General features: G+C 41.0%; 1 protein-coding gene across 1 annotated transcript; it reads right to left on the reverse strand.

Annotated features, from left to right (window-relative positions):
* Positions 1-1,216: 1,216 nt before the first annotated feature.
* LOC132536345 (centrosome-associated protein ALMS1-like) lies at positions 1,217-29,180 on the reverse strand (the record flags this gene model as incomplete). Its single annotated transcript, XM_060184020.1, has 3 exons — positions 28,723-29,180; positions 4,869-4,994; positions 1,217-1,415 (listed from the first exon to the last, which is right to left on the reverse strand). Coding segments are annotated over exons 1-3 (694 nt in total), but the record flags the coding sequence as incomplete, so codon positions are not given.
* Positions 29,181-72,089: the final 42,909 nt, after the last annotated feature.

Genomic DNA, 72,089 nt, shown 5'->3' on the forward strand with positions numbered 1-72,089 from the left:
CGACTCCCAGATCTTTGAATTTCTGTGCCTGAGATTCCTAGTTCAGTCCTCAGCATTGCATGTACCAGAGTGATGGTCTGATGTTCTCTATCTCCTCCCTCCTGCTCCCATGTTCGTAAATAATTTTTAATATTTTTCTTATCTTTTATTTTTAAACTTCTTTAAATTTATTTTTTCCCTTTTGTTTTCCTTGTTGTTTTTTTATTGTTGTTGTAGTTATTATTGTTGTTATTCATGTCATAATTGTTAGATAGGACAGAGAAATGGAGAGAGGAGGGGAAGACAGAGAGGGGGAGAGAAAGACCTGATTCACTGCCTGTAAAGCGACTTCCCTGCAGGTGGGGGGCTGGGGGCTCGAACCGGGATCCTTACTCAGGTCCTTGTTCTTTGCACCGTGTGTACTTAACCGCTACGCTACCTACCGCCCAACTCTCCATCTTTATCTATTGGATAGAGACAGCCAGAAATATAATAACTACAATAATAAAAAACAAGGGCAACAAAAGGGAATAAATAAATAAATATTTAAAAAGTAAGAATTACATAATGGTCTGGGAGCTGGTGCAGTGGACAGTGTCAGATGCACAAGCATATTGCCAGTGTGATGCTCTGGTTTTCTCCTCTTTCTCATTACTAAATATATAAAACTTCTAAAATGTTTATTTCTTATACCTCCACAGGGATCCAACATATAACTACATATTCAATTTTATCTTGTACCTTGATAATTTGAATGGTATTTCAAACATTAATAAATCAGCTCTATACTAACCAAAGCAATGTAATAAAATATACTTCAGACAAGGCATTTAACCTCTAAATTTCTGAGTCTGAAAACTGAAGATAGCAGAACATAGTATAATTCTAAAAATCTAATGAAGTAAGCAAAAACATTAGCTTTTGTTTTCTTGGTTTTTCTAGGACTTTTGTTTGCTTACTTTTGTTTTTGTTTTTTTGATCATGGTGTCTCCACTCTTGAGAGAAGTAGTCAAAGGATAATATATAGTTGACCCCCAAGAAAAACTGCACAACGGATCATTTAACATATGTAGACCCATTGGCCAGTGTTAAAACAAAATAGAAATAAGTTAGTAATTTTGAGTATAGCTCTATAAATCTTGACTCAAAAAAGGCTTTAGTTATAGAATTTGAAGTCTCCCCAAATGATTTTACAAATATAAGGTACTACTACTAGTTAAAAATAAAGAGGCATTACCTAGCAATGGAGAACATAAGAGATCTTTCTTGGGTTCTTTTACTTGATTTTCTGAATGGGTCAGAAATGTGCCTTCCTTCTTAGAGGGTAAATCTGTCATTTTGGACCCTTCCTCTCTTACATCAATCCTGGTCTTAGATGTAGCCAAGTCTTGAGAGGAGTCCACTTCTTCATGAAGGTAACGCCAAGATTCTGTTCTCTAAAACAGTAATTTTTTGGGGGGGAAAAAAGGCTATATCATTAACTGAGTTATTATATATGTTAATATTTAGATTTAAATGCCCACTCATAGATTCTTCTTCAATGATATCACATTAATGTTTTGAAAAAGTAGACCTATTCTTCCTGGGCTTTTCACAAGAGTAATCATATTTTAAACCTCTTCCCATTACTACCTGTCTCTTAATGTGATGAATAACTGACATTTATGCTATACTTTAACAGTAGTTATTATCCTTAAAACAGTAATTTTGGTTCACATGATTAAAAAATCTTCTAACTTATATAAGTTATAATAAAATTGTATTTTATTGGGTTGTCAGAAAAGTCACAACACATTTTTGCATATAAAAACAAAAAATATGCCATGATTTTTTTCAACAACCTAATATTATAATAAAAATATTTTCTAAACATAAATCTACAATATGACCACTTCACTGACATCTTACTAGATGTACTAGTTTCTATTGGATTCTTGGTTCTTCTCAGTAGATAACTTTGTAGTACCACCCACAAATAATGACAAATTTTTCTCTCTTAAATGTTTCCAGGGCTGGGCAGTAGTGCATTTGGTTAAGTGCATGTGTTACCACACCCAGGGACCTGGGTTCAAGCCCTACCTCCCACCCCCACCTGCAAGGGGAAGGCTTCACAAATGGTAAAGCAATGTTGCAAGTGTCTGTCTCTCTCCCTCTCCATTCCCTTTCCTTTTCAATTTCTGTCTTATCAAATAAAATAAAAATTTTAAGTAAAAAAATTTATTTTAAAAATTATACTCTATTAGTATCATGGATAATGGAGCCATGCTCTAATGTCTGTCCTACTCCCTCTCAAAAAAGAAAACAGGGAGGTGTTGGGTCAGGGAGGTGTTCCGTACTACACTTAATTAAGACCCTGACTTAATTCCCTGCCACCACATAAAACCATTAAATCTAACAAGACCTGTTGAATTTCATAATCCAAACACAATAAAATACTGACAAGTAAGAGTGGAACTGTTGTGTTTGTAGATCAGAAAACTCAATATCATTTCCCTCCAAACTACATTAGATATTAAAACCTGATCATTATCGGGAGTCGGGCAGTAGTGCAGCGGGTTAAGCACACATGGCGCAAAGCACAAGGACCAGCACAAGGATCCCAGTTTGAGCACCCAGTTCCCCATCTGCAGGAGAGATGCTTCACAGGCGGTGAAGCAGTCTACAGGTGTCTATCATTCTCTCCCCACAGTCTTCCCATCCTCTCTCAATTTTTCTCTGCCCTATCCAACAACAGCAACAACAACAATAATAATTGCAACAATGATAAACAACAAGGGCAACAAAAATGGGAAAAGATGGCCTCCAGGAGCAGTAGATTCGTAGTGCAGGCACTGAACCCCAGCAGTAACCCTGGAGACAAAAAAAAAAAAAAAAAATGACCAGCACAAAAGAGAGTAACAGGACAGATGTAGATAGCATAAAGGTTATGCGAAGAGACTCTCAAGCTGAGGCTCCAATCAGGTTTCAGGTTCAATCCCCTGCACCACCATGAACCAGAGATGAGAAATGCTCTGGTTAGAGAGAAAGACAGAGAAGAGAATTAGATAGTGGCATAGTGATAAGGAATGTAGGCAAAAAAAAAAGCTCAGAAATAAAGGTTACAGAATTCAACCATGGTTTCTACTTTATAAAGCAGGTATAAAAGAAAGGCCTATATTTCTACACTTTGCTTTGCCATAAACATGATCTCAGAGAATATTCAGCAATTTAGGGATATATTCCTGTATTCATTTACTGTAACTGCCATAAGAAAGTTAAAAACAAACAAACAAACAAACAAAACTGGGGGCCTTAAAGAAATTTACCTCAATTTCTGGAAGCTATAATTTAAAATCAATGTATTGTCAGGGGAGGAATTCTTTCTTACCTCTTCTACCTCTGGTAGCCCCTGACAATCTTTGGTTTATAGCTGGACAATTATAATTTCTGTCTTCATGAGACAAACCTCTTTCAGGGTGTCTTTCTCCTGGTGTGGAACATCAGTTGTGCTGGGTTAAGGATCATCTATGATTACTCTTTACATTTTGTGTTATTTGTGTATACAGACATATACACATGAATATGTCTCTGAGTGGTTCTTTATCTTTCTTTTTCTTGGAGAACCCTAAGACACCAACAGTCTCCTTTTAAACCTGACATTAAAGAAAGGTGTGGGGGTAGATAGTAATAATGGATATGCAAAGAGACTCTGGTGCCTGCGGTTCCAAAGTCCCAGGTTCAATCCCCTGCTCCACCATATGCCAGAGCTGAGCAGTGCTCTGGTAAATATGCTAAAACAATAACATTCTTCCAATTAGTATTTTTTCCCTGGGAAAAGGGTCATTTTTCACTTCAAAATATACTACTTATGTCACTCTACAATTGGTTTATTACTTTAAAAGAAGTATTTCTTAAATGTTTTAATTGCTCACAACATAAATCTTGACACAGATAACCCACATAAATATAAGCTCTTTAGGGCTGGTGAGATAGCTCACCAGTAAGATGCATGCTCTTCCATGCAGAGCCCAGGTTCAAGCTCAGGCACCACTATGGCACCAGATGTCTCTCCTTTTCTCTCAGCCCTGAATGAAAAGGTGCCTAGAGCAGCAAAGTCATGAAGGCATAAAGCTCTGCCTATCAAAAAGAAAGTTACCAAAATACTTCTGAAAAATGGAAATAAAGTAAAAGTGGGGGTTGGAAGGAGTGAAGTATTATTTATAATTAAGGCTGCTGGCAACCTATTTTAAAATGGAGTATTGGGGGCTAGGCAGTGATGCACCCAGTTAAGCACACTTAATACTGTGCACCTACAGTGGGAATGTTTTACTAGTGGTGAAGCATGTCCTCAAGTGTCTTTCTTTTTCTTTTTTTCTCCATCTCTCCTCCCTTCTCAATTTCTCTCTGTCCTATCAAATTAAATAAAAAAAAAAAAAGGAAAAATGGGATGATCTCACTCTCAGGCAGAAGTTGAAAAAGAAGATCAGAAGAGAAAACACAAGTAGAACTTGAACTGGAGTTGTTATACTGCACCAAAGTAAAAGACTCTGGTATGTGGGGGGGGGGGGGGGGGAGTACAGGTCCTAGAAAAGGATGACAGAGGACCTAGTGGGGGCTGTATTGTTATGCGGAAAACTGAGAAATGTTATGTATGTAAAAACTATTGTATTTACTGTCAACTGTAAAACATTAATCCCCCAATAAAGAAATTTAAAAAATAAAAATAAATAAAAAAGAAAAAGTGGCCACTGGGAGTGGTAGATTTGTAATGCAGACCCGAGCCCCAGTGACAACAACCATGATGGGGCAGGGGTTGGAATAATAAAGTAACCCTTTCTGTTCTTCACAGCTAATTCAGAATTTCTAATGGTGAGTATCAAAAGACAGTTTGTTAATTACACAATACATACCTGATCATCCCCAGAACCCCACTGATTTTTACTTTCCAAAGAGACCACATCAGTGTCAGAAATCTGTCTTCTACTACTGTCCTGATATAATGACTGGTACCAAGCACGATAGGTCAGTGGATCAGCCTGAAAATCAAATGCAAATTTCAATTACAGCTGACATAGTCACTGCAATTACAAAACAATAAGCAAAACCTAAAATTTAGATTAAATGTCTGCTTAGACAGTAACAATATATATAATAACTATGAACACAAGTAATTTTGACTTTCCAACTACTATTCATTATTATCTTTATTTACAAATCAGGAAACAGACTTAATAGTCACCCACCCAATTCGGTCTCAGCATACTTTCCAATGAACTATCCTAATCTCCTATACCCACAGAATAAAAGAAGCAGGCAGAAGCACTCAAGTAACCTGTTTAAAGATTTCCTTTGGGAGTCAGGTGGTAGTGCAGCAGGTTAAACGCACATGACGCAAAGTGCAAGGACCGGCATAAGGATCCCGGTTCGAGCCCCCACCTGCAGAGGAGTCACTTCACAAGCAAGGACCAGCTCCTGCCTGATTGCTATGGCAAGAACTTCCAACACTCTGTTGAACAGTAATGGTGATAGTGGGCAGCCCTGTCTAGTACCTGATCTGAGGGGAAATGCTTCCAGTTTTTCACCATTGAGTGTGATGTTGGCTGTAGGTTTGCTATAGATAGACTCCACTATCTTCAGGAATGTTCCATCTATTCCCATTTTTTGTAGTGTTTTGATCATAAAGGGATGTTGTATTTTGTCAAAGGCTTTCTCTGCATCTACTGATATGACCGACCATGTGGCTTTTGGTCTTGCTTTTGTTGATGTGGTGGATCACATTGATTGATTTACGTATATTAAACCAACCTTGCATGCCTGGGATAAACCCCAATTGGTCATGATGAACAATCTTTTTAATATACTGCTGTATCCAGTTGGCTAGAATTTTGTTCAGTATTTTAGCATCTAAGTTTATCAGAAATGTTGGTCTGTAGTTTTCTTTTTTGGTTGTGTCCCTGTCTGCTTTTGGTATCAGAGTGATGTTGGCTTCATAGAAGGTGGAAGGGAGTATTCCAGTGTCTTCAGTCTTCTGGAAGACTTTTAAAAGTAGAGGTATTAGTTCTTCTTTGAAGGTTTTGTAGAATTCATTTGTAAAACCATCTTTTCCAGGACTTTTATTTTTGGGAAGATTTTTGATAACTGTTTCAATTTCACTATCTGTGATGGGCCTGTTCATGTTATCTAGTTCCTCTTTATTTAATTTTGGAAGTTCATAGGTATCTAGGAAATCATCCATTTCTTCCAGGTTCTCTAGCTTGGTGGCATATAGTTGTTCATAGAAGCCTCGCATGATATGTTGAATTTCTGCGGTGTCTCTTGTGATATCTCCTCTTTCATTTATGATTCGATTTATTTGGGTCTTCTCCCTTTTTTGTTTTGTTAGTCTGGCTAAAGGTTTGTAAATTTCGTTCACTCTTTCAAAGAACCAACATTTACTTTCGTTGATCTTTTGTATGGTTTTCCTATTCTCAATGTTATTTATTTCTGCCCTAACTTTAGTGATTTCTGTCCTTCTGGTTGCTTTAGGGTTCCTTTGTTGTTCTTCTTCTAGGTCTTTAAGATGTGCAATCAGACTGTTTATTTGTGCTTTTTCTTGTTTCCTAATGTGTGCTTGTATGGCTATGAACTTCCCTCTTAGTACTGCCATAGCTGTGTCCCAAATATTGTGATAGCTTCTGTCTTAATTTTCATTGAACTCTGGAAACATTTTGATTTCTTCCTTGATTTCCTCTTTGACCCAGAGGTTGTTAAGTAGTGTACTGTTGAGCTTCCACATTTTGGGACTATTGCTAATCTTTTGTTGATTGTTAAGTGTTAGTTTAATTCCACTGTGGTGTGAGAAGATGCTTGGGATGATTTCAATGCTCTTGAATTTGCTGATGCAAATAGACAAATGGTCTATCCTTGAGAATGACCCATGTGGACTCGAGTAAAATGTGTATTCCAGCTTCTTGCGATGAATGACTCTGAAAATGTCCAATAGTTCTAGTTTATCTATCTTCTCATTTAGCTCCCTCATTTCTTTACTGATTTTCTGCCTAGATGATCTGCCAAGTTGAGACAGTGTGGTGTTGAAGTCCCCTACTATGACTGTTTTGCTGTTAATATATTGCTGTAGCTCTTTCAGTAGCTGTTTGATGTATTTAGATGGCTTCTCATTGGGTGCATAGATGTTAATAATGGTTAAGTCCTCTTTTTTTTTTTATTTATTTATTCTCTTTTGTTGCCCTTGTTTTATTGTTGTAGTTATTGTTGTTACTGATGTTGTCGTTGTTGGATAGGACAGAGAGAAATGGAGAGAGGAGGGGAAGACAGAGGGGGAGAGAAAGACACCTATAGACCTGCTTCATGGCTTGTGAAGCTATTCCCCTGCAGGTGGGGGTTCGAACCCGATCCTTATGCTTTGTCCATGAAAGATGATGAATGACATAGTGGGGGTTGTATTGTTAAATGGGAATCTGGGGAATGTTATGCATGTACAAACTATTGTATTTACTGTTGAATGTAAAACATTAATTCCCCAATAAAGAAATAAATTATTTTTAAAAAATAAAAATAAAAAATAAATAAATAAATAAAAGTCAGGCAGCTCTTTTTTTTTTTAAAAGATTTATCAATCAATGTGAAACATAGGAGGAGAGAGAAAGAACCTGGCATCACCCTGGTACTTGTGCTGCTGGGGACTGAACGCAGGACCTCATGCTTGAGAGTCCTATGCTTTATCCACTCTGCCACCTCCCAGACCACACTTATTTTCTTTTTTAATATTTATTTAGTTCCTTTTGTTGCCCTTATTGTTTTATGGTTAAGTCCTCTTGATTAACTGATCCTCTGAACATTAAGTAGTATCTATCCCTATCTTAAATTTTTATTTATTTTAAAGTCTATCATGTCAGATATGAGAATAGCTGTTCCTGCCCTTTTCTGTGGGCCATTGGCTGTATGGTAGTTTCCCATTCTTTCATTTTGAGTCTGTGTCTGTCTTGTTGGGTTAGGTGGGTTTCCTGTAGACAGCATATTGTTGGGTTGTGTTTTCTGATCCATATTCCTACTCTGTGCCTTTAATAGGTGAATTGAGGACACTGACATTTATTGATATCAAAGACTGAAGATATTTTAAAGTCATTCTTATAGATTTTTAGAGTGTTCTGATATATGGCCTATTTCTGGTGGTCTGACTTTATAGGAGACCTTTCAGAACTTCTTTCAGGGCAGGCTTGGTGATAGTTGATTCTTTCAACTGATGCTTGTCTGAGAATGTTTTGATACCTCCCATCTAGTCTGAATGACAGTCTAGCAGGATACAGTAGTCTTGGTTGAAAGCCTTTTTCATTGAGCACTCAATAGATATCTTGCCATTCTCTTCTGGCCTGTAGTGTTTATGTGGAGAAGTCTGCTGCTAATCTTACAGGTTTTCCTCTGTAGGTGACTCTTTGTTTTTCTCTTGCAGCCTTCAGGATCCTTTCTTTATCCTTATTATTTTCCATTCTAAATATGATGTGTCTTGGTGTCTTTAAGTCTGGGTTAATTCTGTTTGGGACCCTCTGGGCTTCTTGAACCTTTATGTCTTTGATGTTGTCTAGACTTGAGAAGTTCTCAGCTATTGTGTTGTGAAGGATGCTTTCTTCCCCTCCCTCTCTTCCTCTGGTAAGCCAATAATGCATATATTATTTCTTCTGAAGTCATCCATAGGTCTCTGTTGTTGTTTTCAGTATCTCTTAATCTCTTTTTGAGATCTCCCTCCTAGTTCTTTTTAGTTGTCTCTAATTTGTCCTGAATCTTGCTAATTCTCTCTTCAGCTTCATTTACTCTATTCTCTCTCCCCTCTGTTGTTTTTCTGTAGCTCAGCTATTTTGTTAACCTGTTCTGATACTGTTTTACTTTGTTCAGCTGTTGTGTTCTTAGCTCAGCTATTTCAGCTTTCAGCTCTCTAATAACCTTGAGATAGTGTTTTCTTCCACAGTCTCATTTGTTGATCCTGTATTTCTGATTATAATTCTTTCAAACTCTTTACTCACTCCTGTTATTTCCCTAACTAGAGTTTGTATGTTGACCTCATTATTTTGTGCTTCAACCTTTGGGGGGCTTTTAGCTGGACTCTTGTTTGGGTCTGCTTCCACCTATTTTGTCTGTTTTTCTCATGTTATTTGAGGCATGAAGAGACTTGAGATGAGGTATTCACATTTCTTTTTTTTTTCAATTATTTACGTCTCTTATTTATTTATTTCCTTTTTGTTGCCCTTGTTTTTACTGTTGTTGTAATTATTGTTGATGTCGTCATTGTTGGATAGGACAGAGAAAAATGGAGAGAGAAGGGGAAGACGGGGGGGGGAGAGAAAGACACCTGCAGACCTGCTTCACTGCCTGTGAAGCGACTCCCCTGTAATTGGGGAGTGGGCCCTGAACCAGGATCCTTATGCCAGTCCTCGTGCTTTGTGCCACATGCACTTAACCCAATGCACTATCACCCGACTCCCAAGGTATTCACATTTCTAAGAGACAGCAGGAATAAAAAGATCTGAGCCCCCAGTAAATACATGGGTATGCCTATAGTTGGAAAACTTCATGAATGGTAGAGCAGTGCTGCAGTGTTTCTCCTACTCTCACCCCAATTTAAAAAAAAAGCCACTTGGAGAAGTAGAATCATGCAGATGTGGGATCCCCAGGAATAGCACTATAAGCAAAAAATACTCAGTTTTGTGCAGAAACAAACTTAGGACCTTATAAGATCGCTTAAGTGCCACGTAGTCTAGGTTATGATATATTTAGAGACAGAGGCATCAAAGCACATGATTTTAAATTTTAGCCTAGCAAAGAAGCTGTAACTGTTAGTACAAAGATAACTTTTCATTTCCCAGATTATGTAACAATATATAACTGTAAGATTTTTTTCATTTCTTATTACTTATTTATAAAAAGGAAACACTGACAAAACCATAGGATAAGAGAGGTACAACTCCACACAATTCCCACCACCAGAACTCCATATCCCATCCCCTCCCTTGATAGCTTTCCTATTCTTTAACCCTCTGGGAGTATAGACCCAAGGTCATTGTAGGATATAGAAAGTGGAAGGTCTGGACTGTAAGATTTTTATGAAAATAATTATGGGTGGCCAGGAGATGAGTAATTATGGGGGCCAGATGATAGCTCACCCAGTAGTGTGCATACTTTCCCATATAAGATGACATGATTTAAGTCTCTAGCCACCACAAGAGAGTACCTGCGCAAAAGAAGAATCACAACAATGGAGCAGAGTTGTGATATCTCACTTTCTCTGTCTCTTATGCTCTTTCTTAAAAGAAAGATGGAATAATTCCAGTGGAACTGTGCAGATACAAGTCCCCAGCAAAAACCCTGGTGACCAAAAGAAAAAGAGAGAAGGTAATATGCGCTAAATATATACATACATATATATATATATATATATATATATATATATATATATATATATATATATATGAAGAATATCACAAATCCTCAAAAAGACAAAAAAAGTGTCCATCAAAAAGAAGAATATAGAAGGAGAAAGGTTACAGAAGTAAAGGAGGCAGCTATGAGTAAATAAAATAAATGCCAATAATCACAAGCATGAAAAAGAAAGAAATCCAATATAATCAAATCTTTGCCAGTTAAATTCTGTTATTATCTAACAAAACACTTTTACAAAGCACTTACAACAATGTGCTTTAGTCACAGAAAGGCTAGCTAATTCTAAAATACATTCAATAACTAAAGGCTCTAAGATTTCAATGCTTGCACATGGGACATACCCACCTTGCAGTAGCATTTTCTAAAGATAAAGATTAAAAGTCAAAGCAAGTCCTTTTTGTAAATTGTAGGGATCTAAAATGCCTAAACAAATACAACACAGCCAAGGTTTTGGTACAGTTGGTCTCCTTTGAGCCTCGTAAAAAAGAAGAATACCAAAACAAATGTACAAAATGGCTATTCACTGATGCTGAATAATGCTGGATATGGAACATGGGGTCTTGTCTTTGAAAACATCCATTTCACAACCACTTATGAAAAGAGAGTTCAATTCATTTAGGTATTTGTATAAAACTAATTATATAATATTAAGAAAATAGCACTCTGACAGCTAACGCAAGAGAAAAAGAACACTCCCCTCCATTTATATCAGCTCAAAGAAAATTAAAAAGTTGAAATTATATGTTAAAAAGAAAAGTTCTTATTAAAATAGTAATTTCCCAGAACTTACTCTTATTACCTATCTGTTTTATTTTTATCACCAGGCTACCTGCACTCCATTGCTCCAGGTGGCCTTTTCTTTTCTTGTTTGTTTTGTTTTTTCATCCTCTCTCTTTTTTTGGATAGACAGAGAGAAATCGAGAGGGAAAAGGGAGATAAAAAAGGATGAGAGAAAGAGAGGCATCTGCAACAGTGCTTACCACACATTAAGTGTTCTTCCTTTCCCCTTGCAGGTGGGGACCTTGGGCTTGAACTCAAGTCCTTAATGAGCGCACTCTACTGAGTAAGCCATTGTCCTGCCCCTAGTACCTACCTGATTAAATTTCATCAAGGAAACTAACTCTAATAGACATCTATGTTTGTTTAATGTTTCCACAGTTTCATCAGGATAGTAGTATAACCTAAATAAATACTTGAAGAAATCTTAATTTGAGTATTTTAAAACTAAGTATCATCAGCAACACTCTGATCTGAGATTAAATGTTTTTTCATATGTATTAATAGGTTCTAGGGGTCGGGTGGTAGAGCAACTGGTTGGGAGCACATTACAACACATGTTACAATGTGTAAGGACCCAGTTCAAGTCCCTGGCCCCCACCTGCCGGGGGGAAACTTTACAAGTAGTGAAGCAGTATAGAAGTTGTCTCTCAAGGGGCCGGCCAGTAGCTCGTGGCGCAAAGCGCAAGGACAAGCCTAAGGACCAGCAAAAGGATTCCGGTTCGAGCCCCCAACTCCCTACATGCAGGGGATTCGTTTCACAGGCGGTGAAGCAGGTCTGCAGGTGTCTTTCTCTCCCCCTCTCTGTATTCCCCTCCTCTCTCCATTTCTCTCTCTCCTAGCCAACAATGACAACAACAATAATAGTAATTACAACACCGATAAACAATGAGGGCAACAAAAGGGAAAAAATAGCCTCCAGGAGCAGCGGATTCATAGTGCAGGCACCGAGCCCCAGCAATAACCCTGGGGTTGGGGGGGGGAGGGGGAGAAGTTGTTTCTCTGGGAGTCAGGCGGTAGCACAGCAGGTTAAGTGCAGGTGACTCAAAGACCGACGTGAGGATTCTGGTTCGAGCCCCTTATAGGGGTGTCGCTTCACTAGCGGTGAAGCAGGTCTGCAGGTGTCTATCTTTCTCTCTCCCTCTGTCTTCCCCTCCTCTCTCCATTTTTCTCTGTCCTATCCAACAATGACGACATCGATACAACTAATAATAACTACAACAACAAGGGCAACAAAAGGGAATAAATAAATATTAAAAAAAGAAGAAGTTATCTCTCTGTCTCTCTCCCTCTCTATCCCCCTCCTTCCCTCTCAATTTCTGGCTGATTTTATCCAATAAATAAAGATAATAATTAAAAAATACATTAACAGGTTCTTTTGTTGTTGTTCCTACCAAGACTCCATTGCTCACAGCAGACTTTTTCAGATAAAGAGACAGAGATACAGAAGAAGAGGGGGCCGGACAGTGGCACACAGGTTAAGCGTACACAGTATGAAGTGCAAGGACCTGTGCCAGCATCCTGGTTCGTGCCCCTGGCTCCTCTCCTGCCGTGGGGGGAGGGCACTTCACAAGTGAAGCAGGTCTGCAGGTATCTCTCTGTCTCTCTCCCTCTCTATCTCCCCCCACTCTCAATTTCTCTCTGTCCTATTCAATTAAAAAGAAAGAAAGAAACATAGGAAGAAAGAAAGATGGCCAATAGGTGACAAAGTAAGTACCTTCCCAGGTGAGCTATTTTCATGGTCCATAAATTAACAGTTTTGGAGTCTTTCCCAGTCATTTTTTAATATTAAAAGTTACTGTTTTAGTATGTAAAGCGATTCATGCCTGAGGCTTCAAGGGCCCAGGTTCAATCCCTAGCATTACCTAAGCCAAAGTTGACCAGTGTTCTGGTAAAAAAAAATTAAAAAATAGGAAATGGCAAATGGTGAGGATGAAGATGAGAATGAGGGTGTGGAGAAAGAGGAATTCTGCTACACTACTGGTGGGAATACAAACTGGTGCAATCCCTTTGCAAAATACTATTAGTCCTTAAATAGATTAAAAATGGAAATATTTATGATCCTGCAGTATCATTCATTGGCATATATCCAAAGGACATGAAAACACTAATTCAAAGGGACATGTGCACACTTACGTTTATAGTTGTTTTATTCACAATTGCCAAAGATTGAAAGTAAGCTAAATGTCCACTGACAACTGGATAAAAGAGTTAGGGGACATATATTCAAAGAAATACTACTCTGCAATTAAAAAAAGATGATAGTTGTATCCTTCAGGACAAAATGGATGAAAATGGAAGTGATTACACTCAGTGAAGTTAGGCAGCAAAAGATAACTATTGGATGGTTTCACTCATATGTGGAATATAGGGAATTAACACTCATAAAATTTCCTTTAAAAAAAAAGTGACCTGGCTGGGGGAGGGGGTTTGATAGCAAAATGATTATGCAAAGAAATTCTCATGCCTGAGGCTCTGAAGTCCCAGGTTCAATCCCATGTACCACCATAAACCAGAGCTGATCAGTGCTTGGTTTAAAAACATGACCAAACTTTCACTAAGACCTTGAGAACTGTGGCAGTTATTGTTGGGCAGAGATGGCGGTAGGGGTGGTAGGGCACAGAACTTCGGTGGTGGGTGCAGTATGGAACTACACCCCTATAATTTTATAATATTGTAGACGATTATTAACTCCACTAAAAAAGTGTTTTTTCCAACTACATGTTGTCCAGAAAAGGAACATTACATGTTTGGCACACACAGGTTGAAAGTGAGGGTTGAGAAAAGATACTTCATGCAAGGCCAGTGAAATAGATCACTTGACAGTGTGCTGCTTTGCCATACACATGACCCAGGTTCCAACCTGGCTTCTACCACAATGAAGGAAGGTTTGGCACTTTGCTCTCTTTCAATGTCTCTGAATCTCTGTCTCTAAAACAAAGCAAAGCAAAATGATACTTCTGCAAATGGTGAACATATAATCACAAAGTAGCTATACTTTGGCCAGACAAAAAATTAGCCTGGTTGCACACGTGTTACCATGCCCAAGGACTTATGTTCAAAGCCCTAGCCCCCACCTACTGAGGAAGCATCACAAGTGGTGAGGCAGTACTGAAGGTGTTTCTCTCTTCCAATCCCTCCTACCCACTTCCATCTCAATCTCTCTGTCTCTGTCTCTCTCTTTCACATTTTATTGGATAGGACAGAGAGAAATTGAGAGGGGAGGGGAAGGTAGAGAGGGGGAGAGAAAGACACTTGCATACCTGCTTCACTGCTCATGAAGCAATGCCCCTGCAGGTGAAGAGCCAGGGGCTAAACAGATTCCTTGCATCATCATCAATTTTTCTTATACCCTCTTTTTTTTTCAGAATCAAGCAATTCCTTGCCAAGAAACAAAAGCAGAATAATCCCACTCCCTGGTGAATTTGGATGAAAACTAATAAAGTTAAGTATAACTCCAAAAGGACACAACATGGAAGAACAAAGCTGACTGTATAAGAAGTCCTAGGGGCCGGGTGGTGGTACACCTGTTAGCGTACATGACAATGCACAAGGACCCAGGTTCTAGCCCCCAATCCCCAACTGCAGGGGGAAGCTTTGCAAGTCGTAAAGCAGTGCTGCAGGTGTCTCTCTCAATAAATACATCTAAAAATTAAAAAGTCTTATAAGATGCACACACATTTATGCTGGGATAGCCTGCTAGCATCCTGTTACATCAGACAAAAAAAAAAGAAGAAGAAGCATCACTGTTGTTTGCACACTTGGTTAAGAACCCTCTGGGCAGGAGTCAGGAGATAGCACAGTGGTTAAGCACAGGTGGCAGCAAAGCGCAGGGACCAGCGTAAGGATCCCGGTTCAAGCCCTGGTTCCCCACCTTCAGGGGAGTCGCTTCACAAGTGGTGAAGCAGGACTACAGGTGTCTATCTTTCTCTCCCCTCTCTGTCTTCCCCTCCTCTCTCCATTTCTCTCTGTCCTATCCAACAATGACGATAACAATAATAACTACAACAATAAAACAAGAAGGGCAATCAAAGGGAATAAATGATAAATAAATAATTTTTTTAAAAGAACCCTCTTGGCCATGACTTATATAATTTGTTCTTGTTACCTGACTCAGTAACAAATATGAGAGAGCTGTGTTCGAAAAAAGAAAGGGAGCAACCGGTAGCACTGCTATATACAAGATACTGGGTATTATACAGCAAACCCTATCAAAGGGACTTTTCAAAGTTACCCAATTACCAAATAATGTGAGGATAGCAATAACTATCTACTGTCTTCTTGAACCGTAAGACAGCAGGAACCTCACATTTCCACTATAGAGCCTATATTTTCCCCAGTCCTGGAACCTTAGGGTGGGGTACGCTTTCCTGCATGCTTCTCCCAATTCATATCAAATAATATTGCATCCGCTGATCAAAACCTAATCAATGCAACTAGTGCCACCTCATCATGCTTCACCTCAGACTGTATCCAGAGACTTCAGGTGTGGAATGACAACCCTTCAGCTTTATCACTTGGGTGAAACCTTTCCTTTCATAGTATTCTCTAATTCCATTACAGGTGGTTCACTTCCTAACAAAGTCCCAAAACCTAGATATAGACCAGGTCCCCTGAGATAGAGCACATGTTCACACATATCCATAAACTAGGGCAAAATATATACCTGAAAGCAAAAGTACACAATAGTCTGCAGTGAGTATCCCCCAACACTTCGTCTGCACTATTCCAGCCTTTAGGTCCATGATTGGTCAACAATTTGTTTGGCTTTGTATGTTCACTCTCTGTTCAGCCACCAGGTTCCAGATGCCAGCATGATGTCGAGCAGACTTCCCTGGACAGATGACCCCACCATTGTGTCCTGGAGCTCCGCTTCCCCAGAGACCTACCCTACTAGGGAAAGAGAGAGGCAGATGGAAGTATGGATCAACCAGTTAATGCCCATGTTCAGCAGGGAAGCAATTACAGAAGCCAGACCTGCCATCTTCTGCAGCCCACAATGACCTTGGGTCCATAATCCCAGAGGGATAAAGAATTGAGAAAGCTATCAGGGGAGGGGATGAGATATAGAGATCTGGTGGTTGGAACTGTGTGGAGTTGTACCCCTCCTATCCTACGGTTTTGTTAATGTCTCCTTTTTTTAAATAAATAAATTAATTTAAAAAAAAAGAAAGGGAAAACAAAAAAATAGAGAAGTCGAACACTACAAACTGAACTAAAGAGACTTATATAAAACATTCCACCCAACAACAGAATATACATATTCCTCATTACACATGGGACAGTCTTCATAATAGAACATAGCCTAGGCCACAAGTATTCAAGTCAAAAAGATTAATTTTTTTGACACTAGGGTTACTGCTGGAGCTCAGTACCCACACAGTGCCAACACGGCAAATCCACCACTTCCAGTGGCCATTTTTTCCTTATCTTTTTTTTTTTTTAGGACAGAGAGAAACTGAGGTATGGGGAGAAAGAAGGGGAAAAAAGACAGACACCTGCAGACCTGCTTCACCATTCATGAAGTGGACCCTCTGCAGGTGAGGAGCTGAGGCTCCAACATGGTCTTTGAGCTTCGTAATTTGTGCACTTAACCAGGTGCGCCTTTGCCTGGCTCCCTTAAAATTGTATATAGTATCTTTCCCAATAAAGGAATGAAACCAGCAATCAAGAGCATAAGGAAAACTGGAAATTCAATAAATATATAAAAATTAAACAATATACTTTAGAAAGCCAATAGATAAATCAAGAGTAATTAATTGAAGAACACTTCGATAGAAAAAAATGGAAACATAAAAACTTAAGGGATACAGTATAAGCAAGAAAGTTTACAAGAAAAAAGTTTACAAGACTTGGTATATGGTCCAGAAGTAAAGCATATACCCTGTATATGTGAAGCTCTGGGTTTGATCCCTAGCACTATATAAAAAACAAGAAAAACAAAATCAGAACTTGCCATGACATAAAAGGTAGAGCAATGCTCTGATGTCTTTCTCTCAACCCAATTTCCCTTTTCTTTAATATTTATTTTATTTATTCCCTTTTGTTGTCCTTTCTGTTTTATTGTTTTAGTTATTATTGTTGTTGTTATTGATGTCATCGTAGTGGAATAGGACAGAGAGAAATGGAGAAAGGAGTGGAAGACAGAGGGGGAGAGAAAGACAGACACCTGCAGACCTGCTTCACCACTTGTGAACCGACTCCCCTACAGGTAGGGAACAGGAGGCTCAAACCAGGATCCTTATGCCAATCCTTGCGCTTGTTGTCACCTGCACTTAACCCACTGCACTACTGCCCAACTCCCTCAACCCAATTTTCTACCATATTTCACAATAAAAAAGAAAATAGAGGGAAACCCTAGAAAAAATAAAAGAACATGGAAATCAATATGTTTGTGTGTGTGTGTCTGTGTGTGTGTGTGTGTGTGTGTATGTTGAAAATTAAGCAAGATTCATTATTCACAACAGCCAAAACATGGAAATAACCAAAATGCCCACCTACAGATGACTGAATAAAGAGGTTATAAGATAGGGCCAGGCAGTGGCACACCTGGTGAAGCACTCACATTACACTGTGCAAGGATCCAGGTTCAAGTCCCTGGTCCCCACCTGTAGAGGGGAAAGCTTCACAAGTGGTAAAGAAGGGCAGCAGGTGTTTCTCTGTCACCCATCCCTTCTCACTTTCTATCTCTATCCAAATAAATAAATAAAAATATTTTTTAAAAAGAGGTTATAGGCCCATCACAGCTAATGAAATTGAAATAGTTATCAAAAATCTTCTCAAAAATAAAAGTCCTGGAAAAGATGGTTTTACAAATGAATTCTACAGAACTTTCAAATAAGAACTAATACCTCTACTTTTAAAAGTCTTCCAGAAGACTGAAGACACTGGAATACTCCCTTCCACCTTCTATGAAGCCAACATCACTCTGATACCAAAAGCAGACAGGGACACAACCAAAAAAGAAAACTACAGACCAACATTTCTGATAAACATAGATGCTAAAATACTGAACAAAATTCTAGCCAACTGGATACAGCAGTATATTAAAAAGACTGTTCATCATGACCAAGTGGGGTTTATCCCAGGCATGCAAGGTTGGTTTAATATACGTAAATCAATCAACGTGATCCACATCAACACCACCACCACATCAACAAAAGCAAGACCAAAAACCACATGGTCATATCAAAAGATGCAGAGAAAGCCTTTGACAAAATACAACATCCCTTTATGATCAAAACACTACAAAACATGGGAATAGATGGAAAATTCCTGAAGATAGTGGGGTCTATATACAGCAAACCTACAGCCAATATCATACTCAATGGTGAAAAACTGGAAGCATTTCCCCTCAGATCAGGTACTAGACAGGGCTGCCCACTATCACCATTACTATTCAACAGAGTGCTGGAAGTTCTTGCCATAGCAATCAGGCACGAGCAAGGAATTAAAGGCATACAGATTGAAAGAGAAGAAGTCAAACTCTCCCTATTTGCAGATGACATGATAGTATACACAGAAAAACCTAAGGAATCCAGCAGGAAGCTTTTGGAAATCATCAGGCAATACAGTAAGGTGTCAGGCTATCAAATTAACATTCAAAAGTCAGTGGCATTCCTCTATGCAAACACTAAGTTAGAAGAAGCTAAAATCCAGAAATCAATTCCTTTTACTATAAGTGAAACAAAAACAGTAAAATATCTAGGAGTAAACCTAACCAAAGAAGTGAAAGACTTGTATACTGAAAATTATGAGTCACTACTCAAAGAAATTGAAAAAGACACAAAGAAGTGGAAAGATATTCCATGTTCATGGGTTGGAAGAATTAACATCATCAAAATGAATATACTACCCAGAGCCATCTACAAATTTAATGCTATCCCCATCAAGATCCCAACCACATTTTTTAGGAGAATAGAACAAATGCTACAAATGTTTATCTGGAACCAGAAAAGACCTAGAATTGCCAAAACAATCTTGAGAAAAAAGAACAGAACCGGAGGCATCACACTCCCAGATCTCAAATTGTATTATAGGGCCATTGTCATCAAAACTGTGTGGTACTGGAACATGAATAGACACACTGACCAGTGGAATAGAACTGAGAGCCCAGAAGTGAGTCCCCACACCTATGGACATCTAATCTTTGACAAAGGTGCCCAGACTATTAAGTGGGGAAACCAGAGTCTCTTCAACAAATGGTGTTGGAAACAATGGGTTGAAACATGCAGAAGAATGAAACTGAACCACTATATTTCACCAAACACAAAAATAAATTCCAAGTGGACTAAGGACTTGAATGGTAGACCAGAAACTATCAGATACTTAGAAGAAAATATTGGCAGAACTCTTTTCCACATGAATTTTAAAGACATCTTCAATGAAACGAATCCAATTACAAAGAAGACTAAGACAAGCATAAACCTATGGGACTACATCAAATTAAAAAGCTTCTGCATAGCTAAAGAAACTACTACCCAAACCAAGAGACGCCTCACAGAATGGGAGAAAATCTTTACATGCCATACATCAGACAAGAGGCTAAGAACCAGAATATATAAAGAGTTGCCAAACTCAACAACAAGACAACAAATAACTCCATCCAAAAATGGGGGAAGGACATGGACAGAATATTCACCACCGAAGAGATCCAAAAGGCCAAGAAACACAAGAAAAAATGCTCCAAGTCTCTGATTGTCAGAGAAATGCAAATAAGACAACAACGAGATACCACTTCACTCCTGTGAGAATGTCATACATCAGAAAAGGTAACAGCAGCAAATGCTGGAGAGGGTGTGGGGTCAAAGGAACCCTCCTACACTGCTGGTGGAAATGTCAATTGGTCCAACCTCTGTGGAGAACAGTCTGGAAAACTTTCAGAGGCTAGAAATGGACCTACCCCAACCTCTGTGGAGAACAGTCTGGAGAACTCTCAGAAGGCTAGAAATGGACCTACCCTATGACCCTGCAATTCCCCTCCTGGGGATATATCCTAAGGAACCCAACACATCCATCCAAAAAGATCTGTGTACACATATGTTCTTGGCAGCACAATTTGTAATAGCCAAAACCTGGAAGCAACCCAGGTGTCCAACAACAGATGAGTGGCTGAGCAAGTTGTGGTATATATACACAATGGAATACTACTCAGCTGTAAAAAATGGTGACTTCACCGTTTTCAGCCGATCTTGGATGGACCTTGAAAAAATCATGTTGAGTGAAATAAGTCAGAAAGTGAAGGATGAATATGGGATGATCTCACTCTCAGGCCGAAGTTGAAAAACAAGATTAGAAAAGAAAACACAAGTCGAACCTGAAATGGAATTGGAGTATTACACCAAAGTAAAAGACTCTGGGGTGCGTGGGTGGGGAAAATACAGATTCAAGAAGGATGACTGAGGACCTAGTGGGGGTTGTATTGTTATATGGGAAACTGGGGAATGTTATGCATGTACAAACTATTGTACTTACTGTTGAATGTCAAACATTAATTCCCCAATAAAGAAATAATAAAAAAAGAGGTTATAGGACACATACTCAATGGAGTACTACTAGTACATTAAAAGATGATACTGTGTTGTTTGGGACAAAATGGATTGAACTGGAGGTGATTATGCTCAACAAAGGGAGGGAAGTAATGAAGGACAGCTACCACATGGTACTCATGTGGAGAATATAGACCGTTTAAACACACAAACCTGGGGAGGTAATCAACCCATCTCTAAGACCCTGGGAGAAAGAACTACAGTGGATATCTTTGGGAGGTGGGACAGAACTTTGGTAGTGGAGTGGATTGCTAAGAAGAAATGCACAGATTCTAATATACAACCTACCAAGATGGAATTATGTACAGAAAATCCAAATACAGGGGAGTCGGGCAGTAGCAAGGTGGGTAAAGCCCGTGGCGCACAGCACAAGGACCATCATAAGGATCCCAGTTTGAGTCCCCAGCTCCCCACCCTCGGGGTGGGGGGAAGGTGTCGCTTCACAGGCGGTGAAGCAGGTCTGCAGGTGTCTGTCTTTTTCTCCCCCTCTGTCTTCCCCTCCTCTCTCCATTTCTCTCTGTCCTATCCAACAACAACGACATCAATAAGAACAGCAATAATAACTACAACAATAAAACAAGGGCAACAAAAGGGGAAATAAATTAAAGAAAGAAAGGAAGGAAGGAAGGAAGGAAGGAAGGAAGGAAGGAAGGAAGGGAAAGAAAGAAAGAAAGAAAGAAAGAAAGAAAGAAAGAAAGAAAGAAAGAAAGGAAAAGAGAGAAAGAAAGAGAAGAGAAGAGAAGAGAAGAGAAGAGAAGAGAAGAGAAGAGAAGAGAAGAGAAGAGAAGGAAATAAAATCCAAATACGGGAGTCAGGCGGTAGCACAGCTGGCTAAGCGCAGGTGGCGCAAAGCCCAAGGACCTGCGTAAGGATCCAAGTTCGAGCCTCCGGCTCCCCACCTGCAAAAGAGTTGCTTCACAAGCGGTGAAGCAGGTCTGCTGGTGTCTATCTTTCTCTCCCCCTGTCTTCCCCTCTTCTCTCCATTTCTCTCTGTCCTATTCAACAATAATGACATCTATAACAACAACATAATAACTACAACAATAAAACAAGGGCAACAAATGGGAATAAGTAAATAAATAAAATATTTTTTAAAAAAAGAAAAGAAAATCCAAATACAATCCCCTGCACCACCGGGTGCTCTGGGAAAAAAAAAAAATTGAAATATGTTGTTGGTACGCTTCTAGTTCTGCTTCTGGGATCCCTTCTGTTACACTGCTTGATGTTGTGGTCTATTTACATGGTCATTCTGTTACACTGGTTTGGTCTCACTCCCCCCACCTCCGGGAGATTGTGGTTTAGTCTTTGCCTTTTTGCGCTTCTCCCTTCTCCCGGCCCCCTATCCTACATACTTCCTTGGTTCCTGACGCAGCTGCTGGAGGAGAGAGATGGAGGAGCGCATTGTGTGGTGATTAGGTTGTTGGACCTCTTGCCCGCTAGTGAATAAAGATTAAACTGCGTTCTCAGCTCAGCCATGTGTCCCTGGTCGTCTGTTACCCGCTCATGAAGCCAGCCCAGAGAAAACAACACAAATAGACCTATAACTAGAAAGGTGATTAACTCAGTAGTCTTTATTATATTTATAGTATTTATTCCCATCAGAGAAATGTCATGGACCAATGTCTTTACTGCAGATTTCTAGCAAACATACAAAGGGCTAACATCAATCCTTGCAACATAATGGAAAAAGGAAGCACTACCTAACTCATCCTCATAGAGTAATGCTGTATTCTTAGCAAAGAATAAAACTCTTCTACCCAGGTTTGAGCCCCTGGTCCCCACTTGCAGGGGGAAAGCTTTGCAAGTGGTGAAGGAGTGTTGCAAGGGGTGTGTGTGTGTGTGTGTGTGTGTATGTGTGTATGTGTGTGTGTATGTGTGTGTGTGTGTGTGTGTGTGTGTGTCACCCTATCTCCCCTTCCCTCTCGATTTCTGGCTGTCTCTATTCAATAAAGATAATTTTTTAAAAATTTAAAAAAAAAGAAAAAGAAAGCATAGCACTAATACTGCACAACAATTTGGTATGATGCCAAAGACACAGATAACAAACTGGATTTCATGGATAAAATTTTAATATTGTATATTAAATGGCTATCAACAAAGTAAATGGGCAAAAAATTTGAATACGTTTTTCTCCAGAGAAGATACACAAATGGCTAACAAGTACACAAGACGATAGTCAACATCACTACTCATCAAGAAACTACAAAGTAAAAGCACAGTAATAACTGACAGCCATTATGATTAGTATTATCAAAACGAAGTAAGTGATACTGGCGAATCCTAGTGGATTGCTGAAAGGAATGTAAAATGGCACAGCCACTGTGGAAAACTGTATGGAGCGTTCTCAGAAAATTAAAAACTGAACTATAATATGACCCAGGAATCCCATTTCTGTGTATAGACATTCAAAAGAACTGAATGCAAGGTCTCAAAAAGTTAACTGCAAAACCATGGTAACAGAAGCACCAATCACAAGTGTCGAAAGGTAGAATGAGGTTAAGTGTTGAATATGATATCAATGTGGCATCATTTACCTACCATCAAATGACAGACAAGATGGTATATGCATACAATGGGATATCATTAAGCCAAAAAAGAAAGGGGGTGAGAGGAAGGAAGGAAGGAAGGAAGGAACGGAAGGAGAGAGGGAGTGAGGGAGGGAGATAACAGTCCAGGCCAGGAGATAGCTCAGTAACTCAAGCATATGCCTTACTGTGCATGAGGTCTTGAGTTCAAGCACCAGCACTACATGGGAGCATTATGAATGGTACTGGAGTCAGGAAGGGGGGCCTCCATGGATTGTAGAGGGTCTCTCTTCTCTCTACCTGTCTCTCCTATTCTTATGGGGGTGGGGGGAGTGAGGCAGGGAGGTCACTCAGCCACTCAATAGTATTGAAATATCATGTACACACAAGGTCCTGGGTTCATTCCCCAGTGTCACATACAAGCCAGAAGGTCAACAGGATAACTCACCTGAAAGAGTGCCTGCTTAATCATGAACCCACAGCACAGGGGAAGTCTGGTACTCTCCCTGTGCCGCTCCCCCTCTCCCTGTCTGAAAAAGTCAGCCAGGAACAGTGAATCCCCTGGTGATGACTGATATATGTTCAATAACAGGAAAAGATACTCAATACCTGTAGCATGAACTACCAGAAAATGTAAATCAAAACTACAATGAAGGCGGAGGAAGATAGCATAATGGTTATGCAGAGACCCATCCCTGAGGCTTGGAGGTCCCAGGTTCAATCGCCTACACCACCATAAGCCAGAGTTGAGTGAGCAGTGCACTTAAAAAAGGGGAATAGGGGCTGGGCAGTGGCGTAGAGGGTTAAGCACACATGGCATGAAGCTCAAGGACAGGCCTAAGGATCCCAGTTCGAGCCCTGCTCCCACTCCCCACCTGCAGGGGGGTCGCTTCACAGGTAGTGAAGCAGGTCTGCAACTGTGTATCTTTCTCTCCCCATCTCTGTCTTCCCCTCCTCTCTTGATTTCTCTCTGTCCTATCCAACAACAACATCAATAACAACAAAAATATTAACAACAACAATAAACAACAAGGGCAACAAAAGGGGAAAAAAACAGCCTCCAGGAGCAGTGGATTTGTAGTGCAGGCACCAAGTCCCAGCAATAACCCTGGAGGCAAAAAATAAATTAAAAAAAATTAAAATAATAAAATTGAAAAAAGGGAGGTGGTGCACCTGCCTAAGTGCATGCAGTACTATGTGCAAAGACCCAGATTCAAGCCCCTCAATTGCCACCTGCAGCAGGGACACTTCACGAGTAATAAAGCAGGTCTGCAGGTGTCTTTCTCTCTCCCTCTCCCCTCTCAATTTCTGTGTCCTATCAAATAAAGTAGAGAAAAAAAAAGGGGGGGGGGGGAATGGCCACAGGGAGCACCACACCAAGCCACAGCAATAACCCTGGTGGCAAAAAGAAAAGAAAGGAGGGAGTCAGGCGGTAGTGCAGCGGGTTAAGCGCATGTGGCGCAAAGCGCAGGAACCTGCATAAAGATCCTGGTTCCAGCCCCTGGCTCCCCACCTGCAGGGGAGCCGCTTCACAGGCAGTGAAGCAGGTCTGCAGGTGTCTATCTTTCTCTCCCCCTCTCTGTCTACCCCTCCTCTCTCCATTTCTCTGTCCTATCCAACAACAACAACAACAATAATAACTACAACAATAAAACAACAAGGGCAACAAAAGGGAAGAGAAATAAATATTGAAAAAAATTTTTAAAAAAAAAGAAAAGAAAGGAAGAGAAGGGGAGAGAAGGGAAGGAAAATGAGAAACTACTTCAAACTACTAGAATGGTTAAGTCAGATGAACAGCAAATTCTGGCAAAGATGCAAGAAAAACTGAAACTTTTATGCACTGCTTACGGGAATGTAAAATGGTAAAACTGGAAAGCAGGCAGTTTCTAAAAAGTTAAACATAGTCATGGAGGTGGCAGAGCACATATTTCTTTAAATAATTGTTTAGTGAAGTCCATGCTAATTCTGTATTTAATTTTTAAGTGTATTTTGTTTGTTTTTTGGTTTTTTAATGAAAGAGAGAAAGATATACAGAGAGAGAACAAAGCACTGATCAGCTCTGGCTGATGGTGCTGGGGACTGAACCTGGGAGCTCAGAGCCTCAGGCATGAGAGCTGTTTGCATAACCATTATGCTGTCTCCCCAGCAGGAGCACATGGACTATGCACAAGGACCAGGGTTTAAGACCTCACTCCCCACTTGTGGAGTTGAAGCAATGCTGCCTCTCTCTCTCTCTCTCTCTCTCCCTCCTGCCTCCCTCCTGCCTCCCTCCTGCCTCCCTCCTGCCTTCCTCTCTACCCTTCTCCTTCACAATATTCATAATTTCTGTCTCTACAAAAATTAAAAGGTTGCCAGGAGCTATGGATTGACCATGCAGGCACCTAACCCCAGTGATAACTCTGATGGCAATAAAAAATATTTAAAGAAAATCATGACACTGGGTTTCTTGCATTCAAGTATTCAAATCACATGTGCTATCTATCTACTGGCCCTTATTAGCAAGAGAGAAGAAAGAGAAAGAGAGGGAAAGAAAGAGAGAGAATGAGACAGAAAGAAAACCAGAGCATCACTTTAGCATATGTGGGGCTGATGGTTTAACTCAGAACCTTATGCTTGCAGTTACTATACTCTACGGCTATGCTTTCTGTACAAGAAAGCAAACACTCTTTAATTTCAGGGTTTTTAAAATATATTTTTATTTCCTTTTGTTGCCCTTGTTGTTTTACTGTTATAGTTATTATTGTTGTTATTGTTGATGTCATTGTTGTTGGATAGGACAGACAGAAATGGAGAGGAGGGGAAGACAGAGAGGGGGAGAGAAAGATAAGACACCTGCAGACCTGCTTCACTGCCTGTGAAGCTACTCCCCTACAGGCGGGGAGCCAGGGGAGTAGCTTCGAACCAGGATCCTTACATCCGTCCTTGCACTTTGCGCCTCATGCGCTTAACCCACTGCGTTACCGCCCAACTCCCTAATTTCAGTTTTTTTCTTGCTTTTCATTATCATCAATTCATTAATTTCAGTTTTAATCTTTACTGTATTCCCAGGCTTGTTTCTTTTTTTTTTAACCTAAAGTATTGAATGCTTAGCTGGTTTATTTAAAACATTTTTTGTAAGTTCACTGAGCTATCGTGTTATACAACTTACCTTTAATTTGAAGTGTGTAATTCACTATGCCACTGATACCATCACCACAGCCAATTTAGAATATTTTTATTACCTCAACAAGAAAATATGTAGGGGCCTGGGAGGTGGCTCAGTAGTAGAGGGCACGCCTTTCATGTATGAGGTCCTGACTTTGGTCCCTGACACCACATGGAAGCACCATGGACAGGACCAAGATGCAATGGGTGCAGCTCAATGAATGCCTCACTGTCTCTCACTCCCTCCTTCAAATATAGATTAAACGTCAAATTGGAGAGCCAGGTGGTGACACAACTGGTTGAGTGCACATGTTACAATGCACAAAGACCCAGATTCGAGCCCCCCAATCCCCACCTGCAGGGGCAAAGCTTTGTGAGTGGTGAAGCAATGCTGCAGATGTCTCTGTCTCCCTCTCTCTATCCCCCCCCCATTCTCTCGATTTCTGGCTGTCTCTAATCCAATAAAAAAAAGATAATTAAAAAGAAAAAAGTTTTTAAAAATTGTGAGGTCCTTATTTAGCACTGCATTAGGAGAAGAAGAGGAAGAGGAGGAGGAGGAGGAAGAAGAAGAGGAAGAAGAATGAGAAGAGGAAGAGGAAGAAGAATAGCCATGCAGTGGCACACCCAGTAGAGTGAATGTTACCAAGCTCACCAGCAGGAGTGGGAAGCTTCACAAGGAGTGAAGAATGAAGAAATGCCACAGGTGAGTCTCTCTCTCTCTCCTCACCCCCTTCTCTCTCAATTTCTCTGTTTCAAATAAACCAACTAAGCATTCCACACTTCTCCTCTGCTTCCTTCTCTAGACTGAACACTAAAAACTGACATTTTATTTTCTCCCCCAATGTTTGGGAGCTGAGAGATAGCTCACCCAGTAGGGGGCGTGCATGTCCCAGTTCCCGCCCCTACAACATGAATAACAAAGGGACATAGCACCAGATGAATCTCTACTGCTGTGAAGTCTCTCTAGCAAAATGAAAAAGATGGCCAGGGAAAGATGAAAGGACACATGTATGAGGCCCTCTGCTAAAAAAAAAAAGAGAGAGAGAAGTAGTAAAGAAGAAATGTTTGGATTTATCAAATTTCACATCCAGCACAATGCCTGATCATGGCATATGTTCAATGAATTAAGCACCTGCTGGAATATTTATTTACCTGTCAAAACAACTTCCTTTGGTGATCAAGTTAAACCATCACTGTTCAACAGGACTTTCTGCTATGACAGAATTATTCTACATCTGCACTATCCTATAAGGGTGACTACTAGTCAAGTGTTCCAACTATTCACTTGAAAAGTGTCAGTAAAACAGCGCTGACTTTTTTCACCTAATTGAAGATGTAAAGCCCACCTGCGGCTAACATCTACTGTATTGAAGAGAACAGGTATACAATCTTTTCAAAGTGTTGTACTTTGTTGTTTCACTCTGCACAGTTTACAAGTAAACTGTAGGCTTCATTTTAAACCCACAATGTACTTTACACAGAATAGAGACTTAATAACCCTTAATAATTTGGTATCTAAATTATACAGCAAGACCCTCTATTCCTCCTCCCCCCCCCCAAAAAAAAAGCAATGAATGAAAGGCATTTGATGTCGAAATTATCTTCAGGAGCCAACTATAAAATGTGCTTTTTTTTTCCTTTGTGATTTTTGTTGTTGTTGTTGTTAGTATTTCATACTCTTTGCGATCGCTGCTTTAGTTCCCTGCACTCCAAGACCCTCCTACCGGCACCCCTTTATTGCTTACAAAATGAGGATTCGGAGTCGGGTGGTGGTGCACCTGGTCGAGAGCACAAATGAGGATTCAACTAGAGCTGCCACTTGAGACTGACTCATTAGGTAGTGTTCATAATCCATTCTACTCCCAAAGGGCAGCTCTGCCATTCAGACAACCCAATCTCCTAATTGCCTCCCCAACCGGATAGTCCCCGGGCAACCACTCTCTCCATCCACCCTTGCCGGTGGGTGCCCTTTTCCTCTTTCACGCCAGGATAAAACACCACCTCCTTCCAAAAGCATCACTTAACTAGACACACCGGGAATACTGGCTCCCGTAACATCTGGCGTCCCTCAAAAGCCCAAGACCCACTTCGGCGGGGTGCAAAGGAGAGAAAGATATTTGCGGGGGATGGGGGGCGGGGGGAGGGAGAAAACTTTTTCTTTAAAGAGGGGGAGGGCTTAAGAGCCCCAGAAACTGGGCAAAAGCTGGGAGCCCGGGAGGCGACGTGCGCGCTCGTCCAGCACCGTGAGCGACGGGCAGTGAGGCGAGAAGCAGGCAGCACCCAGGGCAGGTCGTCGCCCAGCCCGGAGCGCCACCCAAACTCCTTCCCGCCAGGTTCACCTTTTCCGGGTCGCTGCTCGCGTCCTTGGTGTAGCGACGCCTCGGGAGCGAATGCAAAGAGAGGGTCCTGCTGGGGTGCGCCTCCAGCCAAGCCTTGGCCTCCTCGTCGTCCTCCTCGTCGTCCGTACTCTCCTGGGCCTGGCTCTCATAGTTGAAGTCCGACTCCCGCTCCTCCTCGTCCTCCATCTCCTCCACCACCACCACCTCGTCCTCTTCCAAGTTCTCGACCTCCTCCGCACGTCCCGCCTCAGCCTTTGCCACAGCCTCCTTGCCCTTCTCCTTCTCCTTCTCCTTCTCCTCCACCTCCTCCTCCTCCACCTCCTCCTCCTCCTCCAGCTCGTCGGGCCAGGGTAGGTCCTCAGGCTCCATGTTGGTGTCTTGCAGTGGGAGGCAGAGGAGGAGGGGGAGAGGGGTGGAGGGAGGAGGGAGGGGACGAGCGCTGACTGGCGGTTGCGGCCCTGCGGCCCTGCGCAGGCGCAAAGGCCGCCGCCGCTTGGCGCCCCGGGGCGCGCAGCGCTGACGGGGCGGGGCTGGTGGTGCGCGCGTTGCTAAGGACGCCCCGCGGGGGACAGGGAAGGGGCGGGCTGGCTGGGAAACACTTGGCCTGGGGTTGGCTGCTGATCGCGGCGTCGCTGGCGCCCGTCACCACCCGGGATCTCGCTCACAGTACTGTAAGCTCACAATAAACCCAGGCTCGGTTCCTCTGGGGGAGGGGAGAATTTAGCCCTTGGCTGGGCTGAGCCAAAACTGATTTTTATCCTGGCATTAAGAGGAGGTCAAGTCCTAGAACAAACTCCACGAGAGTCACTTGCGCAAAGGATAATCTTCTGTTCAATATGGTACCACATTGTAAAAAGGGGAGGGAGGGAGTGGGAACAAGGCCTTGCAGAGGCACAACTTGGCTGAGCAGTCTCCCCTCCCCTGATTGTTTTCACTTATTGGATAGAGACAGAGAGAAACCAAGGTGGAAGAGAGAGACACCTGCAGTGCTTGCTTCACCAATTGTGAAGCTTCCCCACCACAAGTACGGATGCCCCCCTCCGCCCCCCCAGTGGTGGCTTGAACCGGGTCCTTGCGCACGTGTGCACCACCACCCGGCCCCTTGCCCCCAATTTTTCAGGCCATTTTTCCCATTTTGTTGCCCTTGTTATTGCTGCCGCTGCTGCTGCTGCTGCTGCTGCTGCTGCTGTTGGATAGGACAGAGAGAAATCAAGAGAGGAGGGAAAGACAGAGAGGGGGAAAGATAGACACCTGCAGACCTGCTTCACTGCTTTCGAAGCGACTCCTCTGCAGGTGGGGAGCCCGGGGACTCGAACCTGGATCTCTTAAGCTGGTCCTTGAGCTTCAGCGCCTTGTGCTCTTAATTCGCTGCACTACTGCCCACCCCCTCCCCTTTTTTTTAGTGGAAGAAAAAGAATTGGACTATCTGGCACATGTGATACTTGGGATGGAACTTGATCATGCTTGAGAGTCTAATACTGTACTAATATGCCTCTTCCCTGGTTTTTTTATTTATTTTATTTTTTGGTGGTTTGTTTGTTTGGAGAGAGAGAGAGAGAGAGAGAAGGCACCACAGCACAGATCTATTACCATCCATAGAGAGTCTCCTGCCCTCCTGTCCACGGTGTTTCCATGTGGTGCAGGGACTGAAATCCAGTGTCTCATGCAGACATCAAGGTTTGTGTTCTACCAGGTAAGCTATCCTTCCAGCCTGCAACTTATAGTTTTTTAAGGTCAATTACCTAGTATGTGATAGGGTGTATGGGGGAGGGAGTGTTGCAGAATTCATCCCCCAAACGCAAGACCAGAGCCAGGTATGGTGAATAAAGAAGAGTTTAATAACGCCGGTTGGCCAAGAGATCTAGACTGATCCAGGAAGTTCTCTCCCCCAACCAAGGAACAACACAGGCTTATATAGTTTTACATCTCAATTACAGAGGGAATGCAGACATTGGCACAGTACAGGCAAATGATCTTTGACCCTGGTGCTACTTAGTTGTGGAGGTCTTATCTCTTCCAGCGGCTGGATTCCTCCCTAGCTGTCCTGCTTAGGAATGCGAAAGGAGGAGGTATGGCACATCAGACACAAGGGAAGCATAAGCTTATATTCATCTGTTTTCCACTTCAAAGGCAGAAGTTGCACCCTGAACCTAACAGTGGGAAAGTGTCACAGGCAGTAGATAGACAAATTAAAGGTCATGGTTGTTGGGCTGAGCTTCACTGACAGGAGACAGACGACCCGGGACTTTTGGTTGAGCTGTATGCAGCATCTCTTTATTCATGCAGGATGCAGCACAATCTAAGTCGAGCTAAACTAAACTAAAACGAACAATGCTGTCCTTATATATACTTTCCAAGTAGGGTGTGAACAGGATGTGACGTAGAGAGGGTGGAGAGAAAAGTGACTGGTGAAAATCAGGGTGTGACAAGGAGAGGGGGCAGAGCAGGCGAGAATTCTACCACTGAACCACCAATGCCCTAGAGGGAGGGTGGTGCTTTATGTAAATGTAAAAGTGATTTATGTAAATAGACCGCAGCTTGAGTGGGATCAAACCAATCCCAGACAGGCATACCGGTGCTTGGTTAAGCAGAAGCCAGGGGGAGCTGGCATACTACCCAACACATGGTGTCACGCTATGTGTTCAGATTTTATAATGGTCCTAACAGATTAAAATACTATGTATGTTGACATTGTAGTAACCCTAGCTAGCCAAAATATGGGTGTCATGAAGATGGAGTGGCACCTCAATGATGCAAAGGTGGACACAGTGGAAGTAGACTTATGATATCAACATATGCAAACAAATGAAAGGTCAGAACAGATAGACCCAGCTGTGTGAGAGGCCCCACCTAAGATTTTTTAGAAAATCAACTGATAACTCTGGATATGGTACAAGTTTGGGTATTGAGTTGGACCTGATATGAGACACCTTTTAGACCCCACACTGTTGGTCCTGAAGTCTGCTCCACTGAAGCAGTCCTGTATCCTCACTCAGAAGGGCCCTCCTATTCTAGGACCCACAAGTTACCTTCTTAGTTAACTAAGGCTATCCAGTGTAGTTAGGAATAAATTTCATGCTAGGTTCTACCTTAATACAAGTTGATAGGACTAATTGATGGGAACCCATACAGTTACTCTATCAACTAATGCATAACCTGAAATCTAGATATTTGGTCTTCTGAAAAAACCATCATATACATATACATACGCATGTGTTGTTGTTTTTTTACCAGAGCACTGCTCAACTCTGGCTGATGGTGGTTCTGAGGATTAAATCTGGGGCCTTTGGTGCCTTGGGCATAAAAGTCTTTTTGCATATCCATTGTGCTATTTCACCCACCCTCACAGTCTTTTCTCCCCCAAACTAGGACATTGTGCATGTATGATTTTACAGCTCTCAGCCTGCTTTGTCATTCAGGTGGAGAGACAAGCCAGTACCAGAACTTGCTGTGCTGTGGCATCTCCTGTTGGGTAGTATGCCAGCTCCCCCTGGCTTCTGCTTAACCAAGCACCGGTATGCCTATATAGGGATTGGTTTGATCCCATTCAAAGCGGTCTATTTACATAAATCACTTTTACATTTACATAAAGCACCACACTCCCTCCAGGGCATTAGTGGTTTAGTGGTAAAATTCTCACCTGCTCCGCCCCCTCTCCTTGTCACACCCTGATCTTCCACCAGTCACTTTTCGCTCCACCCTCTCTATGTCACATCCTGTTTCCACCCTACTTGGAGAGTATAAAAACAGCTGCTCTTCTGATTAAACACACTTGAAAATTGCTTTCCGGCTCCGAGAGTTCCAGAGTGTATCTCCTGCGAAGTTAGTGCGGCACGAGTTCCTGATCCCTCTCCCAGGCAGCACCCTAGATCGGCTCCAGTTGAGTTCTCTCCAACCCAGAGAGCACTAGCTCGGGAAGAAGCACCCTCAGGCTATCCCGGCAATCTCCCATGCAGTACTACATGTTAAGTCTCACACCTGCCACAGCACATCTACCTAGTAAACTGTCTCTCTGGATAGAAGGTCAGAGTCTTATACTGTACAGTCATTGTCATAGCATATGATTCCACAACTTATCCTAAAACAGAAGAGGAAAAGGAGATAATCTCTAGCCCAACTATAGGCTACATTCTCCAAATTGGTAGAATCTCAGTAATAGTGAGAGCTAATAAATAAGCAGATAAATTTAAGTCTGAATTACATAATGAATGCCCTGTGGGCTGACTTTGCCCCTAAAATATAGGGAGTTGGGGTGGGGGTGGTCAGCGGAGAGGACTGGAAAGAAGACGGGCCTAAGAAAACTAGCTTCTTGATGAATATGGGATGATCTCACTCTCAGGCAGAAGTTGAAAAACAAGATCGGAAAAAAAAAAAAAAAAAACACAAGTAGAACCTGAAATGGAATTGGCGTATCACACCAAAGTAAAAGACTCTGGGGTGGGTGGGTGGGGAGAATACAGGTCCAAGAAGGATTCAGAGGACCTAGTGGGGGTTGTATTGTTATATGGGAAACTGGGGAATGTTATGCATGTACAAACTATTGTACTTACTGTTGAATGTAAAACATTAATTCCACAATAAAAAAAAAAAAAAAAGGAAAAAGAAAACTAGCTTCTTAGGGGCCAGGCAATAGAGCACTGGGTTAAGTGCACATAATGCAAAATGCAAGGACAAGCGCAAGGATCTCGGTTCGGCTCTGGCTCCCCACCTGCAGGGGGGGGGGTCATTTCACAAGTGTTGAAGCATGTCTGCTGGTGTCTGTCTTCCCCTACTTTCTCAATTTCTCTCTATCCTATCCAGCAACAACAATGGAAAAATGTCCACCAGGAGCAATGGATTCATAGTGCAGGCACCAAGCCCCAGTGATAATCCTGAAGACCAAAAAAAGAAAACTAGTTTCTGTCATTTGAGAACTGGCCTAACACTAGTGTCTAAAACTGTGTTAGGATCTGACCAGGTGGGAAATGTATGGAATTGTATCCGTTATCTTACAATCTTGTTAATCATCATCAAATCACTAATAAAAACAAATAAAAGAAGCTGACCTAGCATTCACAACTGTACTATATTTTCTTTTTGATCTTAATCTATCTCAGAACACCAACATCACACAGGTCACTCTGTGACTTTGATGAGGGGAGACACAAATGACGTGATAATCTTTTTTTTTCTTTTCATCTTTAGTTGTGATGAATAGTGTGTTACATTTTTTTCTGCATGAGCTAAATTTTATTTGTATATAAGAAGCAATGGATGAGTGAAATATTTTACGATTACAGTGTACAGTTCCACACCACACCCATCACCAAAGTTCTGTATCCCCACCCTTCCTTCTCCCAAAGATAGCGTCTATAGTTCTCATAAGTCTTAGAAACAGTTGGCTTGCTTCTGTATTTTTGTTTGTTTTTTTTATGTTTTGTTTGGGGTGGAAGCTGCATGTGTATCAGTTATCTAGATTTCACATATGAGTGAAACTGTCTGGTAGTAAGACATGATAATCTTATTAAGCACAGACAAAAACTTAAATATAGTAAGCATAAAAGTTTAGGAGGTGGGAGTCAGATGGTGACGCAACGGGTTAAGCACACGTGGCTCAAAGCGCAAGGACCCGGCGTAAGTATCCCGGTTCGAGCCCCCAGCTCCCCACCTGTAGGTGGGTCGCTTCACAAGCAGTGAAGCCGGTCTGCAGGTGTCTATCTTTCTCTCCCCCTCTCTGTCTTCCCCTCCTTTCTCCATTTCTCTCTGTCCTATCCAGCAACCACGACAACAATAACTAAAACAATAAAACAACAAGGGCAACAAAAGGGAATAAATAAATATATATATTTTTTTAAATTTTAGGAGGTTACACAGTGGCTTGATATTTGCAAATTTGGGTACTAAGTTTGATCCCTAGCATTGCATATGCCAGGATGATGCTCTAGTTCTCTCTCTTTAATAAATAGTCATTTAAAATATATATATTAATATATTGCAAACATCTCCCTCGTTCAACTAATTTGAGCAACTGCTGTCTCTTTACTAATATAGCTCTGGCATCCTTTAGTTTTTCCTTCTTTTAGGTTAGTTGATATACTCAATTATTATAATCATTTAATACTTATATCATCCAATCCAGAATAAAACTTTGCTTCATTGAACCATCCCCAAAGTCACCTAACATGAGTTCAAATCCTGTAAATTCTAGTAACACCCTCTTGGTGAGATAATTTATAATGCCCCATGTTGCATGTTCTCTAAATCCAACGTCTCTTTTTTTTGACTCCAGAGTTATTGCTGGGGCTAAGTGCCGGCACTACAAGTCCACTGTTCCTGGAGGCCACTCTTCATCTTATTTTATAGGACAAAGAGAAATTGAGAGGGGGGAGGTAGTGATAGAGAGGGAAAGAGACAGAGAAACACCTGCAAACCTGTTTCACCACTTATGAAGCAACCTCACCTTCTGCAGGTGGGGAACTGGGGGCTCAAACTGGGATCCTTGCACAGGTTCTTGTGCTTCATACTTACGTGCACTTAACCCAGTGTGCTACCACCTGGCCCCCTCAATGTTGTTTAATAAACATGTGTCACCAGTAATCATTCACTGGAGAACACTAATATATTAATCTAAAGGAGTTATGTAAAGCTTATACCAAAAGCTTACTCTAAAAAGGGTCATTTCCCAACTGCTAGAATTCTGGTTTCTGCTCTGAGGGAGAGTATCTTCTGATTAAGATTTATCAAGTGTTTTCTACATTTAAAGTATTGTACTAGGAGGTAGGAAATCTGCCTTCTGGAACCAGCCTCTCTACAGTCAAACAAGTGCACATATTGATATGTCCTTCTAGTGCTAATAGTAGTTGGTGTTAAAGATGGTCCTGTCACAAGGAGATAGAACTGAAGCAACCGGTGTCATTACTTTATAAAATACAGATATATATATAAATAACATCAAAGGACAAATTATGGTGAGGTCGTGTATGATACAGCAAATCCTAACAATGGGATTTCAAAGTCAGCCCAATTGCCAAATAATTTGATTATAGCAATAACTATTGCCTTCTTAAAACCTAAGACAACAGGAACCTCCCACTTCCTCTATAAAGCCCAATGCCCCCTAGTGTTGGAACCTCTAGGGTGGGGCTCACTTTCCTGCGTGCTTCTCTCAATTCATACCAACTGACACTGCATCTGCTGATCCCAACCTATTCAATGCAATGAGTAACACCTCAGCATGCTTCACTTTAGAATGTGTTGAGAGACATCAGGCACTTTCTGCACTCCATAATGACCCTGGGTCCATACTTCCACAGGGTTAAAGAATAGGAAAGCTATCAGGGGAGGGGGTGGTATACGGAGCTTTGGTGGTGGGAATTGTACCCCTCTTATCCTATGGTCTTGTCAGTATTTCCATTTTATATATAAATAAATTTTTTTAAAAAAGAACTGAAACCAAGGATTCTTTTTCCCTGAGAGCACAGCAAACCCTGACTACCCATTTTAACAGGACTAAAACACACCCTGTCATTTAGAAGCTCCCTATTCTCTGTGTTCTCCATATTGTTTCCCTGATATTATCCCTTAGGGGGAGTTCAACTTTCACTGAAATCAGAAAGCAGACAATCTGGTTTTTCTGGGAAGGAAGAGACTAAGCAAGATTCATTCAGTTCAGGGACACCAAAAGAAAGTAGTGATTCCAAGCCTTTAACTCCACCTTCCATCATAATTAGCCTAGATACACATTCAAGTCATGTACTAGAAGAAACAAAGTAGAAATTCTGAGACATTAGAAACATACACACACACTCTTACCATCCATGGCATATTGTAATGATTTCTACTCTGATTAAGTCCTGTCTAGCCAGATGTTTATGGATAAATGCAGAGATGTGTGGATGTATAATAAGGTTATCTTGCTATGGTCCGGGAGGTACCACAGTGGATAAATCATTGGTCTCTCAAGCATGAGGTCCTGAGTTCAATCCCCAGCAGTATATGTGCCAGAATAATGTCTGGTTCTTATCTCTTTCATTAATAAATAAATAAATTTTTAAAAATAAGGTTATCTTGCTTACTGTCTAAGATTATAACACTAAGTTTTAACTAAAAGTGCTGAGCACAAATTAGAGACTGACACTGAATTCAGAAGAAAATTATCATTGGGCTAGGTGGTAAATCACCCAATAGAGCACATAAATTACTATGTGAGAGGACCCAGATTTTAGCACTCAGTTCCCACCTGCAGAGAAGTTTTGCAAAAGGTAAAGCTGCACCCATACTGCTGGTGTCTGTCCTCTCTGTCTTTCTTTCCCTGTCTCTTACCCTCTGTAAAAAAAAACAAATGGCTGCACTGAACCCGAGTGCTAGCAATGATGGCAAAAAGATACATATTTAAAATAAAACTACTGTTACCTGCAATAGTCCAAACAATGGTAAAACATTAGTGAAGACCCATGGAGATTGTATGTATTTGCTTTATTGTCTAGCTCCTCCCACTAGGAAGCAAGGTCTGAGAGAGAAAAGGTTTTGTCTGTCTTTTTTTTTTTTTCCATTGCCTCCAGGCTTATCACTGGGCCTCAGTGCCAGCACTAGGAACCCACTGCTCCTGGTGGCTATTTTTTCTGTTTTATTGGATAGGACAGAAAGAAATTGAGGGGTAGGGGAGATAGGGAAGGAGAGAGGAAGGTAGACAAAGACCTGCTTCACCTCTTAGAAAGCATCCCTCCTGCAGGTAGGGAGCCATTGGCTCAAACCCAGATCCTTGCATAGGTTGTTGCACTTCATACTATGTGCACTTAAATAGGTGTGCCACCCATAGTTCCCAGATTTGTCTATTTTACATACTACTGTATGCCTAATACCTAAAACAGTGTCTGCCATGTAAAGAAGTGCTTGGTAAACAGTGTTGAATGAAATAAATGGAGGCTGAATTAAATTGACTGGATTCTCCACAGAACTTTTTACTAAATTTGGTTTCACTGGAGCTCATGAAGATCCTTTCTATTGAGAAACCTTTAAATTCCTCTCCCAGCTGGCTTTGGGAGACACTAGCTGGGCAGAAAGGAAAGTGCATCTCCAGGTGCTTGAGTGGGTAGAAGAGAAGCTGATTAGAGAATACTATGAAAGGAAAGGTCTCACCCGAGTAATGAAGCTAAAGGGTTGTCATTTCACTCCTGGAGTCTCTGGACACAGTCTGAGCTGAAGCATGTTGAGGTGGCAATCATTGCATTGATTAGTTTGTGATTGGCAGATGCAATATTATTTGATATGAATTGGGAGAGGCATGCGGGAAAGTGAGCCCTATCCTAAGGTACCAGGACTGGGGGAAACATAGGCTCTATAGTGGAAATGTGAGGTCCCTGCTGTCTCAGGGTACAAAAAGACAATGGATAGTTATTGTTATCATCACATTATTTGGTAATTGGGTTAACTTTGAAAAGTCCTTGAGCTCCGCTTTCCCAGAGACCCACCCTACTAGGGAAAGAGAGAGGCAGGCTGGGAGTATGGACCGACCAATCAACGTCCATGTTCAGTGGGGAAGCAATTACAGAAGCCAGACCTTCCACCTTCTGCAACCCACAAAGACCCTGGGTCCATGCTCTCAGGGATAGAGAATGGGAAAACTATCAGGGGAGGGGATGGGATATGGAGATTGGGTGGTGGGAATTGTGTGGAGTTGTACCCCTCCTATCCTATGGTTTTGTTAATTTATCCTTTCTTAAATAAAAAATAAATTAAAAATAAAGAGAATGGGGGTCAGGCGGTGGCGCAGTGGGTTAAGCGCATGTGGCGCAAAGCGCAGGGACCGGCATAAGGATCCCGGTTCGAGCACCCGGCTCCCCACCTGCAGGGGAGTTGCTTCACAGGCGGTGAAGCAGGTCTGCAGGTGTCTATCTTTCTCTCCCCTTCTCTGTCTTCCCCTCCTCTCTCCATTTCTCTCTGTCCTATCCAATAACGAATTGCATCAACAAGGGCAATAATAATAACCACAACGAAGCTACAACAAGGGCAACAAAAGGGGGCAAAAAAAAAAAAAAAATGGCCTCCAGGAGCGGTGGATTCATGGTGCAGGCACCGAGCCCAGCAATAACCCTGGAGGAGGAAAAATAAATAAATAAATAAATAAATAAATAAAAATAAAGAGAAGCTGATTATAACCTATGGTTGACTTCTAGTGGTGAAGTCTCCCTATGATGAGTCATTTCTACTGATGATTAAATCTTAATTTTTGTAATCCATTTATAGCTATAAAAGCATGAATGTTAATATGTGGCCATATAAATATATATAGAGAGATAATATGTACATGAATATATATATTCATTCATTCTACAAGAACTAGTGGAATCATGCAGGCACACAGCCCCAGCAGTAGTGCTGATAGCAAAAAGAAAACAGATAAAAACCCTACACAAATTGAAGACTCAACTCTAAGAATATACTTGATTTATTTATATATCTTTCACATCTATGAGTGCTAGTATGATTATTGTTGCCACCATCACTGGGGCTTCACTACTCCAGGCCGACCATTTCAGATGGGGGGAGGAAGACTGAATGAGTACATCAGAACTTCCCCAAGTGCCATAGTACTTCCAAGTGGTGTACCAGAAACTCAAACCTGGGTCACACATATAGCAAACAAGTTGAGCAGGGAAGATAGCATAATGGTTATGAAAACAGATTCTCAGGTCTGATGCTCTGAGGTTCCACGTTCAATCCCCTGCACCACCATAAACCAGAGCTGAGGAGGGCTTTGGTTAGAAAGACAGGGAGGGAGGGAAGGAGGAAGGGAAAGAAACCAGGTGCCCTCCCAGGTGAGTTACCTTGCTGACTCCTGAATGATATTATTAAAAAGAAAGAAGCAGGACTGGATGGTGGCGCACCTGGTAGAGTACACAAGTTACCATGTGCAAAGACCCAAGCTCAAGCCCCTGTTTCCCACCTTCAGTATGGGGGGGGGGTGCTTCATGAGCAGTGAAGCAGTGCTGCAAATGTCTCTTTTCTCTGTCCTCCCTGCCCTCTCAAGTTCTCTCTGTCTCTGTAAGAGAAAGAAAGAAAGAGAGAGAGAAAGAAAGAGAAAAAGAAAAAGAAAGGAAGGAAAAAAGGAAAAGGAAAGAGAGGGAAAGGGAATTCATTTCTGTGGCATGACTTGGTGAAATTTCCTTATGATGTTAACTGAAAAAAAACAAGGAGAAATGTAAATTATGTGATCTTACTTGTATTTAATACAATTAAAAGAAAACTATATGGGCAGTGGGTAGATAGTATAATGGTTACGCAGAGTCTCTCATGCCTGAGGCTCCGAAGTCCCAGGTTCAATCCTCCACACCACCATCAGCCAGAGCTGAGCATGCTCTAGTTAAAAAATAAATAAATAAATATAAAGATAAAAAAAAAAACTGATACTGCATCTGCTGACCCAAACCTAATCAATGCAAGGAGTACCACCTCAGCTTGCTTCACCTCAGACTGCGTCCAGAGACATCAGGCGTGGAATGTCAACCCTTCAGCTTCATTACTCGGATGAGACCTTTCCTTTCATAGTATTCTCTAATTTCATCTCAGGTGGTTCACTTCCTACAAAGTCCCAAAACCTAGATATAGACCAGGTCCCATGAGATAGGGCATATGCACACATGTATCCATAAATTAGGGCAAAATATATACCTGAAAGCAAAAGTGCACAATACTCTGCATTGAGTCAATAACTGAAGCAAGCAAGTAGAAAGACCTAAAAAGACACCATCAAGTACCTAGTGAAATAGTTTCTACTTAAACCTAGATACCCTCCTCACCTACTTCCTATTACATTTCCCTCAGTGACTCCAAAGCTAACCTTATCAAAGGACTACAAAAGCTGAATAAGGGCAAGAGATTAGCATACTTTAATGGTGACTCTTTAGTCACTATCAGGCCACCTCATCATCTGGGGCCCTAGTCAGGAAATCCTGGGATTCCCACACAGACATGATGGGCCTAGACCTCGAATAGATCCCTCTCTTCATTGTCACTGGTTATCTCCATTAGGAACAACATAATGGACCCCTTTGTGGGTCCCCATAGGACCTTGCCCTCAATGTAGATCAACAATGGTAGAGACTGTTCCATCCTCTGAAGGGAGGTTGGATAACATACTCTATCTACCACCTGAAGAAGATGGGTCCTGAAATTGGGGCAGCTTGGAACATTCTTACTCATGACCACAGAATGTGAGCTCAGACCTACAGGGGTGCAGAGGCTACATAGGCTCCTCTGCTGAATATGGGCCCCAGATCAAATCAATGAGGTTTACAGTCAACAATATTTATATACCTTTTCCATATTTGGGAGCTACTCTCTTCCCTGACCCAGCTTTCTGGTCCTTTTTGAAGCCATGACATCATCTCCCCAGACAATAGCATTAATCCACCTGCATATCAGATGTCAGGATCAGGACAAAACTAGTATAGTCATGACCCCTTTGGAATATACCTAAAATAGACCTACTAGCTATTTCCAAAACAGACCCTAAATCTTCATCTGCAATAGCCCAGCCTTTAGGTTCATGATTAGTCAACAATTTGATTTTATATGTTAACTCTTTTTTCAGCCACTGGGTTCCAGATGCTACCACAATGCAAGCCTGATTTCCCTGGAAAGATGACCCCATCAATGTGTCCTGGAGCCCCACTTTCCCAGAGTGTCTGCCCCACTAGTGAAAGAGAGGCAGGCTAAAAGTATGGATCGACCTGCCAACACCCATGTCCAGTAGAAAAGCAATTACAGAAGCCAGATCTCTCACCTTCTGCACCCCATAATGACCGTGGGTCGATAGTCCCAGAGGGATAAAGAATAGGAAAGCTATCGGGGGAGGGGATGGGATTCGGAATTCTGGTGGTGGGAATTGTGTGGAGTTGTACCCCTTTTATCCTATGGTCTTGTCAGTGTTTCTATTTTATAAATAATAAAATAAACCTGTTGGTATTCTTCGTGTTGATTTGGTCCCCTTCCCCCTACCTCTGAGAGATTTGGTTTGGCCCCTGCTAGTTTCGCACCCCTCTTTCTCCCCGCCCCCTATGCTACTGTCGTCCAGAGTCCCAGCAGCAGCCGCTGGAGGAGAATGTTGGGGAAGCACATGGTGTGGTGATTTGCCCGCTTATGAATAAAGATTAAACTGCAGTTTCTCAGCCCAGCCGTGTGTCCCCTAGTCTCTGTTCACCGCTGAGAAGCTAGCCCGGCCTGCTGGCACCCCGAACGGCTAGCTCAGTCGGTAGAGCATGAGACTCTTAATCTCAGGGTCATGGGTTCGTGCCCCATGTTGGGCGCCAGGTGTCAGTCGGTGCCAGGTGTCGGGCAGCACCACTGAGAAGAGAGAGAGGAGGTCCGGAGCAAGTGGGGTACATACATCCTTATTATTGGATGGGGGGGTGGCTCAGGCCACATGGAGTCAGCCGACAATGGCCATCCCCACTACCTCACCACCGGGCAAGAGCGAGCGAGAGAGAGAGGGGGCGCCGAGAGAGAGAAAGAGAGAGAGAGAGAGAGAGCCCAGAGAGGGGGGGGGAGTGGGAGAACTTTTATTGGGCAACAACCAGGGGTGACGTGTGGGGACAGGACTGGTTGAAGGGGACACTGCTAGGATTTTGCGGGGCATGGTAAAACCTGGGGGCAGAGACTACATCAGAATAATTCCTCAGCATCATAAACCTATATATAAGCATATGGGTATTGCTTGTGTGAATATAATACAAACTAAAAAAATGTATTCTAGGCTTTTTTTTTCAAGATTTATTTATTGCATGAGAAAGAGTTTAACTAGAGTGCTATTCCAGCATATGAAGTGGAGAGGTAGAACCTGAAACCTCACACATGGAAGCCCTGTGCTCAACTTACTGAGCCACCTCCCCAGCTGCTACTCTAGGTTTGAAGCTTGGGTTATCAGAAGAGATACATGCACCACAATGGGTATACCATGCATTATTATCCCAAGGGGAATAGTCGTGGGTGGTGGAGTAGCACTGTAGTTTTCCTCTTCTCCTTCTTTCTATCTGAAATTTAAAAAAGAAGAATAAGGGCTGGGGTGAGAGCTTAATGATTATGCAAAAGGCTTTATGCCTGAGGCTCCTAAGTCTCCAGTTCAATCTCCAGCACCACCATAAGCCAGAGCTGAGCAGTGCTCTGGTCTTTCTCTCTGTATCTCTCTGATTAAAATAAATATTAAAAAAAAAAAACGCATGGTGGTAGGGAGTTGGGCAGTAGTGCAGCAGGTTAAGTGCACGAGGCGTGAAGTGCAAGGACTGGAGTAAGGATCCCAGTTCAAGCCCTGGCTCCCCACCTGCAGAGGAGTCCCTTCACAAGCGGTGAAGCAGGTCTGCAGGTGTCTATCTTTCTCTCCCCCTCTCTGTCCTCCCCTCCTCTCTCCATTTCTCTCTGTCCTATACAACAATGATGACATCAATAACAACAATAATAACTACAAAAAAAAGGGCAACAAAAGGGAATAAATATTTTTTAAAAACGTGGTGGATGTGATATGGAACTATACACTGTAATCTTACAATCTTTTTTAAAAATTCTATTCATTTATTATTGGATACAGAGAAATTGAGAAGGGAGGAGAAGGTAGAAAGGGAAAGAGAGAGATAATTGCAGCACTGCTTTACCACTTGTGAAGTTTTCTTTCTGCAGGTGGGGATCAGGGGCTTGAACCCAGGTCCTTGCCACCGCCTGGTCCCATAATTTTACAATCTTATAACACACTATTACTAACAAATAAAAAATGAAAATAAAAAAGACCATTTGAGTCTAACTTCATTTTAAGAAAGGAAAAATAAAGTCTGCAGGGAGTGATGGAGTTATGCGGGTGCAAAATCCCAGTGGAAATTAAGAAATAATCATAATACAAGAAAAAAAAAGACTAAATTTGGAAGTTACATGATGTTTTCTGGGAGGGTGACAATGGCAATACCAACATCATTTTATTTTTAATTTTTTAATATTTATGTATGTATTTATTATTGGGTAGAGAAATAGAGAGGGGATAGGGTGACAGAGAGGGAAATCAACAGAGAGACATCTGCAGCCCTGCTTCACCATACATGAAGCTTTCCTCCTCCAACTGGGGGCCAGGGGCTTGAACCTGGGTCCCTGAGCGCTGTAATGTTTGTGCTTAACCAGGTGCACCACCTCCTGACCCTCCAACATTTTTCAATCTATAAATCTCTAAATAAAAACAACAACTAGATAGCAAAATTAAGCTTCATGGAAAAATTCTTGTAACTAGGCCAGTTTTAGCAAATAAAGACATAGGATGCCAAGTTAAATTTGAATCTCAGATAAAGATTTATTTATTTTTTATAAGTGTGTTCCAAGTATTCCACAAAAATAGAGTAGGGAGCTAGGTGGAAGAGCAGCGGGTTAAGCGCACATGGCGCAAAGTGCAAGGACTGGTGTTAAAGATCCGAGTCCCCGGCTCCTCACCTGCAAGGGATTGCTTCACAAGCAGTGAAGCAGAGCTGCAGGTGTCTATCTTTCTCTCCCTCTCTCTATCTTCCCCTCCTCTCTCAATTTCTCTCTGTCCTATCCAACAACAATAACAATGACAACAATAACAACTACAACAAGCGCAACAAAAAGGGCAACAAAAAAAAAAAAAGGGAAAAATGGCTTCCAGGAGCAGTAAATTCATAGTGCATGCACTGAGCCCCAGTGATAACCCTGGAGGCAGAAAAAAAATAGAAAGAGTAGAACTAAATGGGGAAGGGGAATAGTGCCAGAAAAATCACAGAAAACAATCCTTTTATTAAAAAAAAAAACAAAAAAAATACTACACAAAAACAACAGAAGAGGGAGCTCTATGAAATTAGAAAAGCTTTTGTGAGCTCCATCCTTTTTTTTTTAGTCCAGGAATTTCATACAAAAATTTAAAAATGGAATAGCATCAAGAACAAACATCACGTGAAATTATCATAAGAAAAAAGAGGATAAGGAGCAGAATAGTATCCCAATGACAACAGAGGCATACAAAAAGATATGCTCACAAAACAGATAAAAATTACAATAGTGGTCCGGGAGGTGGTGCAGTGGTAAAGCTTTGTACTCTCAAGCATGAGGTCCCGAGTTCGATCCCCTGCAGCACATGTGCCAGAGTGATGTCTGGTTCTTTCTCTCTCCTCCTATCTTTCTCATAAATAAATAAAATCTTTTTTAAAAAGTTACAACTGTCACTTGAATAAAAATTACAAAACAAATGTCACCTAGAGAATGCACAAAAACAGCCTGGGAGGTGGTACAGTAGATGGAGTGTTGAGTTTGTTAAGTATAAGTTGAGTTTGTTAAGTTTGACCCCTGGCTGCACATGTGCCAGAGTGGTGCTCTGAATTTTTTTTTCCTGTCTCTTCTTCATTAGTAAATAAATCTTAAATTAGGGACTGGGTGGTGATGCACCTGGTTGAGTGCACAAATTAAAATGCATAAGGACGTAGGTTCAAGCCCCTGGTTCCCACCTGAAGGGGGAAAGCTTCATGAGTGGTGAAGTGGTGCTGCAGGTGTCTCTCTGTCTCTCTCCCTTTCTGTCTCTCCCACTCTCTCAATTTCTGGCTGTGTCTATCCAATAAATGAAAGTAATTTTAAAAAAAATGAAAATAAATCTTAAATTACAGAAAACTTTTTTGACTCAAGCGAATGTCTCTGGAGGGAAGGGGTGGGAGGGGTGTAGGGGGTGTGGGGATCCTGGTGCACAATGAAGAAGTGACTGTTTTTGCAACTATCTGTCATGGGGAGATGAGAGATTATACCCATGTGCCAACAGCTGTACTATAAAATATTAACCCCCCTAATAAAATGATTTGGGAAGAAGGGAAAAAAATCAAACTGAAAAAAGTGTACAAAAAGCCAGCATAAATCATATTTCAGAAATAAATGCAAAATAAACATCAAAAGGAAACCTCATTTCATGTATGCAAACAAAACTAGAAAGATAAATATCTGCAATAGTTAACTCTTGAAAGGAAATGGTAAAAAAATTAGAAAAATTTTGAATCAAAAAGAATTGAATAATAAAAGGGAGAAAGAAAGGTAAAGGAAATCAAACACACAAGTAGTAGACATTCCTGTTCCTATTGCCAAAGCAAGGCAAGGACTTTTTTTTTTAATTTTTTACCTATAAAAAGGAAACACTGACAAAACCATAGGATAAGAGGGGTACAGCTTCACACAATTCCCACCACCAGACCTCCATATACCAACCCCTCCACTGATAGCTTTCCTACTCTTTATCCCTCTGGGAGTATGGACCCAAGATCCTTGTGGGATGCAGAAGATTGAAGGTCTGGCTTCTGTAATTGCTTCCCCGCTGAACATGGGTGTTTACAGGTCTATCCATACTCCCAGCCTGTCTCTCTCTTTCTCTAGTGGGGAAGGGCTCTGGGGAAGTGGAGCTCCTTGGCACATTGGTGGGGTTGTCTGTCCAGGGAAGTCTGGTCGCATCCTGCTAGCATCTGGAACCTGGTGGCTGAAAAGAGAGTTAATATACAAAGCCAAACAAATTGTTGAACAATCATGGACCTAAAGGCTGGAATAGTGCAGATGAAGTGTTGGGGGGGTTCCTCCACTTTGTAGATACCTAGTAGGCATATTTTAGTTATATTTCAAAGGGCCTGTAGCTATACTAGTGTTGTTTGTTTGTTTGTTTGTTTGTGCTTAAGCCTGAAATCTAATATGCAGGTGAATCCTAATTATTGTCTGGGGAGATGATGTCATCTGGGAAAAGGACCAGAAAGCTGGATCAAGGAAGAGAGTAGCTCCCTAATATGGGAAAGAGGTACAGATATTGTTGACTGTAAACCCCATCGATTTGATGTGAGCTGGGGTCCATAATTAGCTTAGGAGCCTGTGTGACCTCTACATCCCTCTAGATCTGAGCTCATATTCTGTGGTCATGAGTAGGAACATTCCATGCTGCCCCAGTATCAACCCATCTTCCTCAGGTGTAGCATAGAGTATGTTGTCCATCCTGCCTTTGGAAGATGGAATATTCTCTACCACTGTTGATCCAGGTTGAGGGCAAGGTCCTATGGGGGTCCACAAAGGGGTCTATTTTGTTGTTCCTGATAGAGATGACCAGTAACAATGGAGAGAGGGATTTATTTGAGGTCTAGGCCCACCAAGTCTGTTTGGAAGTCTCAGGACTCCCCGATTAGGGCCCCAGCTGGTGGAATGACCTGATAGTGACTAAAGAGTCATCTTTAAAGTATGCCAGTCTCTAAGGCAAGGACATTGAACAAATGTTGCATCCTATGAATTCTTCACTAAAACAACTTATGAAGAAATGGCTTATTTCAAGCCTGAGGCAAGAAATGTACAAGATGAATGTGGAGCATTTCATGATAACAGATTGTAAGACTACAAAAGACGACTAGGATTAATTTACAATGACTTGGGAGACAGTCTGAGGAAGATTATACTCACTGTAAAATTTGAGGTTAAAAAATAATAATTGCAATGATTTGAAAATCATCAAATTCCAAGTCTAGGAATTCATATTGACACCTAAAAAAATAATAATGAGCTCCCACACCTATGGACATCTAATTTTTGACAAAGGGGCTCAGACTGTTAAATGGGGAAAGCAGAGTCTCTTCAACAAACGGTGTTGGAAACAATGGGTTGAAACATGCAGAAGAATGAAACTGAACCACTGTATTTCACCAAATACAAAGTAAATTCCAAGTGGATCAAGGACTTGGATGTTAGACCACAAAGTATCAGATACTTAGAAGAAAATATTGGCAGAACTCTTTTCCACATAAATTTTAAAGACATCTTCAATGAAACGAATCCAATTACAAAGAAGACTAAGGCAAGTATTAACCTATGGGACTACGTCAAATTAAAAAGCTTCTTCACAGCAAAAGAAACCACTACCCAAACCAAGAGACCCTTCACAGAATGGGAGAAGATCTTTACATGCCATACATCAGACAAGAGGCTAAGAACCAGAATATATAAAGAGCTTGCCAAACTCAACAAGACAACAAATAACCCCATCTAAAAATGGGGGGAGAACATGGACAGAATATTCACCACAGAAGAGATCCAAAAGGCTGAGAAACACATGAAAAAATGCTCCAAGTCTTTGATTGTCAGAGAAATGCAAATCAAGACAACAAGGAGATACCACTTCACTCTTTGAGAATGTCATACATCAGAAAAGGTAACAGCAGCAAATGCTGGAGAGGGTATGGGGTCAAAGGAACCCTCCTACACTGCTGGTGGGAATGTCAATTGGTCCAACCTCAGTGGAGAACAGTCTGGAGAACTCTCAGAAGGCTAGAAATGGACCTACCCTATGATCCTGCAATTCCTCTCCTGGAGATATATCCTAAGGAACCCAACATATCCATCCAAAAAGATCTGTGTACACATATGTTCTTGGAAGCACAATTTGTAATAGCTAAAACCTGGAAGCAACCCAGGTGTCCAACAACAGATGAGTGGCTGAGCGAGTTGTGGTATATACATACACAATTGAATACTACTCCGCTGTAAAAAATGGTGACTTCACCGTTTTCAGCCCATCTTGGATGGACCTTGAAAAACTCATGTTAAGTGAAATAAGTCAGAAACAGAAGGATGAATACGGGATGATCTCACTCTCAGGGAGAAGTTGAAAAACAAGATCAGAAAAGAAAACAGAAGTAGAACCTGAATTGGAATTGGCATATCACACCAAAGTAAAAGACTCTGGGGTAGGTGGGTGGGGAGAATACAGGTCCTAGTGGGGGTTGTATTGTTATGTGGGAAACTGGGGAATGTTATGCATGTAGAAACTATTGTACTTACTGTTGAATGTAAAACATTAATTACCCAATAAAAAAAGATTAATAAATTGGAATCCATTAATTTCAGGGATTGGGTACTAGAGATAGCTCACCCTGTTTTTTTGCTCAGCTCTGGTTTGTGGTGGTGCTGGGGATTAAACCTGGGACCTTTGGTGCCTCAGGCAGGACAGTCTCTTTGCATAGCCATTATGCTGTCTCCCCAGCCCTATAATTCATCCTGTAGTCACACACTATACCATATGTAAGATCCAGGTTTGAACTCCCAGACACCACATGAGAGCATCATGCAAAAGGGAAATGTCACAAATGGTGGACTAGTGCTATGGTGTCTCCCCTTCTCTCTGTCTCTCTCTTTCATCTCTCACTTTCTATCTGGAAAAAGAAGAGACCACCAGGAATGCTGGCATCATATAGGCAAAAACAAACAAACAAACAAACAAAAAACAGCAAAGCCCTGGTGGCACAACAAATTAATTAATTAATTAAAAATAAAAATTAAGGGCTATTTTTCACCAAAGGACAGCATATAAAGTAGTTGCCTAAGCTCCACACTGGCAAATCGATTTATAACACAGTATCTTAATCAGCTCGAATGACATCATAAAAAGGCCATGGTCTGGGTGGTTTGAACAGTGAATGTTAATTTCTCACAATTCTGGAAACTTGAAAGTCTAAAGTGAAGGTACATTCAGCCTTAGTGTCTGGTCGAGGGTCTTGCTTCCTGGTTCACATACAGCCATCTTCTTGCTGTGTCCTCACATGGAAGGAGAGGCAAGAGAACACCCTGAAATCTCTTTTATAAGGGGCCCAATCATGAGTTTCTTTAAGCTGGAAGAATTCATTTCCTTTCAAAAGCAGAACTGAGGACTTCAATTACTCACTAGAAACTGCCCTCAGCGTTTCAAGTCTATATACCCACAACTTCTGTCATGTGGGATTTTACGATACAGTCACTTCATGGGAACTTGTGTCTTCAAAATCAGTAAGAGGCAGATCCCTTTGTGTCAGCTGGTAAGAGGGAATTAAAATAGAACTTAACTATGGGGGGCCATGTGGTGGTGCACCTGGTTGGACACTCACGTTACAGTGCACAAGGACCCAGGTTCAAGCCCCTCGCCCCCACCTACAGGGGAAAGCTTCACAAGTAGTGAAGCAGGGCTTCAGGTGTCTCTCTGTCTTTCTTCCTCTCTATCTCCCCTTCCTCTCTTAGTTTTTCTCTGTCTCTATCTATACAATAATAAAAAATTAAAAATTAAAAAAAGAACTTAACTATGAGTGTGTATCTCATCATCTCTACCATATTCTGTTGTTTAGAAACACATTTTAGATCATGCACACACTCAAGGGGAGAGTATTACAAAAAATTGTGGACAATAAGAGGTAGGAATTATGGAAAACACTTAAGAGTATCTTCACCAAATTGAGAGAGTTCTAGCTATTCCTTTTTGTCTCCCTAGTGCACAGTAGATAATTATTCATCACACAAATACACACTCCCATCACACATAATTCCCAAGATGAATATAAAAATTTATTTAGTTCACATTTATATTGCAGAATAAAGTTTTCTTTCTGGGGCTGGGAAATAGCTCACCTAATAGAAGGTACATTATATCATGAGAGAGGACTGATATTCAAGTTATAGCCACCACATGGGAACACCAGTAAAAGAGAAAGCCTCACAAAGAGTGGAACGGTGTTGTGGAATTTTTCCTCTCTCTCTTTGTCACACACCACCATAAGTCAGTGCTGAGCAGTTCTCTGGTTAAAAAAAAGAAAGAAAGAAAAAAGTGGGAAGTTTTCATGGATGGCAAGTACTCAATATGATGTTAATGTGCCAGTGTTAGTGGGTTCTCTGTGAAGCAGACATTGAGAGGAATTAGGAGTGCAAGGTAATTTGAAAATAACACATGTGAAAGATAAGAGCAAGGTCGGGCAGGAGAGTATAATCTGCATTGTACATCTGACAGCCTCAATTAGGGCTAGGAGATGGCTCATCCAGCAGAGACATACTTTACCATGCAAAAAGGAGATGCCAGAGGCACTAAAATATGATAGTAAACTAAACCCAAAAAGTCATGGTATATTCTTTGTCAACTCTCTTCTTTGGGCTTCGGTGGAGCCCTATTGTTGAGCCCCAAACTCTTACCATCGTGGTAGACCCAGAAATTCCCCAAGGTTGTTTGGGAAATACATTTGAGCAGAGTCCACCCAACTGTTAGGTGTTGGCAGGAAATGCTCCAAAGCAGCCCCATGCAGAGCAGGAGCAGGGCTGGGGGTGGAGGTGTGAGAGGTGAGCCTGGCAGGCTTCAATTAGGGTTGCTAAATTCTGCTAAGTTCAGAGCTGCACCTTTCCTGAATTACTGTGGTGGCTCACCCTGGAAACGGGCACTTTCCTGGCAACTCTATATGTAGGCTGTGAGCTTGAGGGCTGCCTGCTTCCAGGACCTTTGTCTTTCTGCTCTGAAGCTGCCTGGTGACTCTGCTGCTTCAAAAATGGCATGCCTCTTGTATTAACAGGCTGAGCCTTCCCCCCCCCCCCCCCCCCAGCACCAGGAGTGTGAAGACTGATTTGTTTGGGGGGAGGGGGACAGGAGTGGGTAACCTGTGGTGGCCAAATCCAGGATTTGGAGGGATGGTCGGAGAGATGTTTATAATTTCCACATCTAGAACACGATAGGATTATATAGCTATTTAATCTTTTGTGAATATAGTCTTTTCTAAACATAAAAAAAAAATCCTGTTTAGGTGTTGGTGAGGTTGTAGAAACAAACTCTGCTTCACTGCTGGCGGGAATGCAAACTGGTGCAGCCCCTCTGGAAGACTGTATGGGCAATCCTTAAACAAATAAAAATGGAATCCCCTTGAGATCCAGCAATACCACTTTTGGACACCCAAACACTAATTCACAGGGTCATAAGCACCCATATGTTGATAGATGCATTGTTCACAATAGCCAAAGAGTGGAAACAGCCTAAATGCCCACCATCAGATAACTGGCTAAAGAAGTTATGGGGGAAGGGGTGGGTGGTGGCACACCTGATTGAGTGCATATGTTAGAATGTACAAGGACCAGGGTTCAAGCCCCCAGTCCCCAGCTGCAGAAAGAAAGCTTTGCGAGTGGTACAGCAGTGCTGCAAGCATCTCTCTGTCTCTCTCCCTCTCTACTACCTCCATTCCCTCTTGATTTCTGGCTGTCTCTACCTAATAAATAAATAAAGATAATTTTAAAAAATTAAAGAAGTTATGGGACATAAATTCCATGGAATACTACTCTGCAGTCAAAAAGATGGTGTTGTACCTTTTGGGACAAAATGATTGGAACTGGAGGTGATTATGCTTAGCGAAATAAATAGATGAAAGACAACTATTGGATGGGTTTAACTTGCATGTGGAATTTAGAGATAGGGTATACTTGAACTTGAATTAAAAAAAACCAGAAGCAAACAAACTGTTTCTAAGACTTGTGAGAACTATAGTGGGGGGTGGGAGAATGGGGATACAGAACTTTGGTAGTAGGTGTGATATAGAACTGTAATCTTAGAATCTTGTAACCTGGGAGTCGGGTGGTAGTGCAGCAGGTTAAGCACACGTGGCACAAAGCTCAAAAACCGGCGTAAGGATCTGGGTTCGAACCCCCAGCTCCCCACCTGCAGGGGAGTCACTTCACAGGCGGTGAAGCAGATCTGCAGGTGTCTGTCTTTCTCTCCCCCTCTCTGTCTTCCCCTCCCCTCTCCATTTCTTTCTGTCCTATCCAACAACAGTGACATCAATAACAACAACAATAATAACTACAGCAATAAAAAACAACAAGGGCAACAAAAGGGAAAAAAATGGCCTCCAGGAGCAGTGCAGGCATGGAGCCCCAGCAATAACCCTGGAGGTAAATATATATATATATATAAAATCCTGTTTAAGGGGCCAGGTCGTGGCACACCTGGTTGAGCGCACACATTAAAGTACTCAAGGACAAGGGTTCAAGCCTCTGTCCCTACCTGTAGAGAAAGCTTTGTTGAGTGGTGAAGCTGGGCTGCAGGTGTCTCTCTGTCTCTCTCCCTCTCTATCACCCCCTTCCCTCTTGATTTCTGGCTGCCTCTATCCAACAAATAAATAAAGATAATAACAATTTTTTTTAGATCCTGTTTAAATGATAGGAATTTGAAGTTGCTAAGAGATTAGTGACTCATTCCATCCTTCATTCTTATTTACAACTTTAGTTAATTAACTTTAATAATGTACTAAGCACCTACAAACTCACTACTTAAAACAAAATCAGACCCTTATCATTAGCCTGCATCCCACCCCTTCATCTTCTCTCTCTCTCACACACATAAGGTGATTTTCCATGCCATGTTCAGATCAGATTTAGAGTTAGGTAGGGACCTATCTATTATGTCACTTGCTCATCTGTTCTCATTGTTACTAATAAGGTAAAACTGCTTTGGCAAGTTTAACATTTTCAAAATCCTTAAATGGCCTCTCTCGCTCAGATTAAATGTTGCTGTTTATAGCATAATTTTCCATGTTTAAGAGGAGCTAAAATATAGATATTCACCTCAATTCACCCACCAATTTGGATATAACTTATTTTATTGCATCACAGAAATTCTTGCCTCTAGGATAGGACCAAGACAACTGACTAAGAGATCCCTACCCCACACACTCTGCCCACCTCCTCTCCAATACTGATGAGTGTTTTCCTGTCAGGCTCTGTCATAGGACATAAAGGCTGCTGAGTGACATTTTCCCTCTAGACTCATAAATTAGAGGCTGCTACATGGAGTGACACATACTGTCATTAGTCACTTCTCTCAGCATTGAGTTTGTACTTGTTTCACAATTACAGACAATAAATTGGACTCATAATACATTCATCCATACTTGAAGAAGAAGGGAGTAAAATAATATGTATAGTGGGGGCAGGGGTAGATAGCATAATGGTCGTGCAAAGAGACTCTCATGCCTGAGGCTCTAAAGTCCCAGGTTCAATCCCCTGCACCACCAACAGCCAGAGCTGATCAGTGGCTGCCAGGAGCAGTGGATTTGTAGTACAGGCACTGAACACCAGTGATAACCCTGGAGGCAAAAAAAAAAAAAAAGAGTATGTATAGTGGGACCCCTTCATCTTCATTCTTTTTGGGGAGTGGGCTTCATAGAATAAAAATTACTTCTGGAGATTATTTAGCAGGGTAGAGGTCTGTTTGTCAGTATTATAGGTAAGTTATCTTGGTTTAAAACGGTATATAGAGGCTCCATCTACCACCAAGAGATTGTGGTTGCTAAGACATTGACCACAGGTGCTCTATCAGAATGTGCTCAGCTGGGATTTCCAGTCTTATTGCTTGAGTCTTGTGTTTGTTGATTTGACTCTTTTGTTTATATATATATATATATATATATATATATATATATATATATATATTTCCCTTTTGTTGGCCTTGTTGTTTAACATTGTTGTGGTTATTACTGTTGTTACTGACCTCATCATTGTTGGATAGGACAGAGAGAAATGGAGAGAGGAGGGGAAGACAGAGAGGGGGAGAGAAAGATAGACACCTGCAGACCTGTTTCACTGCCTGTGAAGTGACTCCCCTGCAGGTGGGGAGCCAGGGGCTCAAACCCGGATCCTTATGCTGGTCCTTGTGCTTTGCGCCACGCACTTAACCCGATGTGCCACCGCCCAACTCCCTTGACTCTTTTGTTCTATCTTTTGACATTTTGGCCTTGGACAATTAAAGTATATTTTGTATTATGTGAGATTTGGGGTTGGAGAATTTGAAAACTTTCCTAAACCTATGAGGATGGACATTATTTACAGCATTATATAATTCGGCAATATATAATATATATTATATATACAATATATATTATATATATATATATGTATATATATATGAGGTAGGGCTACAAGCAGCAGCAGATCTCTTTCTCTCCTCTCCCGGATCAACTAGGAATACCAAAGGAGACCACCTGGGGCCAAAACAAGACAGGAATAGAACGACTACAGGAACCCACCAAATCACCAGTGAGTGCAAACACACGTGGCTGGTGACAGAGAAGAGCCTAGGGAGAGATTAAGTGGCTGGTAACAGTGCAGCAATTTATCAGCTGAGATACCACCTCCAGTCTGTTCCACCAACAAGGGGACAGCTGAAGAGAGGAGAGAACACCCCAGAGACTCACCAAGTGCAACTCTGAATCTCCATTGCTACTGCCCTCAGAATCTGGAGCAGTGGCAGGGAGGGACAGCAGGGGACAGAGATTTAACCAGGAAACTAAGGAGAAGACCTATACCTCAGTGGCATAGCTGTGGGGCTGTGAAAGTCTCTTTGCATAACCACTGGACTATCTCTGCCACACCCTGCCTTATCTCTTGGTCAGGAGTCAGTGATTAAGCTAAGAAGCCTACTTATAGTTTAGAAGCCCTCAGTATCCCATAGCCTACAGAGAAGAAAAAGAAAAAATAAGAGACTTTTAAACCACTGAGCTCCAACTCAGGGAATAAAAAATACTATTGAAACAACTGTTAACTTCCACCACTGTGAACTCTTTAATTACCATACTTAGACACAAGTCAACCCAGGAAATAGTGATCAATAATTTGAAAAGGAATGAGAGAAGGAACTCATAACATAATATATAAATAAAATGGGTAAACCAACAAGAAGAAATATTGGAGAAACAAACCAGGACAAGAGTCCAGCTAAAAGCCCCCCAAATGGGTGAAGCACAAAATAACAAGTTCAACATCCAAACACTAGCTAAGGAAATAATCACAGGAGTGAGTAAAGAGTTTGAAAGAATTGTAATCAGAAATACAGGAACAACAAATGAGACTCTGGAAGAAAACACTAACTATCTCAAAGTTATTAGAGAGCTGAAAGCTGAAATTGCTGAGCTAAGAACACAACTAGCTGAACAAGCTAAAACAGTATCAGAACAGGGTAACAAAATAGATGAACTCCAGAAAACAGTAGAGGGCAGAGAGAATAGTATGTATGAGGCTGAGGACAGAATTAGCAAGATTGAGGATGAACTAGAGACAACTAAAAAAGAAGTAAGAGATCTCAAAAAGAGATTAAGAGATGCTGAAAACAACAACAGAGTCCTATGGGATGACTTCAAAAGAAACAATATACGCATTATTGGCTTACCAGAAGAAGAAAGAGAAGGAGAGGAAGAAAGCATTCTTCAAGCCATAATAGCTGAAAACTTCTCTAGTCTAGACAACATCAAAGACATAAAGATTCAAGAAGCCCAGAGGGTCCCAAACAAAATTAACCCAGACTTAAAGACACCAAAACACATCATATTTAGAATGGAAAGGAATAAGGATAAAGAAAGAATCCTGAAGGCTGCAAGAGAAAAAACAAAGAGTCACCTACAGAGGAAAATCCATAAGATTAGCAGCAGACTTCTCCACACAAACACTACAGGCCAGAAGAGAATGTCAAGATATCTATTGAGTGCTCAATGAGAAAGGCTTTCAACCAAGAATACTGTATCCTGCTAGACTGTCATTCAGACTAGACGGAAGTATCAAAACATTCTCAGACCAGCAACAGTTGAAGGAATCAACTATCACCAAGCCTGCCCTGAAAGAAGTTCTGAAAGGTCTTCTATAAACAGTCAGACCACCATAAATAGGACATATATCAGAACACTTTAAAACTCTATAAGAATGGTGTTAAAATATCTTCAGTCTTTGATATCAATAAATGTCAATGGCCTGAATTCACCTATTAAAAGACACAGAGTAGGAAGATGGATCAGAAAACATAACCCAACAATATGCTGTCTGTATGAAACCCACCTAACTCAACAAGACAAACACAGACTCAAAGTGAAAGGATGGAAAACTATCATACAAGCCAATGGCCCACAAAAAAGGGCAGGAACAGCTATTCTCATATCTGACATGATAGACTTTAAAATAGATAAGATTAAAAAAAATAGGAATGGACACTACTTAATGCTCAGAGGATCAGTCAATCAAGAGAACTTAACAATTATTAACATCTATGCACCCAATGAGAAGCCATCTAAATACATCAAACGTCTACTGAGAGAGCTACAGCAATATATTAACAGCAACACAGTCATAGTAGGGGACTTCAACACCCCACTCTCTCAACTTGACAGATCATCCAGGCAGAAAATCAATAAAGACATAAGGGAGCTAAATGAAGAGATAGATAAACTAGAACTATTGGACATTTTCAGAATCATTCATCCCAAGAAACTGGAATACACATTTTACTCAAATCCACATGGGTCATTCTCTATGGTGTATATGTAAGGATAGACCATATGTTAGGCCACAAAGACAGCATCAGCAAATTCAAGAACATTGAAATCATCCCAAGCATCTTCTCACACCACAGTGGAATTAAACTAACACTTAACAATCAACAAAAGATTAGTAAGAGTCCCAAAATGTGGAAGCGCAACAGTACACTTCTTAACAACCTCTGGGTCAAAGAGGAAATCAAGGAAGAAATCAAAATGTTTCAAGACTTCAATGAAAATGAAGACACAAACTATCAAAATATTTGGTACACAATTATATTTTATATTATAAAATTATATTTTATATTATTAATTATATTATTATATTATTAATTATATTATTATATTATTTAATTATTAAATATAATTATATTAAATTATTATTTATTTTGGGACACAAAATAAATATGCTAAGGCAGTACTGAGAGGGAAGTTCATAGCTATACAAGCACACATTAGGAAACAATAAAAAGCACAAATAAACAGCCTGATTGCACATCTTAAAGACCTAGAAGAAGAAGAAGAAGAATAAAGGAACCCTAAAGCAACCAGAAGGACAGAAATCACTAAAGTTAGGGCAGAAATAAATAACATTGAAAATAAGAAAACCATACAAAAGATCAACGAAAGTAAATGTTGGTTCTTCAAAAGAGTGAACAAAATCGACAAACCTTTAGCCAGAATCACAAAATAAAAAAGGGAGAAGACCCAAATAAATCAGATAGTAAATGAAAGAGGAGATATCACAACAGACACCAGAGATTCAACATATCATGCGAGGCTTCTATGAACAACTATATGCCACTAAGCTAGAGAACCTGGAAGAAATGGACGATTTCCTAGATACCTACCAACTTCCAAAACTAAGTAAAGAGGAAATGGATAACATGAACAGGCCCATCACAGCTAATGAAATTGAAACAGTTATCAAAAATCTCCCCAAAAATAAAAGTCCTGGACCAGATGGTTTTACAAATGAATTCTACAAAACCTTCAAAGAAGAACTAATATCTCTACTTTTAAAAGTCTTCCAGAAGGTTGAAGACACTGGAATACTCCCTGACAGCTTCTATGAAGCTAACATCATCCTGATACCAAAAGCAGACAGGGACACAACCAAAAAAGAAAACTACAGACCAACATTTCTGATAAACATAGATGCTAAAATACTGAACAAAATACTAGCCAACCAGATATAGCAGTATATTAAAAAGATTGTTCATCATGACCAAGTGGGGTTTATCCCAGGCATGCAAGGTTGGTTTGATATATGTAAATCACTCAATGTGATCCACCACATCAACAAAAGCAAGACCAAAAACCACATGGTCATATCAATAGATGCAGAGAAAGCCTTTGACAAAATATAACATCCCTTTATGATCAAAACACTACAAAACATGGGAATAGATGGAACATTCCTGAAGATAGTGGAGTCTATCTATAGCAAATCTACAGCCAACATCATTTTCAATGGTGAAAAACTGGAAGCATTTCCACTCAGATCAGGTACTAGACAGGGATGCCCACTATCACCATTACTATTCAACAGAGTGTTGGAAGTTCTTGCCATAGCAATCAGGCAAGAGCAAGGAATTAAAGGGATACAGATTGAAAGAGAAGAAGTCAAACTCTCCCTATTTGCAGATGACATGATAGTATACACAGAAAAACCTAAGGAATCCAGCAGGAAGCTTTTGGAAACCATCAGGCAATACAGTAAGGTGTCAGGCTACAAAATTAACATTCAAAAGTCAGTGGCATTCCTCTATGCAAACACTAAGCTAGAAGAAGTTGAAATCCAGAAATCAATTCCTTTTACTATAGCAACTAAAACAATAAAATATCTAGGAGTAAACCCAACCAAAGAAGTGAAAGACCTGTATACTGAAAATTATGAGTCACTACTCAAGGAAATTGAAAAAGACACAAAGAAGTGGAAAGATATTCCATGCTCATGGGTTGGTAGAATTAACATCATCAAAATGAATATACTACCCAGAGCCACCTACAACTTTAATGCTATCCCCATCAAAATCCCAAGCACATTTTTTAGGAAAATAGAATAAATGCTACAAATGTTTATGTGGAGCCAGAAAAGACCTTAGAATATTTATTTTCCACATAAATTTTAAAGACATCTTCAATGAAACGAATCCAATTACAAAGAAGACTAAGGGAAGTATAAACCTATGGGACTACATCAAATTAAAAAGCTTCTTCACAGCAAAAGAAACCACTACCCAAACCAAGAGACCCCTCACAGAATGGGAGAAGATCTTTACATGCCATACATCAGACAAGAGTTTAATAACCAACATATATAAAGAGCTTGCCAAACTCAACAACAAGACAACAAATAACCCCATCCAAAAATGGGGGAAGGACATGGACAGAATATTCACCACAGAAGAGATCCAAAAGGCTGAGAAACACATGAAAAAATGCTCCAAGTCTCTGATTGTCAGAGAAATGCAAATTAAGACAACAAGGAGATACCACTTCACTCTGTGAGAATGTCATACATCAGAAAAGGTAACAGCAGCAAATGCTGGAGAGGGTGTGGGGTCAAAGGAACCCTCCTACACTGCTGGTGAGAATGTCAATTGGTCCAACCTCTGTGGAGAACAGTCTGGAGAACTCTCAGAAGGCTAGAAATGTTCCTACCCTATGATCCTGCAATTCCTCTCCTGGGGATATATCCTTAGGAACGCAACATATCCATCCAAGATGATCTGTGTACACATATGTTCTTGGCAGCCCAATTTGTAATAGCCAAAACCTGGAAGGAACCCAGGTGTCCAACAACAGATGAGTGGCTGAGCAAGTATGGTATATATACACAATGGAATACTACTCAGCTGTAAAAAATGGTGACTTCACTGTTTTCAGCTGATCTTGGATGGACCTTGAAAAATTCATGTTGAGTGAAATAAGTCAGAAACAGAAGGATGAATATGGGATGATCTCGCTGTCAGGCAGAATTTGAAAAACAAGATCAGGAAAATAAATGAAACAAGTAGAACCTGAAGTGGAATTGGCGTATTGCACCAAAGTAAAAGATTCTGGGGTAGGTGGGTGGGGAGAAAACAGGCCCAAGAAGGATGACAGAGGACCTAGTGGGGGTTGTATTGTTAAATGGGAAACTGGGGAATGCTATGCATGTACAAACTATTGTATTTACTGTTGAATGTGAAACATGAATTCCCCAATAAAGAAATTTAAAAATAAATAAATAAATTTGAAAATAATATATATATAATTCATAACCTAACAGTGTCCTAAAAACTGAGTTATATAGTCAGTTTTCAAACAGAAAGTTGAATCTTGGGGAAATTAAGGACTCTAAGTCCTAAGACCAGTGAGTTAAGGGGCAGAACATAGCAAGATTATAGGTCACCAGACTTCCAGTCAAGAAATATTTATTCACAAATGAGAGAGTGCTGAGGGAATGATAGAATGACCCAATCTGGGAAAGTAGAGTGTGGAGGGAAGGAGATTTGAATAGGACTCAAAAGACATGGTGGTTCCCTTGTCCTGCTTCTTCATTATTGTTGTGAAGTCAGATTAATTCCTATGTCTTCTTTCAATCATCACCTTCTTACTGTAGCAATCATAAAGACTTATAACAATATAATAAGAGCAAAAGTATAAACAGTAACATGAAAAATTCCTATGCTCTTGTCCATCTCAAGACTCCTTGTAGAATGTTTTAGGAGTGTCTTGATTAGTGTTGTCATCCTTTCAGGGGCTCCTGGCATGAGTCATATACTCCTGTTTTTGTTTTCTGTTTTTAAAAAATATTTTAAAACTTCATAACTTATTTTAATTGAGAGGTAAAGTAGATGAAGAGGAGAAGAGAGAGACAGACACATGTATCACTGATTCACCACTCCTGAAGATTTCCCCCTTGCAGGTCCTCCTTGGAGATCAAGGGCTTGGACCTGAGTCCTTGTGCGTGGTAATACATGCACTGAACCAGGTGTACCACTGTCCATCCCCTGGTCATATACTGTTAGTAATGTTTATGAGAATGATGAAGTATAGCCCACATATCCCTTTTAATTTCTAGGTAAAGTGTGAATTTGGTATCTGGACTATGAGTCGTTCATTCATTTGGGGCTTTCCTAAGTTGGACATGTAAGTGGAAGTCATGGCACCATGTTATTAGGAATGTGCAAGTACATGCTACCTGCAAGAAGATGGGTATCTCTGTGTTGGAGCATGAAGCTTAGTTCTAAAAATCTAGGAGGGACCTTGTATGTTCTCTCTTCTGAACTAAGAATAATTGCATTTTCAGAGTCTACACACTGCCCTTTCTTCCAACAGGTCCAAGGCAGAAAAGATAAGAGCAGAGGAGTTGACCAGGACAGCCAAACCTCCTCTGCTCATTACAACAAAATAGGAAGTAAAAAAAAAACAGTGAAGCCCAAACTCTCACCTGTTATTAAATGCAGTTACTCTCTTACCAGTAAAAGATGGCTCAGGAATTCCCTAGGCTTTGAGAAATTCCACTTTGCTCAGAAAGACCTAATGTCACTTTAGTGGGGGAAACTTCGATTATGCAATATTCCCTCCTATAGAAGTAAAATGAATGGGCATATGAGTAGATTTGTAGAAACATCTTTGTCTTTCATATAACTGAAGTTTCCCTCATTAAAGCTGCATTTCCATTCAGCCTACAGTACTTCCAGTGGACCCTCTAAATATACAAAGTTCTAATGTGCAGAACACATTTGGTACATAATGTGGTAGGACATTAAATGTCCTACATGACAAAAAGTTAGTCCCTGTTCTCAAGGAGTTTATAATCTCAAGAATGGGAGACAGGTACCCACCTAAAAGTTAAAAATGTTTTATAATGATAACTATGGTAATAGTTAAATGTTCATGGAAATGTTACTGTGAATGGATAGGTACGGTGTGTCAGATAACTAGAGAGAAGCAATACCAAACCTTCTAACAAAAGTCTCTGTGTAACCACTACTTTATATTCTTACCACAAAGGATAGCACACAGTGCTTCAGAAGTACAGAGAAAGGCAGTCACCCAGATTAGAGAGGTCAGGGGAGGATCACAGAGAAGCTCATACACCATTCTGTGAATGCTTGGACATCCATTAGGGAGGAACCAGTCCGTTAAATGGAGGAAGAAAGAGGGAGCATTAGTAGGTCAGGTCTGCACAGGACACCTCAGTGGGAGAGGGAGGGAAAGAGGATGCCAAGAGGGGTATAAAGAGCATGAGAAGGGGTGAGATGAAGGCCAGACGTTACAGGCGTATATGATTACCCTCATTCACCTCAAGGCTAATCCAGAAACATCAATAATGTCCATTATTGAGGCGGGCTGACATAAAAATATTTATCTCTGAGGAGAGCAAAAATGAAAATATAACAAAGAGGCGGGAGGGGGATAGACATCAGGACATCAGAAGCCGGAATTGCAACCATCTGGAATCCTGCTGAGACTTGGCGGCCCATTCCAGAGTCTCAGGTATCTTGCCAACATGTTATTTAAAAAAGAAAAAAGAATAAGCCAATAATGTTGCCTCTTACATTAATGCACCAGAAACTCCTTGTAATGACATTTGCACATTTCCTGCCAATGGCCTGGGGAGCATATAATGGACAGATAGCAAAGGCAGCAAGGGGGAAAAAGCAACTGAGTGATTGAGCTGTGTTTTCTTGGGTTTTTATTATCATCTCTGCCTCTAGCCATATGCTTTCCAAAGTCACTGACAAGGCTGGATTGGTTTCAATGGAATTCCTAAACCTAGATTTTGAAATCGTCATTCATCTCAGGATTGTCACTGCTTTGTACAGGAAACACAAATTTATAGAAGTTCTTATATATTTCTCCATAAATGTTGTTCAGCTTCCCAATCATCACGTGAGATGTCTGTGCTGTTGAAATAGATGCTAATAAATTCCATATCTAGCTTATAGCCAAATAATGAAAAGCACTTCTCTTTGGAATAGGATTGCTTGCCACTTGAGTGAGTTCCAGAAGCTGCATTAAAAAAAAAAGAAAAAAAGAGGGGGTTATGATAAAATGGTTTCCTGTTAAATCTAGTTGTTCCTCACTCTTCCCATTCCCTGCCACTTTTTAAAAAATGGAATAAAAACATATTCAATCTGCTGGAGATGCCAGTCTTTAAGTACAGCATGGACCTTGTTTACACTACAGTTGTCATCCAAGACTTCTGTCATGCTTTGTCACCACTGGACATGGTCATGATTTTTTTTTAGACAGAGCACTGCTCAGCTCTGGTATGGTGGTACGAGGGATTAAACTGGGACTTCAGAGCCTCAAGCATTAGAGTCTCCTTGCATAACCATTATGCTGTCTATCCCCACCCAGGGTCATGACTCTTCACCCATTCCTGGTCTTGCCCTATCCTTTTTTCTTGTTTCTGTTAGACATACCATTCTCACTCCTCCTTTGAGGATGAACTCAGGGCTTTATACAAACATAATACCACTGATAAGTGGCCCCCCAGGTCAGTTCCCCCCCCCCATTACTTTAGAGAAAATGAGACATGATAGAGACGGACACCGAGAGAAGGGAGATAACATAGCACCATTCCACCATTCGTGAAACTTTCCTCAATATCATGTATGGCGGCTCCAGAGGTGCCCGGGCTTCAACCCAAGCAAAACAAAGTGTGTACTCCATTTTGAATGGGCTACCCCCTGACAAACATACCAACCATGCTCAGTTTCACAAATAAAAACTAAACGAGGGAGTCAGGTGGTAGCACAACAGGTTAAGCGCACACGGCATGAAGCGCAAGGACCAGTGTAAGAATCTCGTTCGAGCCCCCCGCTCCCCGACCGCAGGGGAGTCGCTTCACAGGCGGTGAAGCAGGTCTGCAGTTGTCTACTTTTCTCTCCCCTCTCTGTCTTCCCCTCCTCTCTCCATTTCTCTCTGTCCTATCTAACAATGACGACATCAATAACAACAACAATAATAACTACTACAACAATAAAAAACAAGGGAAAATAAATAAATAAATATTGAAAATTAAAAAAAAAAAAAAACGAGGAGGCCGTGCAGTAGCCCAGTGGGTAAAGTGCACATGGTGCTAAGCGCAAGGACCAGTGTAAGAATCCCTGTTCCAGACCCTGGCTTCCCACCCGCAGGGAAGTCACTTTACAAGCAGTGAAGCAGGTCTACTGGTGTCTATCTTTCTCTCCCCTGTCTGTCTCCCCCTCCTCTCTCGATTTCTCTCTGTCCTATCCAACAATAACAACAAGGGAAATAAAATGAAAAAAATGGCCTCTAGGCGCAGTGGATTCATAGTGTAGGCACAGAGCTCCAGCAATAACCCTGAAGCAAAAAAAAAAAACTCTAAATGAGACTGATAATTCATGTGACTGACAAGTCAGGAGCAGAGCATGAATACTGTCACATACCAAATGGGGCTCTGGAATGCTGCAATATCCCTGACTCCATCTTCTTTCTCAATGCTTTGCAACAATGAGGGCCTTATGCTTGGGGCAACAGAGAACTAAAAGTTACAGGCATACTGGGCATTTATTACAAATTATATGAAGAAAGCAAAGAGATAAATTCCATGAAAAAGACAGGACCCTGAGGACCAGGAAGTGGCACACCTGGTTGAGCATACACATTACAGTGTGCAATGACCCAGGTTCAATTCCCTAACCCCCACCTGCAGGGGGAAGCTTCATGAGTGGTGAATCAGTGATGCAGATGTCTCTCCTCTTTTTTTTTTATAATTTAATTTTTCTATTATCTTTATTTGTTTATTGGATAGAGACAGTCAGAAACTGAGAGGGAAGGGGGTGATAGAGAGGGAGAGTGGCAGAGACACCTGTAGACCTGCTTCACCACTTGTGAAGCCTTCCCCCTGCAAGTGGGGACCAGGGGCTTGAACCTGGGTCCTTATGCATTGTAACATGTGCATTCAACTAGGTGTGCCACCACCTGGCCCTCTCTATTTCCCTTTTATCTCTCAATCTCTCTGTCTCTATCCAAAATAAATAAGTAAATAAATAACTTTTTAAAAGCTTTTTTTATATTTATTTAATTTATTTATTCCCTTTTGTTGCCCTTGTTGTTTTATTGTTGTAGTTATTATTGTTGTTGTCGTTGTTGGATAGGATAGAGAGAAATGGAGAGAGGAGGGGAAGACAGAGAGGAGGAGAGAAAGACAGACACCTGCAGACCTGCTTCACCGCCTATGAAGCGACTCCCCTGCAGGTGGGGAGCCGGGGTTCGAACCGGGATCCTTATGCCGGTCCTTGTGCTTTGCGCCACCTGCGCTTAGCCTGCTGCACTACAGCCCGACTCCCAATAAATAACTTTTTAAAAAATACAGGAGCCCTCCATTATAGAGAAATTCTTGGACAGAGGAAGTTTGCAGAACTGTAGGGTATACTAGGATATTCCATCTATTAAACAAGTTGCTTAATCTTGTGCTTCATCACTAAGTACAACAAATAAGATCCCTTTTTTTCAGGTAGAGACAGGCAGAGAGAGAGAGAGAGACCACAGTGCCAAATCTTCCTCTAATGCTGTGGGGGCTGAGCTCAAACTTGGGTTGCTCACATGGCAAAATATACTCCAGTTGAACTATTTCATCAACCCTAAATAATATTTATTTCTTTTGAAAGATTTATTTTATTTTATTTTTTGTAATCAGAGCACTTCTAAGCTCTGACTTATGGTAGTGTGGGGATGGAACCTGGGACTTTGGAACCTCAGGCATAAGGGTCTCTTTGCATAACCACTGTGCTCTCTACACTCTGCCCAGATTTATTTTATTAATCACATATGAGAAAGAATTTCACATGTGACAGGAACAAGGAGAAAAAGAAGACAGAGCACACTCTGGTACATACAATGCTGAGGACTGAACCAGAAACCTCAGGCTTACAAGCTCAATGCTCTCTATCCGTCGAGCTCTTTCTCTAGTGACATTAAATCACTTTTCTAAGCCTCTCTCTACACCACTAATTGTAAAGCCCTAATTGTTCCCTTCAGAACAAGACAAAGCCATGTTCCAGAACTTTGGGATAAAAACTTGGGGTCTGAGAGTAGGGCACCAAAGTAAAAACCCTGTGGTGAGGGGGAGGGTGGACATTCGGCTTGGGGGGGTGTGGGATACAGTCTTTTGGTGGTGGGGATGGTGTTTACGTACACTCCTATTAAAGTGTAGTCATATAAATCACTAGTTAATTAATATGAGAGGAAGAAAAATTGATTGTATGTCTCGAACTTTTTAAAACACAGACTGAGTCTTTTTAATACATAGGCTGAGTCTTTGATATGCAGACTCTCTCAAAAGCCTAGACCAAGTAGATCAGAAGCAACCAGTGGCACCGCTATATACAAGATACTGGGTATTATACAGCAGACCCTAACAAAGGGACTTTTCAAAGTTAACCCAATTACCAAATAATGTGATGATAACAATAACTATCCATTGTCTTCTTGAACCCTAAGACAGCAGGAACCTCACATTTCCACTATAGAACCTATATTTCCCCCAGTCCTGGAACCTTAGGGGCCCACTTTCCTGCATGCTTCTCTCAATTCCTATCAAATAATACTGCATCCGCCGATCGAAATCTAATCAATGCAACGAGTGCCACCTCATCATGCTTCACTTCAGACTGTGTCCAGAGACTTCAGGTGTGGAATGACAACTCTTCGCTTCATTACTCAGGTGAGACCTTTCCTTTCATAGTATTCTCTAATTCCATCCCAGGTGGTTCACTTCCTAACAAAGTCCCAAAACCTAGATATGGACCAGGTCCCCTGAGATAGAGCATATGTTCACACATATCCATAAATTAGGGCAAAATATATACCTGAAAGCAGAAGTACACTAGAGTCTACAGTGAGTAACTCCCAACACTTCATCTCCACTACTCCAACCTTTGGGTCCATGATTGTTCAACAATTTGTTTGGCTTTGTATGTTAACTCTCTTTTCAGCCACCAGGTTCCAGATGCCATCGTGATGCCAACCAGGCTTCACTGGACTGAAGACCCCACCATTGTGTCCTGGGGCTCCGCTTCCCCAGAGACCCACCCTACTAGGGAAAGAGAGAGGCAGACTGGGAATATGAATCGACCAGTCAATACCCATGTTCAGCAAGGAAGTAATTACAGAAGCCAGACCTTCCACCTTCTGCAACCCACAATGACCCTGGGTCCATGCTCCCAGAGGGATAGAGAATGGGAAAGCTATCAGGGGAGGGGATGGGATATGGAGATCGGGTGGTGGGAATTGTGAGGAACTGTACCCCTCTTATCCTATGGTTTTGTTAATGTCTCCTTTCTTAAGTAAAAAAAATAAAATAAAATAAAATAAAATGAAAACATGGAGTCAATAGCAGTTGGGTGGTAGTGCAGCGGGTTAAGCACAGGTGGTGCAAAGCACAAGGACTGGCATAAGGATCCCAGTTCAAGCCCCTGGCTCCCCACCTGCAGGGGAGTCACGTCATAAGTGGTGAAGCAGGTCTGCAGGTGTCTATCTTGCTCTCCCCCTCTCTGTCAACCCCTCCTCTCTCCATTTCTCTCTGTCCTATCCAACAAAAAAAAAAAGAAAGAAAGAAAGAGAGGAAGAAAGAAAAAAAATGGGGCCATCAGATTTTTGTCTTAGGTGGGGAGATATCATAATGGTTATGCAGAGACTCATATGCTAGAGCCTCCAAAGCCCCAGGTTCAATCCCCCACACTGTCATAAACCTGAGCTGAGGTATGCTCTCAAAAAAAAAAAAAAAAAACCCTCAGGACTTTTTTTTTAAGTGTTAACTGATTTAATCATCACAACAACACATGGGTTGTATGTCTATTGCTCTTTTTTTTAAAAAAAGATATTATTTATTTAATAATGAGAAAGATAGAAGGAGAGAGAGAAAGAACCAGACATCACTCTGGTACATGTGTTGCCGGGGACTGAACTCAGGACCTCACGCTTTAGAGTCGATGCCCACTGCACCACCTCCCAGACCACATCCATTGCTTTTAACTACTATGCTTTACTGTTTCCATTTTCAGAGCCATTAATCTAAAAGATTTCCAGGTGGATGCCTGGAAATGATGTCTCTAGATGTCTCATCTGGTCTATCATAATTCCAGTATTTTTTAACCTATGGAATGAATGATAAATTTAACTACCACCCACATACCTACTTACAATAGTGAGAGAGGTGGGAATGAGTAAGAAGTAACTTGCTATACCTATTCTTTTAAAGGGAAGGAAAAAAGGAAGATAATTATTCCATCTTCAGATACTCTAGAAATATACAGAAACATGCAGCTAAAAAGGTGTATTAAGAAGATGGCAATCCACACTAATTAATTTTGTCCCATTTGCTGATTACCACAATTAAGAAAGTAAGCAACCTCCAGGATTTAGGGATGCTTGCAATAACCAGTAATTTTCAGATCAATATTTGTCAGTATCTTCCTTCAGAATTCAGATAGAGCATTTCTTCTTTCTTTCTCACATGACCTTGGTGCTTGAAAGTTATGGCATAAATTCTTCCATTAGCTACACTTTGATTCTACCCCTTGTTAAAGGAAATGTGCTCCCTGCCACAGTCTCAAGCTTTCCTTTCACTCTTCAGTGAATGAAGTGTCCCTACAGTCAAATTCTCACGACTTAGTTTGTGGGATTCCTGAGTATGATAAAACCAAATACTGCTATTATCTCTAAATCCCCCTTCACTGTCCTCAAAAATAGTGGGGTCTTTTGTTTGCTAGGTCTAAATAAAGTCATTATTCTTAGTATAATAACCTTCTACATTCCTGAGGATAGAATTGAAATGCTGGGTGTGGGGTGGAAGTGCAATTTTAGAAGCAGAAGCTAGGTGAGATCAACATCACTATGTTTAAGGAGCAAGGAATAAAACAGAGATAATAATAATTTCAAGACATAGGATCATTCTGATGGCTAAGTGAGATAATTTAATGTATCTAGGTGTAGTTTTCAGAGTATAGAAAAGGCTGAACCAGTAATAAAATGGTTTGCGCTATCATTCTTGTGGTTACCGCACTGTTGTTATGTAAGCTTTTCTTGGAAATAAAGTGCTAATGATAGAAATAGAATCAAGAAGAGAATCAAAATAAAGAACTAGAAATGTCTGGAAGTGTTACTTGCAATACCAATTTAAACGGAGCTAGAAATAAACATTACAGAATTTAAGGATATAGAATGAAATTTTATGCTTTATACATTGGCAGTGAAAAATAAAATGACATGCTAAAAGAGAGGGAATGGGAAGGAGTATGAGTGTGTTTTAGAATATAATATGCAGGGGTCGGGCGATAGCCAGTAGGTTAAGCACAAGTGGCGCAGAGCGCAAAGACCTGTGTAGGGGTCCCAGTTCAAGCCCGGCTCCCCACCTGCAGGGGGGGATGCTTCACAAGCAGTGAAGCAGGTCTGCAGGTGTCTGTCTTTCTCTCCCCCTCTCTGTCTTTCCTTCCTCTCGGTTTCTCTCTGTCCTATCCAGCAACAACGACAGCAATACAACAATTATAATAGCAACAACAATAAACAAGGGCAACAAAAGGGAAAAAAGTAGTCTCCAGGAGCAGTAGATTCGTGGTGTAGGCACCGAGCCCTGGAGGCAAAAAAATAAAAGAATAAAATAAAATAAAAAATATAACATGCAGTAGATTTTGCTGATCTGAAAGTCTCTTTTTATTCTTAATATGTACATTTTTGTCATTTTCACTGATTGATGGGGTATTCTTGGTTTTTTTTCTGTAATATTTGCTTTATACAGTCATCCTCATTTGTTATATATATATATATATATATATATATATATATATATATATATATACACTTTTTCTTTTTCTCCTTTCTTTTCTCCCCCTCCCCACTTTGTTTATTTCACCTGGTAGAGTGCTCAAGAACCCAGATTTGAGTCTCTGCCTACCAAATGGGAGTGTCATGCAAAGGGGAAGTTTTATGAGTCGTGGAGCAGCGTTGTGGTGTCTCTCCTATCTATCTATCTATCTATCTATCTATCTATCTATCTATCTATCTTATCCTCTACGTGAAAAAAGATGTCTTCTGGGCACTAAATAACCTACTTTATTGAGATAGTTTGAATTACAAACATTTGTGAGAGAGAATACAAAAAAATCTCATGTGCCCTTTACCTAATTTCTCCTAATGGTAACATCTGAGAAAGTGAACAGAGAGACACACACAGAGAGAGGAGGGATACCACAACACCTCCCCTCCATCTATGGAGCTATTCCAGTGTTGTTCATAGTGCTTCCATATTATTCTGGGGCTTGAACCCAGGACCTCATGTACAATTAGGTGTGTGCTCTACTGATTCAACTACTTTCCAGCTCCAAATTTAAATTATTTGTTTGTTTATTTTATTGCAACTAAGATGATCTCTAGGACTCAGTGCCTATATAACAAATCTATTGCTCCTGGCAGCCATTTTTTCTTTACTTGATAGGATAGAGAGAAATTAAGAGGGGGAGGGGATATAGGGGGAGAAAAAGATAGATACCTGTAGTACTTGCTTCACAACCTGTGAAGCTTGCCCCTGTAGATGGGGGGCCAGGGGCTTGAAACTAGGTCCATGTGCCCTTAACCAGGGTATGACACCACCCCCCCATTATATTTATTTTTATATGAAAGAGAAAGAGAACAGGGCACCACTCCATCATCCTTGTTGTTCCAACTGTTTTTGCCTTTGGTGTTTTCTTATGGTACAGAGAATAGATCCCAGGGGCTCCCACAGGGAAGGCCCCTCCCCACGCCTCATCTGGCAAATGTGTAGCCCAATCTTTGGTACCCCCTTACCATTTAAGTTTTAGTCAGTTATATCATTCTTACATCATTTCTTTTTTTTATATTCCCTTTTTTGTTGCCCTTGTTTTTTATTGTTGTTGTAGTTATTATTGTTGTTATTGATGCCGTTGTTGGATAAAACAGAGAGAAATGGAGAGATGAGGGGAAGACAGAGAAGGGTAGAGAAAGAGAGACACCTGCTTCACTACTTGTGAAAAGACTCCCTGCAAGTGGGGAGCCGGGGGCTCGAACCAGGATCCTTACCGCAGTCCTTGCGGTGGTCCTTGCGCTTTGCGCCATGTGCGCTTACCCAGCTGCGCTACCACCCAACTCCCCCTTACACCATTTCTAATCTTCTTTCACCATACTCATTGCATATGTTTGTCTTGGCCTGTACTTACATAAATTCAATGCTCTCTATCAGTTCTTTTGTTGCAGTTTTTCCAATTATATCTTGGTAGACCTAAATTTATTCTCTAATAGAATTCTCTATTTGGGGCTAGAGAGATAGCATAATGGTTATGCAGGCAAACGCTAGAAGAATGGTTATGCAAAAAAAAAAAAAAAAAAACCTTGCATGCCTGAGGCTCTGATGTTCCAGTTTTAATCCCCAGCACCACTATGAACCAGAGCTTAGCAGTGCTCTGGTTAAAATTAAGGCAGGGGAAAGACCCAATTCCCTATCTGAACTAAAGGGAAATCTCCGAATTGCTTTATGCTTAAAGCAGTGTCTCTATTGCCTATGTACTTGAATGACAGTTGGCTTGGAATAAAAGATCATTTGTATTTTCCTTGAGGCTTTTGTGAATATTTCTTCATTGTCTTACATATTTAAAAAGTTGCAGTTCAATATTATTTTTAACAAAAATGAAGTCATTATTCTCAAAGAGAAAGGGAGAGGGAGAAGAAAAGAAAGGCAGAAAAGTAAAGGGTTACTTGATATTACGACTAAAGAAAAGAAGTTAGTGGCCTCAGAAGTAGTGTGGAAGAGGGTCAGTGCCAGATTTACGTGTGTGAAGTCTTTTTTTTTTTTAAATGAAGTCTTGAGTTTGAAGTCTGACACTGTATGTACTAAAGTGTTACTCTGGTTGTCTCACATGAACAGGTAGACATTTTTATTGTTGTTTATTATTATTTTACCTGAGCACTGCTCAACTCTGGCTTATGGTGGTATGGGGAATTGAATCAGGGGCCTCTGAGCCTCAGACAATAGAATGTTTCCATCACCATATGCTATCTCCCCTTCCCAGTAGACACATAAATCTTAAGAGGAAAGAGGATGAAGAAGAGGGACTGGGGAAGGGGAGAAAGTCATCATCAAATAAGATAAATTCATCAGAAGAACAATTTAGTGAGTCAGAAGATCACATTAAGAAATTCACTTAAAGGCGGTAGATAGCATAATGGTTATGCAAAGAGACTTTCATTTCTGAGGTTCCAAAGTCCCAGGTTCAATCCCCTACACCACCATAAACT

Source organism: Erinaceus europaeus, unplaced genomic scaffold (assembly GCF_950295315.1).
Source record: "Erinaceus europaeus unplaced genomic scaffold, mEriEur2.1 scaffold_450, whole genome shotgun sequence".
NCBI classification, from domain to species: domain Eukaryota; kingdom Metazoa; phylum Chordata; class Mammalia; order Eulipotyphla; family Erinaceidae; genus Erinaceus; species Erinaceus europaeus.